The 72089-nt window shown below is 39.8% G+C and overlaps 2 protein-coding genes across 2 annotated transcripts; both read right to left on the reverse strand.

Moving 5' to 3' along the window:
• Positions 1 to 31895: 31895 nt before the first annotated feature.
• Positions 31896 to 32993, reverse strand: LOC120908245. Its single transcript, XM_040319172.1, has 2 exons — positions 32321 to 32993; positions 31896 to 32248 (listed from the first exon to the last, which is right to left on the reverse strand). Exons 1-2 carry the CDS (start codon positions 32367 to 32369, stop codon positions 31941 to 31943), a joined length of 357 nt encoding a protein of 118 aa, XP_040175106.1. The 5' UTR covers positions 32370 to 32993; the 3' UTR covers positions 31896 to 31940.
• A 4625-nt stretch (positions 32994 to 37618) lies between these two features.
• Positions 37619 to 38092, reverse strand: LOC120908249. Its single transcript, XM_040319173.1, has 2 exons — positions 38044 to 38092; positions 37619 to 37971 (listed from the first exon to the last, which is right to left on the reverse strand). The coding sequence occupies exons 1-2, from the start codon at positions 38090 to 38092 to the stop codon at positions 37664 to 37666; spliced, it is 357 nt and encodes a 118-aa protein (XP_040175107.1). The 3' UTR covers positions 37619 to 37663.
• Between the last annotated feature and the right edge of the window lie 33997 nt (positions 38093 to 72089).

The raw sequence follows: 72089 nt of genomic DNA on the forward strand, positions 1-72089 counted from the left end.
GCAAAATGGCTTCATTTGGATAAAACATGGCCGTAACAACGATAATAGATGGCAACAAAATTCAACATCAAATTTCAAGGCCATTCAAATAGTGCAAGATGGCTTCATTTGGATGAAACACGGCCGTAACAACGATAATAGATGGCAAAAAAACTCAACATCAAATTTCAAGGCCATTCAAATAGTGCAAGATGGCTTCATTTGGATGAAACATGGCCGTAACAACGATAATAGATGGCAAAAAAATTCAACATCAAATTTCAAAGCCATTCAAATAGTGCAAGATGGTTTCATTTGGATGAAACATGGCCGTAACAACGATAATAGATGGCAACAAAATTCAACATCAAATTTCAAGGCCATTCAAATAGTGCAAAATGGCTTCATTTGGATGAAACATGGCCGTAACAACGATAATAGATGGCAACAAAATTCAACATCAAATTTCAAGGCCATTGAATTAGTGCAAGATGCCTTTATTTGGATGTAACATGGCCGTAACAACGATAATTTTGTTTTCTTTGGCACAACAACCACTGTCGGTCAAGGGCCTGCCAAGTACCCACTAGTGAAGTGAGCTTGGCTTTCAGTGACTTATTGTTACCATAGCAGGATAGTTAGTCCTACGTATGGGAGCACGGTCTATTCGGGGCTTGAACCCATGATGGGCATGTTGTTAAGTACTTTAACAACGATAATAGATGGCAACAAAATTCAACATCAAATTTCAAGGCCATTGAATTAGTGCAAGTTGGCTTCATTTGGATGAAACATGGCCGTAACAACGATAATAGATGGCAACAAAATTCAACATCAAATTTCAAGGCCATTCAAATAGTGCAAGATGGCTTCATTTGGATGAAACATGGCCGTAACAACGATAATAGATGGCAACAAAATTCAACATCAAATTTCAAGGCCATTCTAATAGTGCAAAATGGCTTCATTTGGATAAAACATGGCCGTAACAACGATAATAGATGGCAACAAAATTCAACATTAAATTTCAAGGCCATTCAAATAGTGCAAGATGGCTTCATTTGGATGAATCATGGCCGTAACAACGATAATAGATGGCAAAAAACTCAACATCAAAATTCAAGGCCATTGAAATAGTGCAATATGGCTTCATTTGGATGAAACATGGCCGTAACAACGATAATAGATGGCAACAAAATTCAACATCAAATTTCAAGGCCATTCAAATAGTGCAAGATGGCTTCATTTGGATGAAACATGGCCGTAACAACGATAATAGATGGCAACAAAACTCAACATCAAATTTCAAGGCCATTCAAATAGTGCAAGATGGCTTCATTTGGATGAATCATGGCTGTAACAACGATAATAGATGGCAACAAACTCAACATCAAATTTCAAGGCCATTGAAATAGTGCAATATGGCTTCATTTGTATGAATCATGGCCGTAACAACGATAATAGATGGCAACAAAACTCAACATCAAATTTCAAGGCCATTCAAATAGTGCAAGATGGCTTCATTTGGATAAAACATGGCCTTAACAACGATAATAGATGGCAACAAAATTCAACATCAAATTTCAAGGCCATTCAAATAGTGCAAGATGGTTTCATTTGGATGAAACATGGCCGTAACAACGATAATAGATGGCAACAAAATCAACATCAAATTTCAAGGCCTTTGAATGAGTGCAAGATGCCTTTATTTGGATGTAACATGGCCGTAACAACGATAATTTTTTTCTTTGGCACAACAACCACTGTCGGTCAAGGGCCTGCCAAGTACCCACTAGTGAAGTGAGCTTGGCTTTCAGTGACTTATTGTTACCATAGCAGGATAGTCAGTCCTACGTATGGGAGCACGGTCTATTCGGGGCTTGAACCCATGACGGGCATGTTGTTAAGTACGTTAACAACGATAATAGATGGCAACAAAATTCAACATCAAATTTCAAGGCCATTCAAATAGTGCAAGATGGCTTCATTTGGATGAAACATGGCCGTAACAACGATAATAGATGGCAACAAAATTCAACATCAAATTTCAAGGCCATTCAAATAGTGCAATATGGCTTCATTTGGATGAATCATGGCCGTAACAATGATAATAGATGGCAAAAAACTCAACATCAAAATTCAAGGCCATTGAAATAGTGCAATATGGCTTCATTTGGATGAAACATGGCCGTAACAACGATAATAGATGGCAACAAACTCAACATCAAATTTCAAGGCCATTCAAATAGTGCAAGATGACTTCCTTTGGATAAAACATGGCCGTAACAACGATAATAGATGGCAACAAAACTCAACATCAAATTTCAAGGCCATTCAAATAGTGCAAGATGGCTTCATTTGGATGAATCATGGCCGTAACAACGATAATAGATGGCAAAAAAACTCAACATCAAAATTCAAGGCCATTGAAATAGTGCAATATGGCTTCATTTGGATGAATCATGGCCGTAACAACGATAATAGATGGCAACAAAACTCAACATCAAATTTCAAGGCCATTCAAATAGTGCAAGATGACTTCATTTGGATGAAACATGGCCGTAACAACGATAATAGATGGCAACAAAATTCAACATCAAATTTCAAGGCCATTGAATTAGTGCAAGATGCCTTTATTTGGATGTAACATGGCCGTAACAACGATAATAGATGGCAAAAAAACTCAACATCAAATTTCAAGGCCATTGAATTAATGCAAAATGGCTTCATTTGGATGTAACATGGCCATAACAACGATAATAGATGGCAACAAAATTCAACATCAAATTTCAAGGCCATTCAAATAGTTCAAGATGGTTTCATTTGGATGAAACATGGCCGTAACAACGATAATAGATGGCAACAAAATTCAACATCAAATTTCAAGGCCTTTGAATGAGTGCAAGATGCCTTTATTTGGATGTAACATGGCCGTAACAACGATAATTTTTTTCTTTGGCACAACAACCACTGTCGGTCAAGGGCCTGCCAAGTACCCACTAGTGAAGTGAGCTTGGCTTTCAGTGACTTATTGTTACCATAGCAGGATAGTCAGTCCTACGTATGGGAGCACGGTCTATTCGGGGCTTGAACCCATGACGGGCATGTTGTTAAGTACGTTAACAACGATAATAGATGGCAACAAAATTCAACATCAAATTTCAAGGCCATTGAATTAGTGCAAGATGGCTTCATTTGGATGAAACATGGCCGTAACAACGATAATAGATGGCAACAAAATTCAACATCAAATTTCAAGGCCATTCAAATAGTGCAAGATGGCTTCATTTGGATAAAACATGGCCTTAACAACGATAATAGATGGCAACAAACTCAACATCAAATTTCAAGGCCATTGAAATAGTGCAAGATGGCTTCATTTGGATAAAACATGGCCGTAACAACGATAATAGATGGCAACAAAATTCAACATCAAATTTCAAGGCCATTCAAATAGTGCAAGATGGCTTCATTTGGATGAAACATGGCCGTAACAACGATAATAGATGGCAACAAAACTCAACATCAAATTTCAAGGCCATTCAAATAGTGCAAGATGACTTCCTTTGGATAAAACATGGCCGTAACAACGATAATAGATGGCAACAAAACTCAACATCAAATTTCAAGGCCATTCAAATAGTGCAAGATGGCTTCATTTGGATGAAACATGGCCATAACAACGATAATAGATGGCAAAAAAACTCAACATCAAATTTCAAGGCCATTCAAATAGTGCAAGATGGCTTCATTTGGATGAAACATGGCCGTAACAACGATAATAGATGGCAACAAAATTCAACATCAAATTTCAAGGCCATTCAAACAGTTCAAGATGGTTTCATTGGGATGAAACATGGCCGTAACAACGATAATAGATGGCAACAAAATTCAACATCAAATTTCAAGGCCATTGAATTAGTGCAAGATGCCTTTATTTGGATGTAACATGGCCGTAACAACGATAATAGATGGCAAAAAAACTCAACATCAAATTTCAAGGCCATTGAATTAGTGCAAAATGGCTTCATTTGGATGTAACATGGCCGTAACAACGATAATAGATGGCAACAAAATTCAACATCAAATTTCAAGGCCATTCAAATAGTGCAAGATGGTTTCATTTGGATGAAACATGGCCGTAACAACGATAATAGATGGCAACAAAATTCAACATCAAATTTCAAGGCCTTTGAATGAGTGCAAGATGCCTTTATTTGGATGTAACATGGCCGTAACAACGATAATTTTTTTCTTTGGCACAACAACCACTGTCGGTCAAGGGCCTGCCAAGTACCCACTAGTGAAGTGAGCTTGGCTTTCAGTGACTTATTGTTACCATAGCAGGATAGTCAGTCCTACGTATGGGAGCACGGTCTATTCGGGGCTTGAACCCATGACAGGCATGTTGTTAAGTACGTTAACAACGATAATAGATGGCAACAAAATTCAACATCAAATTTCAAGGCCATTCAAATAGTGCAAGATGGCTTCATTTGGATGAAACATGGCCGTAACAACGATAATAGATGGCAAAAAAACTCAACATCAAATTTCAAGGCCATTCAAATAGTGCAAGATGGCTTCATTTGGATGAAACATGGCCGTAACAACGATAATAGATGGCAACAAAATTCAACATCAAATTTCAAAGCCATTCAAATAGTGCAAGATGGCTTCATTGGGATGAAACATTTGGATAAAACATGGCCGTAACAACGATAATAGATGGCAAAAAACTCAACATCAAATTTCAAGGCCATTGAAATAGTGCAAAATGGCTTCATTTGGATAAAACATGGCCGTAACAACGATAATAGATGGCAACAAAATTCAACATCAAATTTCAAGGCCATTCAAATAGTGCAAGATGGCTTCATTTGGATGAAACACGGCCGTAACAACGATAATAGATGGCAAAAAATTCAACATCAAATTTCAAGGCCATTCAAATAGTGCAAGATGGCTTCATTTGGATGAAACATGGCCGTAACAACGATAATAGATGGCAACAAAACTCAACATCAAATTTCAAAGCCATTCAAATAGTGCAAGATGGTTTCATTTGGATGAAACATGGCCGTAACAACGATAATAGATGGCAACAAAATTCAACATCAAATTTCAAGGCCATTCTAATAGTGCAAAATGGCTTCATTTGGATAAAACATGGCCGTAACAACGATAATAGATGGCAACAAAATTCAACATCAAATTTCAAGGCCATTGAATTAGTGCAAGACGCCTTTATTTGGATGTAACATGGCCGTAACAACGATAATTTTTGTTTTCTTTGGCACAACAACCACTGTCGGTCAAGGGCCTGCCAAGTACCCACTAGTGAAGTGAGCTTGGCTTTCAGTGACTTATTGTTACCATAGCAGGATAGTCAGTCCTACGTATGGGAGCACGGTCTATTCGGGGCTTGAACCCATGATGGGCATGTTGTTAAGTACGTTAACAACGATAATAGATGGCAACAAAATTCAACATCAAATTTCAAGGCCATTGAATTAGTGCAAGCTGGCTTCATTTGGATGAAACATGGCCGTAACAACGATAATAGATGGCAACAAAATTCAACATCAAATTTCAAGGCCATTCAAATAGTGCAAGATGGCTTCATTTAGATAAAACATGGCCTTAACAACGATAATAGATGGCAACAAAATTCAACATCAAATTTCAAGGCCATTCAAATAGTGCAAGATGGCTTCATTTGGATGAAACATGGCCGTAACAACGACAATAGATGGCAAAAAACTCAACATCAAAATTCAAGGCCATTGAAATAGTGCAATATGGCTTCATTTGGATAAAACATGGCCGTAACAACGATAATAGATGGCAACATACTCAACATCAAATTTCAAGGCCATTCAAATAGTAAAAGATGACTTCCTTTGGATAAAACATGGCCGTAACAACGATAATAGATGGCAAAAAAACTCAACATCAAATTTCAAGGCCATTCAAATAGTGCAAGATGGCTTCATTTGGATGAATCATGGCCGTAACAACGATAATAGATGGCAAAAAAACTCAACATCAAAATTCAAGGCCATTGAAATAGTGCAATCTGATGGCTTCATTTGGATGAATCATGGCCGTAACAACGATAATAGATGGCAACAAAACTCAACATCAAATTTCAAGGCCATTCAAATAGTGCAAGATGACTTCATTTGGATGAAACATGGCCGTAACAACGATAATAGATGGCAACAAAACTCAACATCAAATTTCAAGGCCATTCAAATAGTGCAAAATGGCTTCATTTGGATGAATCATGGCCGTAACAACGATAATAGATGGCAAAAAAACTCAATATCAAATTTTAAGGCCTTTGAATGAGTGCAAGATGCCTTTATTTGGATGAAACATGGCCGTAACAACGATAATTTTTGTTTTCTTTGGCACAACAACCACTGTCGGTCAAGGGCCTGCCAAGTACCCACTAGTGAAGTGAGCTTGGCTTTCAGTGACTTATTGTTACCATAGCAGGATAGTCAGTCCTACGTATGGGAGCACGGTCTATTCGGGGCTTGAACCCATGACGGGCATGTTGTTAAGTACGTTAACAACGATAATAGATGGCAACAAAATTCAACATCAAATTTCAAGGCCATTCAAATAGTGCAAGATGGCTTCATTTGGATAAAACATGGCCGTAACAACGATAATAGATGGCAACAAACTCAACATCAAATTTCAAGGCCATTGAAATAGTGCAAAATGGCTTCATTTGGATGAAACATGGCCGTAACAACGATAATAGATGGCAACAAAATTCAACATCAAATTTCAAGGCCATTGAATTAGTGCAAGATGCCTTTATTTGGATGAAACATGGCCGTAACAACGATAATTTTTTTTTTTCCTTTGGCACAACAACCACTGTCGGTCAAGGGCCTGCCAAGTACCCACTAGTGAACTGAGCTTGGCTTTCAGTGACTTATTGTTACCATAGCAGGATAGTCAGTCCTACGTATGGGAGCACGGTCTATTCGGGGCTTGAACCCATGACGGGCATGTTGTTAAGTACGTTAACAACGATAATAGATGGCAACAAAATTCAACATCAAATTTCAAGGCCATTCAAATAGTGCAAGATGGCTTCATTTGGATGAAACATGGCCGTAACAACGATAATAGATGGCAACAAACTCAACATCAAATTTCAAGGCCATTGAAATAGTGCAAAATGGCTTCATTTGGATAAAACAAGGCCGTAACAACGATAATAGATGGCAACAAAATTCAACATCAAATTTCAAGGCCATTCAAATAGTGCAAGATGGCTTTATTTGGATGAATCATGGCCGTAACAACGATAATAGATGGCAAAAAACTCAACATCAAAATTCAAGGCCATTGAAATAGTGCAATATGGCTTCATTTGGATGAAACATGGCCGTAACAACGATAATAGATGGCAACAAACTCAACATCAAATTTCAAGGCCATTCAAATAGTGCAAGATGACTTCCTTTGGATAAAACATGGCCGTAACAACGATAATAGATGGCAAAAAAACTCAACATCAAATTTCAAGGCCATTCAAATAGTGCAAGATGGCTTCATTTGGATGAATCATGGCCGTAACAACGATAATAGATGGCAAAAAAAACTCAACATCAAAATTCAAGGCCATTGAAATAGTGCAATATGGCTTCATTTGGATGAATCATGGCCGTAACAACGATAATAGATGGCAACAAAACTCAACATCAAATTTCAAGGCCATTCAAATAGTGCAAGATGACTTCATTTGGATGAAACATGGCCGTAACAACGATAATAGATGGCAACAAAATTCAACATCAAATTTCAAGGCCATTGAATTAGTGCAAGATGCCTTCATTTGGATGTAACATGGCCGTAACAACGATAATAGATGGCAACAAAATTCAACTTCAAATTTCAAGGCCATTGAATTAGTGCAATATGGCTTCATTTGGATGTAACATGGCCATAACAACGATAATAGATGGCAACAAAATTCAACATCAAATTTCAAGGCCATTCAAATAGTGCAAGATGGTTTCATTTGGATGAAACATGGCCGTAACAACGATAATAGATGGCAACAAAATTCAACATCAAATTTCAAGGCCTTTGAATGAGTGCAAGATGCCTTTATTTGGATGTAACATGGCCGTAACAACGATAATTTTTTTCTTTGGCACAACAACCACTGTCGGTCAAGGGCCTGCCAAGTACCCACTAGTGAAGTGAGCTTGGCTTTCAGTGACTTATTGTTACCATAGCAGGATAGTCAGTCCTACGTATGGGAGCACGGTCTATTCGGGGCTTGAACCCATGACGGGCATGTTGTTAAGTACGTTAACAACGATAATAGATGGCAACAAAATTCAACATCAAATTTCAAGGCCATTGAATTAGTGCAAAATGGCTTCATTTGGATGTAACATGGCCGTAACAACGATAATAGATGGCAACAAAATTCAACATCAAATTTCAAGGCCATTGAATTAGTGCAAGATGGCTTCATTTGGATAAAACATGGCCGTAACAACGATAATAGATGGCAACAAAATTCAACATCAAATTTCAAGGCCATTCAAATAGTGCAAGATGGCTTCATTTGGATGAAACATGGCCGTAACAACGATAATAGATGGCAACAAACTCAACATCAAATTTCAAGGCCATTGAATTAGTGCAAAATGGCTTCATTTGGATGTAACATGGCCGTAACAACGATAATAGATGGCAACAAAATTCAACATCAAATTTCAAGGCCATTGAATTAGTGCAAGATGGCTTCATTTGGATGAAACATGGCCGTAACAACGATAATAGATGGCAACAAAATTCAACATCAAATTTCAAGGCCATTCAAATAGTGCAAGATGGCTTCATTTGGATGAAACATGGCCATAACAACGATAATAGATGGCAACAAACTCAACATCAAATTTCAAGGCCATTGAAATAGTGCAAGATGGCTTCATTTGGATAAAACATGGCCGTAACAACGATAATAGATGGCAACAAAACTCAACATCAAATTTCAAGGCCATTCAAATAGTGCAAGATGGCTTCATTTGGATGAAACATGGCCGTAACAACGATAATAGATGGCAAAAAAACTCAACATCAAATTTCAAGGCCATTCAAATAGTGCAAAATGGCTTCATTTGGATAAAACATGGCCGTAACAACGATAATAGATGACAACAAAATTCAACATCAAATTTCAAGGCCATTCAAATAGTGCAAGATGGCTTCATTTGGATGAAACATGGCCGTAACAACGATAATAGATGGCAAAAAAACTCAACATCAAATTTCAAGGCCATTCAAATAGTGCAAGATGGCTTCATTTGGATGAAACATGGCCGTAACAACGATAATAGATGGCAACAAAATTCAACATCAAATTTCAAAGCCATTCAAATAGTGCAAGATGGCTTCATTTGGATGAAACATGGCCGTAACAACGATAATAGATGGCAACAAAATTCAACATCAAATTTCAAGGCCATTGAATTAGTGCAAGATGCCTTTAGTTGGATGGAACATGGCCGTAATAACGATAATTTTTTTTTCTTTGGCACAACAACCACTGTCGGTCAAGGGCCTGCCAAGTACCCACTAGTGAAGTGAGCTTGGCTTTCAGTGACTTATTGTTACCATAGCAGGATAGTCAGTCCTACGTATGGGAGCACGGTCTATTCGGGGCTTGAACCCATGACGGGCATGTTGTTAAGTACGTTAACAACGATAATAGATGGCAACAAAATTCAACATCAAATTTCAAGGCCATTCAAATAGTGCAAGATGGCTTCATTTGGATAAAACATGGCCGTAACAACGATAATAGATGGCAACAAACTCAACATCAAATTTCAAGGCCATTGAAATAGTGCAAAATGGCTTCATTTGGATAAAACATGGCCGTAACAACGATAATAGATGGCAACAAAATTCAACATCAAATTTCAAGGCCATTCAAATAGTGCAAGATGGCTTCATTTGGATGAATCATGGCCGTAACAACGATAATAGATGGCAAAAAACTCAAAATCAAAACTCAAGGCCATTGAATTAGTGCAAGATTGCTTCATTTGGATGAAACACGGCCGTAACAACGATAATAGATGGCAACAAAACTCAACATCAAATTTCAAGGCCATTCAAATAGTGCAAGATGGCTTCATTTGGATGTAACATGGCCGTAACAACGATAATAGATGGCAACAAAATTCAACATCAAATTTCAAGGCCTTTGAATGAGTGCAAGATGCCTTTATTTGGATGAAACATGGCCGTAACAACGATAATTTTTGTTTTCTTTGGCACAACAACCACTGTCGGTCAAGGGCCTGCCAAGTACCCACTAGTGAAGTGAGCTTGGCTTTCAGTGACTTATTGTTACCATAGCAGGATAGTCAGTCCTACGTATGGGAGCACGGTCTATTCGGGGCTTGAACCCATGACGGGCATGTTGTTAAGTACGTTAACAACGATAATAGATGGCAACAAAATTCAAATTTCAAGGCCATTCAAATAGTGCAAGATGGCTTCATTTGGATGAAACATGGCCGTAACAACGATAATAGATGGCAACAAAATTCAACATCAAATTTCAAGGCCATTTAATTAGTGCAAGATGCCTTTATTTGGATGAAACATGGCCGTAATAACGATGATTTTTTTTTTCTTTGGCACAACAACCATTGTCGGTCAAGGGCCTGCCAAGTACCCACTAGTGTAGTGAGCTTGGCTTTCACTGACTTATTGTTACCATAGCAGGATAGTTAGTCCTACGTATGGGAGCACGGTCTATTTGGGGCTTGTCCCATGACGGGCATGTTGTTAAGTACGTAAACAACGATAATAGATGGCAACAAAATTCAACATCAAATTTCAAGGCCATTCAAATAGTGCAAGATGGCTTCATTTGGATGAGACATGGCCGTAACAACGATAATAGATGGCAACAAACTCAACATCAAATTTCAAGGCCATTGAAATAGTGCAAGATGGCTTCATTTGGTAAAACATGGCCGTAACAACGATAATAGATGGCAACAAAATTCAACATCAAATTTCAAGGCCATTCAAATAGTGCAAGATGGCTTCATTTGGATGAATCATGGCCGTAACAACGATAATAGATGGCAAAAAAAACTCAACATCAAAATTTCAAGGCCATTGAAATAGTGCAATATGGCTTCATTTGGATGAAACATGGCCGTAACAACGATAATAGATGGCAAAAAAACTCAACATCAAATTTCAAGGCCATTCAAATAGTGCAAGATGACTTCCTTTGGATAAAACATGGCCGTAACAACGATAATAGATGGCAAAAAAACTCAACATCAAATTTCAAGGCCATTCAAATAGTGCAAGATGGCTTCATTTGGATGAATCATGGCCGTAACAACGATAATAGATGGCAAAAAACTCAACATCAAAATTCAAGGCCATTGAAATAGTGCAATATGGCTTCATTTGGATGAATCATGGCCGTAACAACGATAATAGATGGCAACAAAACTCAACATCAAATTTCAAGGCCATTCAAATAGTGCAAGATGACTTCATTTGGATGAAACATGGCCGTAACAACGATAATAGATGGCAAAAAAACTCAACATCAAATTTCAAGGCCATTCAAATAGTGCAAGATGGCTTCATTTGGATGAATCATGGCCGTAACAACGATAATAGATGGCAAAAAACTCAACATCAAATTTCAAGGCCATTGAATTAGTGCAAAATGGCTTCATTTGGATGTAACATGGCCGTAACAACGATAATAGATGGCAACAAAATTCAACATCAAATTTCAAGGCCATTCAAATAGTGCAAGATGGTTTCATTTGGATGAAACATGGCCGTAGCAACGATAATAGATGGCAACAAAATTCAACTTGTAATTTCAAGGCCTTTGAATGAGTGCAAGATGGCTTTATTTGGATGAAACATGGCCGTAACAACGATAATAGATGGCAACAAAATTCAACATCAAATTTCAAAGCCATTCAAATAGTGCAAGATGGCTTCATTTGGATGAAACATGGCCGTAACAACGATAATAGATGGCAACAAAATTCAACATCAAATTTCAAGGCCATTGAATTAGTGCAAGATGCCTTTAGTTGGATGGAACATGGCCGTAATAACGATAATTTTTTTTCTTTGGCACAACAACCACTGTCGGTCAAGGGCCTGCCAAGTACCCACTAGTGAAGTGAGCTTGGCTTTCAGTGACTTATTGTTACCATAGCAGGATAGTCAGTCCTACGTATGGGAGCACGGTCTATTCGGGGCTTGAACCCATGACGGGCATGTTGTTAAGTACGTTAACAACGATAATAGATGGCAACAAAATTCAACATCAAATTTCAAGGCCATTGAATTAGTGCAAGCTGGCTTCATTTGGATGAAACATGGCCGTAACAACGATAATAGATGGCAACAAAATTCAACATCAAATTTCAAGGCCATTCAAATAGTGCAAGATGGCTTCATTTGGTAAAACATGGCCGTAACAACGATAATAGATGGCAAAAAACTCAACATCAAATTTCAAGGCCATTCAAATAGTGCAAGATGGCTTCATTTGGATGAATCATGGACGTAACAACGATAATAGATGGCAAAAAAACTCAACATCAAAATTCAAGGCCATTGAAATAGTGCAATATGGCTTCATTTGGATGAATCATGGCCGTAACAACGATAATAGATGGCAAAAAAACTCAACATCAAATTTCAAGGCCATTCAAATAGTGCAAAATGGCTTCATTTGGATGAATCATGGCCGTAACAACGATAATAGATGGCAAAAAAACTCAATATCAAATTTAAAGGCCTTTGAATGAGTGCAAGATGCCTTTATTTGGATGAAACATGGCCGTAACAACGATAATTTTTTTCTTTGGCACAACAACCACTGTCGGTCAAGGGCCTGCCAAGTACCCACTAGTGAAGTGAGCTTGGCTTTCAGTGACTTATTGTTACCATAGCAGGATAGTCAGTCCTACGTATGGGAGCACGGTCTATTCGGGGCTTGAACCCATGACGGGCATGTTGTTAAGTACGTTAACAACGATAATAGATGGCAACAAAATTCAACATCAAATTTCAAGGCCATTGAATTAGTGCAAGCTGGCTTCATTTGGATGAAACATGGCCGTAACAACGATAATAGATGGCAACAAAATTCAACATCAAATTTCAAGGCCATTCAAATAGTGCAAGATGGCTTCATTTGGTAAAACATGGCCGTAACAACGATAATAGATGGCAAAAAAACTCAACATCAAATTTCAAGGCCATTCAAATAGTGCAAGATGGCTTCATTTGGATGAATCATGGCCGTAACAACGATAATAGATGGCAAAAAACTCAACATCAAAATTCAAGGCCATTGAAATAGTGCAATATGGCTTCATTTGGATGAATCATGGCCGTAACAACGATAATAGATGGCAACAAAACTCAACATCAAATTTCAAGGCCATTCAAATAGTGCAAGATGACTTCATTTGGATGAAACATGGCCGTAACAACGATAATAGATGGCAAAAAAACTCAACATCAAATTTCAAGGCCATTCAAATAGTGCAAGATGGCTTCATTTGGATGAATCATGGCCGTAACAACGATAATAGATGGCAAAAAAACTCAACATCAAAATTCAAGGCCATTGAAATAGTGCAATATGGCTTCATTTGGATGAATCATGGCCGTAACAACGATAATAGATGGCAACAAAACTCAACATCAAATTTCAAGGCCATTCAAATAGTGCAAGATGACTTCATTTGGATGAAACATGGCCGTAACAACGATAATAGATGGCAAAAAAACTCAACATCAAATTTCAAGGCCATTCAAATAGTGCAAGATGGCTTCATTTGGATGAATCATGGCCGTAACAACGATAATAGATGGCAAAAAACTCAATATCAAATTTTAAGGCCATTCAAATAGTGCAAGATGGCTTCATTTGGATGTAACATGGCCGTAACAACGATAATAGATGGCAACAAAATTCAACATCAAATTTCAAGGCCATTCAAATAGTGCAAGATGGTTTCATTTGGATGAAACATGGCCGTAACAACGATAATAGATGGCAACAAAATTCAACTTCTAATTTCAAGGCCTTTGAATGAGTGCAAGATGCCTTTATTTGGATGAAACATGGCCGTAACAACGATAATTTTTTTCTTTGGCACAACAACCACTGTCGGTCAAGGGCCTGCCAAGTACCCACTAGTGAAGTGAGCTTGGCTTTCAGTGACTTATTGTTACCATAGCAGGATAGTCACTCCTACGTATGGGAGCACGGTCTATTCGGGGCTTGAACCCATGACGGGCATGTTGTTAAGTACGTTAACAACGATAATAGATGGCAACAAAATTCAAATTTCAAGGCCATTCAAATAGTGCAAGATGGCTTCATTTGGATGAAACATGGCCGTAACAACGATAATATATGGCAACAAAATTCAACATCAAATTTCAAGGCCATTGAATCAGTGCAAGATGCCTTTATTTGGATGAAACATGGCCGTAACAACGATAATTTTTTTCTTTGGCACAACAACCACTGTCGGTCAAGGGCCTGCCAAGTACCCACTAGTGAAGTGAGCTTGGCTTTCAGTGACTTATTGTTACCATAGCAGGATAGTCAGTCCTACGTATGGGAGCACGGTCTATTCGGGGCTTGAACCCATGACGGGCATGTTGTTAAGTACGTTAACAACGATAATAGATGGCAACAAAATTCAAATTTCAAGGCCATTCAAATAGTGCAAGATGGCTTCATTTGGTAAAACATGGCCGTAACAACGATAATAGATGGCAAAAAACTGAACATAAAATTTCAAGGCCATTCAAATAGTGCAAGATGGCTTCATTTGGATGAATCATGGCCGTAACAACGATAATAGATGGCAAAAAACTCAACATCAAAATTCAAGGCCATTGAAATAGTGCAATATGGCTTCATTTGGATGAATCATGGCCGTAACAACGATAATAGATGGCAACAAAACTCAACATCAAATTTCAAGGCCATTCAAATAGTGCAAGATGACTTCATTTGGATGAAACATGGCCGTAACAACGATAATAGATGGCAAAAAAACTCAACATCAAATTTCAAGGCCATTCAAATAGTGCAAGATGGCTTCATTTGGATGAATCATGGCCGTAACAACGATAATAGATGGCAAAAAACTCAATATCAAATTTTAAGGCCATTGAATTAGTGCAAAATGGCTTCATTTGGATGTAACATGGCCGTAACAACGATAATAGATGGCAACAAAATTCAACATCAAATTTCAAGGCCATTCAAATAGTGCAAGATGGTTTCATTTGGATGAAACATGGCCGTAACAACGATAATAGATGGCAACAAAATTCAACTTTAATTTCAAGGCCTTTGAATGAGTGCAAGATGCCTTTATTTGGATGAAACATGGCCGTAACAACGATAATTTTTTTTTCCTTGGCACAACAACCACTGTCGGTCAAGGGCCTGCCAAGTACCCACTAGTGAAGTGAGCTTGGCTTTCAGTGACTTATTGTTACCATAGCAGGATAGTCAGTCCTACGTATGGGAGCACGGTCTATTCGGGGCTTGAACCCATGACGGGCATGTTGTTAAGTACGTTAACAACGATAATAGATGGCAACAAAATTCAAATTTCAAGGCCATTCAAATAGTGCAAGATGGCTTCATTTGGATGAAACATGGCCGTAACAACGATAATAGATGGCAAAAAAACTCAACATCAAATTTCAAGGCCATTGAAATAGTGCAAAATGGCTTCATTTGGTAAAACATGGCCGTAACAACGATAATAGATGGCAACAAAATTCAACATCAAATTTCAAGGCCATTCAAATAGTGCAAGATGGCTTCATTTGGATGAATCATGGCCGTAACAACGATAATAGATGGCAAAAAAACTCAACATCAAAATTCAAGGCCATTCAAATAGTGCAAGATGGCTTCATTTGGATGAAACATGGCCGTAACAACGATAATAGATGGCAACAAAACTCAACATCAAATTTCAAGGCCATTCAAATAGTGCAAGATGACTTCCTTTGGATAAAACATGGCCGTAACAACGATAATAGATGGCAAAAAACTGAACATAAAATTTCAAGGCCATTCAAATAGTGCAAGATGGCTTCATTTGGATGAATCATGGCCGTAACAACGATAATAGATGGCAAAAAACTCAACATCAAAATTCAAGGCCATTGAAATAGTGCAATATGGCTTCATTTGGATGAATCATGGCCGTAACAACGATAATAGATGGCAAAAAAACTCAATATCAAATTTTAAGGCCATTGAATTAGTGCAAAATGGCTTCATTTGGATGTAACATGGCCGTAACAACGATAATAGATGGCAACAAAAATCAACATCAAATTTCAAGGCCATTCAAATAGTGCAAGATGGTTTCATTTGGATGAAACATGGCCGTAACAACGATAATAGATGGCAACAAAATTCAACTTCTTTAATTTCAAGGCCTTTGAATGAGTGCAAGATGCCTTTATTTGGATGAAACATGGCCGTAACAACGATAATTTTTTTCTTTGGCACAACAACCACTGTCGGTCAAGGGCCTGCCAAGTACCCACTAGTGAAGTGAGCTTGGCTTTCAGTGACTTATTGTTACCATAGCAGGATAGTCAGTCCTACGTATGGGAGCACGGTCTATTCGGGGCTTGAACCCATGACGGGCATGTTGTTAAGTACGTTAACAACGATAATAGATGGCAACAAAATTCAAATTTCAAGGCCATTCAAATAGTGCAAGATGGCTTCATTTGGATGAAACATGGCCGTAACAACGATAATATATGGCAACAAAATTCAACATCAAATTTCAAGGCCATTGAATTAGTGCAAGATGCCTTTATTTGGATGAAACATGGCCGTAACAACGATATTTTTTTTCTTTGGCACAACAACCACTGTCGGTCAAGGGCCTGCCAAGTACCCACTAGTGAACTGAGCTTGGCTTTCAGTGACTTATTGTTACCATAGCAGGATAGTCAGTCCTACGTATGGGAGCACGGTCTATTCGGGGCTTGAACCCATGACGGGCATGTTGTTAAGTACGTTAACAACGATAATAGATGGCAACAAAATTCAACATCAAATTTCAAGGCCATTCAAATAGTGCAAGATGGCTTCATTTGGATGAAACATGGCCGTAACAACGATAATAGATGGCAACAAACTCAACATCAAATTTCAAGGCCATTCAAATAGTGCAAAATGGCTTCATTTGGTAAAACATGGCCGTAACAACGATAATAGATGGCAAAAAACTCAACATCAAATTTCAAGGCCATTGAAATAGTGCAATATGGCTTCATTTTGATGAATCATGGCCGTACCAACGATAATAGATGGCAACAAAACTCAACATCAAATTTCAAGGCCATTCAAATAGTGCAAGATGACTTCATTTGGATGAAACATGGCCGTAACAACGATAATAGATGGCAACAAAATTCAACATCAAATTTCAAGGCCATTGAATTAGAGCAAGATGCCTTTATTTGGATGAAACATGGCCGTAACAACGATAATTTTTTTCTTTGGCACAACAACCACTGTCGGTCAAGGGCCTGCGAAGTACCCACTAGTGAACTGAGCTTGGCTTTCAGTGACTTATTGTTACCATAGCAGGATAGTCAGTCCTACGTATGGGAGCACGGTCTATTCGGGGCTTGAACCCATGACGGGCATGTTGTTAAGTACGTTAACAACGATAATAGATGGCAACAAAATTCAACATCAAATTTCAAGGCCATTCAAATAGTGCAAGATGGCTTCATTTGGATAAAACATGGCCGTAACAACGATAATAGATGGCAACAAACTCAACATCAAATTTCAAGGCCATTGAAATAGTGCAAAATGGCTTCATTTGGATGAAACATGGCCGTAACAACGATAATAGATGGCAAAAAACTCAACATCAAATTTCAAGGCCATTGAAATAGTGCAATATGGCTTCATTTGGATGAATCATGGCCGTAACAACGATAATAGATGGCAACAAAATTCAACATCAAATTTCAAGGCCATTGAAATAGTGCAATATGGCTTCATTTTGATGAATCATGGCCGTAACAACGATAATAGATGGCAACAAAACTCAACATCAAATTTCAAGGCCATTCAAATAGTGCAAGATGACTTCATTTGGATGAAACATGGCCGTAACAACGATAATAGATGGCAACAAAATTCAACATCAAATTTCAAGGCCATTGAATTAGTGCAAGATGCCTTTATTTGGATGAAACATGGCCGTAACAACGATAATTTTTTTCTTTGGCACAACAACCACTGTCGGTCAAGGGCCTGCCAAGTACCCACTAGTGAAGTGAGCTTGGCTTTCAGTGACTTATTGTTACCATAGCAGGATAGTCAGTCCTACGTATGGGAGTACGGTCTATTCGGGGCTTGAACCCATGACGGGCATGTTGTTAAGTACGTTAACAACGATAATAGATGGCAACAAAATTCAAATTTCAAGGCCATTCAAATAGTGCAAGATGGCTTCATTTGGATGAAACATGGCCGTAACAACGATAATATATGGCAACAAAATTCAACATCAAATTTCAAGGCCATTGAATTAGTGCAAGATGCCTTTATTTGGATGAAACATGGCCGTAACAACGATATTTTTTTTCTTTGGCACAACAACCACTGTCGGTCAAGGGCCTGCCAAGTACCCACTAGTGAACTGAGCTTGGCTTTCAGTGACTTATTGTTACCATAGCAGGATAGTCAGTCCTACGTATGGGAGCACGGTCTATTCGGGGCTTGAACCCATGACGGGCATGTTGTTAAGTACGTTAACAACGATAATAGATGGCAACAAAATTCAACATCAAATTTCAAGGCCATTCAAATAGTGCAAGATGGCTTCATTTGGATGAATCATGGCCATAACAACGATAATAGATGGCAAAAAACTCAACATCAAAATTTCAAGGCCATTGAAATAGTGCAATATGGCTTCATTTGGATGAAACATGGCCGTAACAACGATAATAGATGGCAAAAAACTCAACATCAAATTTCAAGGCCATTGAAATAGTGCAATATGGCTTCATTTTGATGAATCATGGCCGTAACAACGATAATAGATGGCAACAAAACTCAACATCAAATTTCAAGGCCATTCAAATAGTGCAAGATGACTTCATTTGGATGAAACATGGCCGTAACAACGATAATAGATGGCAACAAAATTCAACATCAAATTTCAAGGCCATTGAATTAGTGCAAGATGCCTTTATTTGGATGAAACATGGCCGTAACAACGATAATTTTTTTCTTTGGCACAACAACCACTGTCGGTCAAGGGCCTGCGAAGTACCCACTAGTGAACTGAGCTTGGCTTTCAGTGACTTATTGTTACCATAGCAGGATAGTCAGTCCTACGTATGGGAGCACGGTCTATTCGGGGCTTGAACCCATGACGGGCATGTTGTTAAGTACGTTAACAACGATAATAGATGGCAACAAAATTCAACATCAAATTTCAAGGCCATTCAAATAGTGCAAGATGGCTTCATTTGGATAAAACATGGCCGTAACAACGATAATAGATGGCAACAAACTCAACATCAAATTTCAAGGCCATTGAAATAGTGCAAAATGGCTTCATTTGGATGAAACATGGCCGTAACAACGATAATAGATGGCAACAAAATTCAACATCAAATTTCAAGGCCATTGAATTAGTGCAAGATGCCTTTATTTGGATGAAACATGGCCGTAACAACGATAATTTTTTTTTCTTTGGCACAACAACCACTGTCGGTCAAGGGCCTGCCAAGTACCCACTAGTGAAGTGAGCTTGGCTTTCAGTGACTTATTGTTACCATAGCAGGATAGTCAGTCCTACGTATGGGAGCACGGTCTATTCGGGGCTTGAACCCATGACGGGCATGTTGTTAAGTACGTTAACAACGATAATAGATGGCAACAAAATTCAACATCAAATTTCAAGGCCATTCAAATAGTGCAAGATGGCTTCATTTGGATAAAACATGGCCGTAACAACGATAATAGATGGCAACAAACTCAACATCAAATTTCAAGGCCATTGAAATAGTGCAAAATGGCTTCATTTGGATGAAACATGGCCGTAACAACGATAATAGATGGCAACAAAATTCAACATCAAATTTCAAGGCCATTGAATTAGTGCAAGATGCCTTTATTTGGATGAAACATGGCCGTAACAACGATAATTTTTTTTTCTTTGGCACAACAACCACTGTCGGTCAAGGGCCTGCGAAGTACCCACTAGTGAACTGAGCTTGGCTTTCAGTGACTTATTGTTACCATAGCAGGATAGTCAGTCCTACGTATGGGAGCACGGTCTATTCGAGGCTTGAACCCATGACGGGCATGTTGTTAAGTACGTTAACAACGATAATAGATGGCAACAAAATTCAACATCAAATTTCAAGGCCATTCAAATAGTGCAAGATGACTTCATTTGGATGAAACATGGCCGTAACAACGATAATAGATGGCAACAAACTCAACATCAAATTTCAAGGCCATTGAAATAGTGCAAAATGGCTTCATCTGGTAAAACATGGCCGTAACAACGATAATAGATGGCAACAAAATTCAACATCAAATTTCAAGGCCATTCAAATAGTGCAATATGGCTTCATTTGGATGAATCATGGCCGTAACAATGATAATAGATGGCAAAAAACTCAACATCAAAATTCAAGGCCATTGAAATAGTGCAATATGGCTTCATTTGGATGAAACATGGCCGTAACAACGATAATAGATGGCAACAAACTCAACATCAAATTTCAAGGCCATTCAAATAGTGCAAGATGACTTCCTTTGGATAAAACATGGCCGTAACAACGATAATAGATGGCAACAAAACTCAACATCAAATTTCAAGGCCATTCAAATAGTGCAAGATGGCTTCATTTGGATGAATCATGGCCGTAACAACGATAATAGATGGCAAAAAACTCAACATCAAAATTCAAGGCCATTGAAATAGTGCAATATGGCTTCATTTTGATGAATCATGGCCGTAACAACGATAATAGATGGCAACAAAACTCAACATCAAATTTCAAGGCCATTCAAATAGTGCAAGATGGCTTCATTTGGATGAAACATGGCCGTAACAACGATAATAGATGGCAACAAAATTCAACATCAAATTTCAAGGCCATTGAATTAGTGCAAGATGCCTTTATTTGGATGTAACATGGCCGTAACAACGATAATAGATGGCAACAAAATTCAACATCAAATTTCAAGGCCATTGAATTAGTGCAAGATGGCTTCATTTGGATGTAACATGGCCGTAACAACGATAATAGATGGCAACAAAATTCAACATCAAATTTCAAGGCCATTCAAATAGTTCAAGATGGTTTCATTTGGATGAAACATGGCCGTAACAACGATAATAGATGGCAACAAAATTCAACTTTAATTTCAAGGCCTTTGAATGAGTGCAAGATGCCTTTATTTGGATGTAACATGGCCGTAACAACGATAATTTTTTTTCTTTGGCACAACAACCACTGTCGGTCAAGGGCCTGCCAAGTACCCACTAGTGAAGTGAGCTTGGCTTTCAGTGACTTATTGTTACCATAGCAGGATAGTCAGTCCTACGTATGGGAGCACGGTCTATTCGGGGCTTGAACCCATGACGGGCATGTTGTTAAGTACGTTAACAACGATAATAGATGGCAACAAAATTCAACATCAAATTTCAAGGCCATTGAATTAGTGCAAAATGGCTTCATTTGGATGTAACATGGCCGTAACAACGATAATAGATGGCAACAAAATTCAACATCAAATTTCAAGGCCATTGAATTAGTGCAAGATGGCTTCATTTGGATAAAACATGGCCGTAACAACGATAATAGATGGCAACAAAATTCAACATCAAATTTCAAGGCCATTGAATTAGTGCAAGATGGCTTCATTTGGATGAAACATGGCCGTAACAACGATAATAGATGGCAACAAACTCAACATCAAATTTCAAGGCCATTGAAATAGTGCAAAATGGCTTCATTTGGATGAAACATGGCCGTAACAACGATAATAGATGGCAACAAAATTAAACATCAAATTTCAAGGCCATTGAATTAGTGCAAGATGGCTTCATTTGGATGAAACATGGCCGTAACAACGATAATAGATGGCAACAAAATTCAACATCAAATTTCAAGGCCATTCAAATACTGCAAGATGGCTTCATTTGGATAAAAAATGGCCTTAACAACGATAATAGATGGCAACAAACTCAACATCAAATTTCAAGGCCATTGAAATAGTGCAAGATGGCTTCATTTGGATAAAACATGGCCGTAACAACGATAATAGATGGCAACAAAACTCAACATCATATTTCAAGGCCATTCAAATAGTGCAAGATGGCTTCATTGGGATGAAACATGGCCGTAACAACGATAATAGATGGCAAAAAACTCAACATCAAATTTCAAGGCCATTCAAATAGTGCAAAATGGCTTCATTTGGATAAAACATGGCCGTAACAACGATAATAGATGACAACAAAATTCAACATCAAATTTCAAGGCCATTCAAATAGTGCAAGATGGCTTCATTTGGATGAAACATGGCCGTAACAACGATAATAGATGGCAACAAACTCAACATCAAATTTCAAGGCCATTCAAATAGTGCAAGATGGCTTCATTTGGATGAAACATGGCCGTAACAACGATAATAGATGGCAACAAAATTCAACATCAAATTTCAAAGCCATTCAAATAGTGCAAGATGGCTTCATTGGGATGAAACATGGCCGTAACAACGATAATAGATGGCAACAAAATTCAACATCAAATTTCAAGGCCATTGAATTTGTGCAAGATGCCTTTAGTTGGATGGAACATGGCCGTAATAACGATAATTTTTTTTCTTTGGCACAACAACCACTGTCGGTCAAGGGCCTGCCAAGTACCCACTAGTGAAGTGAGCTTGGCTTTCAGTGACTTATTGTTACCATAGCAGGATAGTCAGTCCTACGTATGGGAGCACGGTCTATTCGGGGCTTGAACCCATGACGGGCATGTTGTTAAGTACGTTAACAACGATAATAGATGGCAACAAAATTCAACATCAAATTTCAAGGCCATTCAAATAGTGCAAGATGGCTTCATTTGGATAAAACATGGCCGTAACAACGATAATAGATGGCAACAAACTCAACATCAAATTTCAAGGCCATTGAAATAGTGCAAAATGGCTTCATTTGGATAAAACATGGCCGTAACAACGATAATAGATGGCAACAAAATTCAACATCAAATTTCAAGGCCATTCAAATAGTGCAAGATGGCTTCATTTGGATGAATCATGGCCGTAACAACGATAATAGATGGCAAAAAAACTCAACATCAAAATTCAAGGCCATTGAAATAGTGCAATATGGCTTCTTTTGGATGAAACATGGCCGTAACAACGATAATAGATGGCAAAAAAACTCAACATCAAATTTCAAGGCCATTCAAATAGTGCAAGATGACTTCCTTTGGATGTAACATGGCCGTAACAACGATAATAGATGGCAACAAAATTCAACTTTAATTTCAAGGCCTTTGAATGAGTGCAAGATGCCTTTATTTGGATGAAACATGGCCGTAACAACGATAATTTTTGTTTTCTTTGGCACAACAACCACTGTCGGTCAAGGGCCTGCCAAGTACCCACTAGTGAAGTGAGCTTGGCTTTCAATGACTTATTGTTACCATAGCAGGATAGTCAGTCCTACGTATGGGAGCACGGTCTATTCGGGGCTTGAACCCATGACGGGCATGTTGTTAAGTACGTTAACAACGATAATAGATGGCAACAAAATTCAAATTTCAAGGCCATTCAAATAGTGCAAGATGGCTTCATTTGGATGAAACATGGCCGTAACAACGATAATATATGGCAACAAAATTCAACATCAAATTTCAAGGCCATTGAATTAGTGCAAGATGCCTTTATTTGGATGAAACATGGCCGTAACAACGATATTTTTTTTTTCTTTGGCACAACAACCACTGTCGGTCAAGGGCCTGCCAAGTACCCACTAGTGAACTGAGCTTGGCTTTCAGTGACTTATTGTTACCATAGCAGGATAGTCAGTCCTACGTATGGGAGCACGGTCTATTCGGGGCTTGAACCCATGACGGGCATGTTGTTAAGTACGTTAACAACGATAATAGATGGCAACAAAATTCAACATCAAATTTCAAGGCCATTCAAATAGTGCAAGATGGCTTCATTTGGATGAGACATGGCCGTAACAACGATAATAGATGGCAACAAACTCAACATCAAATTTCAAGGCCATTGAAATAGTGCAAAATGGCTTCATTTGGTAAAACATGGCCGTAACAACGATAATAGATGGCAACAAAATTCAACATCAAATTTCAAGGCCATTCAAATAGTGCAAGATGGCTTCATTTGGATGAATCATGGCCATAACAACGATAATAGATGGCAAAAAACTCAACATCAAAATTTCAAGGCCATTGAAATAGTGCAATATGGCTTCATTTGGATGAAACATGGCCGTAACAACGATAATAGATGGCAAAAAACTCAACATCAAATTTCAAGGCCATTCAAATAGTGCAAGATGACTTCCTTTGGATAAAACATGGCCGTAACAACGATAATAGATGGCAACAAAACTCAACATCAAATTTCAAGGCCATTCAAATAGTGCAAGATGGCTTCATTTGGATGAATCATGGCCGTAACAACGATAATAGATGGCAAAAAAACTCAACATCAAAATTCAAGGCCATTGAAATAGTGCAATATGGCTTCATTTGGATGAATCATGGCCGTAACAACGATAATAGATGGCAACAAAACTCAACATCAAATTTCAAGGCCATTCAAATAGTGCAAGATGACTTCATTTGGATGAAACATGGCCGTAACAACGATAATAGATGGCAAAAAAACTCAACATCAAATTTCAAGGCCATTCAAATAGTGCAAGATGGCTTCATTTGGATGAATCATGGCCGTAACAACGATAATAGATGGCAAAAAAACTCAATATCAAATTTTAAGGCCATTGAATTAGTGCAAAATGGCTTCATTTGGATGTAACATGGCCGTAACAACGATAATAGATGGCAACAAAATTCAACATCAAATTTCAAGGCCATTCAAATAGTGCAAGATGGTTTCATTTGGATGAAACATGGCCGTAGCAACGATAATAGATGGCAACAAAATTCAACTTTAATTTCAAGGCCTTTGAATGAGTGCAAGATGCCTTTATTTGGATGAAACATGGCCGTAAAAACGATAATTTTTTTCTTTGGCACAACAACCACTGTCGGTCAAGGGCCTGCCAAGTACCCACTAGTGAAGTGAGCTTGGCTTTCAGTGACTTATTGTTACCATAGCAGGATAGTCAGTCCTACGTATGGGAGCACGGTCTATTCGGGGCTTGAACCCATGACGGGCATGTTGTTAAGTACGTTAACAACGATAATAGATGGCAACAAAATTCAACATCAAATTTCAAGGCCATTGAATTAGTGCAAGCTGGCTTCATTTGGATGAAACATGGCCGTAACAACGATAATAGATGGCAACAAAATTCAACATCAAATTTCAAGGCCATTCAAATAGTGCAAGATGGCTTCATTTGGTAAAACATGGCCGTAACAACGATAATAGATGGCAAAAAAACTCAACATCAAATTTCAAGGCCATTCAAATAGTGCAAGATGGCTTCATTTGGATGAATCATGGCCGTAACAACGATAATAGATGGCAAAAAAACTCAACATCAAAATTCAAGGCCATTGAAATAGTGCAATATGGCTTCATTTGGATGAATCATGGCCGTAACAACGATAATAGATGGCAACAAAATTCAACATCAAATTTCAAGGCCATTCAAATAGTGCAAGATGGCTTCATTTGGATGAATCATGGCCGTAACAACGATAATAGATGGCAAAAAAAACTAAACATCAAAATTTCAAGGCCATTGAAATAGTGCAATATGGCTTCATTTGGATGAAACATGGCCGTAACAACGATAATAGATGGCAAAAAACTCAACATCAAATTTCAAGGCCATTCAAATAGTGCAAGATGACTTCCTTTGGATAAAACATGGCCGTAACAACGATAATAGATGGCAAAAAACTCAACATCAAATTTCAAGGCCATTCAAATAGTGCAAGATGGCTTCATTTGGATGAATCATGGCCGTAACAACGATAATAGATGGCAAAAAACTCAACATCAAAATTCAAGGCCATTGAAATAGTGCAATATGGCTTCATTTGGATGAATCATGGCCGTAACAACGATAATAGATGGCAACAAAACTCAACATCAAATTTCAAGGCCATTCAAATAGTGCAAGATGACTTCATTTGGATGAAACATGGCCGTAACAACGATAATAGATGGCAAAAAAACTCAACATCAAATTTCAAGGCCATTCAAATAGTGCAAGATGGCTTCATTTGGATGAATCATGGCCGTAACAACGATAATAGATGGCAAAAAACTCAACATCAAATTTCAAGGCCATTGAATTAGTGCAAAATGGCTTCATTTGGATGTAACATGGCCGTAACAACGATAATAGATGGCAAAAAAACTCAACATCAAATTTCAAGGCCATTCAAATAGTGCAAGATGGTTTCATTTGGATGAAACATGGCCGTAGCAACGATAATAGATGGCAACAAAATTCAACTTTAATTTCAAGGCCTTTGAATGAGTGCAAGATGCCTTTATTTGGATGAAACATGGCCGTAACAACGATAATTTTTTTTTCTTTGGCACAACAACCACTGTCGGTCAAGGGCCTGCCAAGTACCCACTAGTGAAGTGAGCTTGGCTTTCAGTGACTTATTGTTACCATAGCAGGATAGTCAGTCCTACGTATGGGAGCACGGTCTATTCGGGGCTTGAACCCATGACGGGCATGTTGTTAAGTACGTTAACAACGATAATAGATGGCAACAAAATTCAACATCAAATTTCAAGGCCATTGAATTAGTGCAAGCTGGCTTCATTTGGATGAAACATGGCCGTAACAACGATAATAGATGGCAACAAAATTCAACATCAAATTTCAAGGCCATTCAAATAGTGCAAGATGGCTTCATTTGGTAAAACATGGCCGTAACAACGATAATAGATGGCAAAAAACTCAACATCAAATTTCAAGGCCATTCAAATAGTGCAAAATGGCTTCATTTGGATGAATCATGGCCGTAACAACGATAATAGATGGCAAAAAACTCAACATCAAAATTCAAGGCCATTGAAATAGTGCAAGATGGCTTCATTTGGATGAATCATGGCCGTAACAACGATAATAGATGGCAAAAAACTCAATATCAAATTTTAAGGCCATTGAATTAGTGCAAGATGGCTTCATTTGGATGTAACATGGCCGTAACAACGATAATAGATGGCAACAAAATTCAACATCAAATTTCAAGGCCATTCAAATAGTGCAAGATGGTTTCATTTGGATGAAACATGGCCGTAACAACGATAATAGATGGCAACAAAACTCAACTTTAATTTCAAGGCCTTTGAATGAGTGCAAGATGCCTTTATTTGGATGAAACATGGCCGTAGCAACGATAATTTTTTTTCTTTGGCACAACAACCACTGTCGGTCAAGGGCCTGCCAAGTACCCACTAGTGAAGTGAGCTTGGCTTTCAGTGACTTATTGTTACCATAACAGGATAGTCAGTCCTACGTATGGGAGCACGGTCTATTCGGGGCTTGAACCCATGACGGGCATGTTGTTAAGTACGTTAACAACGATAATAGATGGCAACAAAATTCAAATTTCAAGGCCATTCAAATAGTGCAAGATGGCTTCATTTGGATGAAACATGGCCGTAACAACGATAATAGATGGCAACAAAATTCAACATCAAATTTCAAGGCCATTGAATTAGTGCAAGATGCCTTTATTTGGATGAAACATGGCCGTAACAACGATTATTTTTTTTCTTTGGCACAACAACCACTGTCGGTCAAGGGCCTGCCAAGTACCCACTAGTGAAGTGAGCTTGGCTTTCAGTGACTTATTGTTACCATAGCAGGATAGTTAGTCCTACGTATGGGAGCACGGTCTATTTGGGGCTTGAACCCATGACGGGCATGTTGTTAAGTACGTTAACAACGATAATAGATGGCAACAAAATTCAAATTTCAAGGCCATTCAAATAGTGCAAGATGGCTTCATTTGGATGAAACATGGCCGTAACAACGATAATAGATGGCAAAAAAACTGAACATAAAATTTCAAGGCCATTCAAATAGTGCAAGATGGCTTCATTTGGATGAATCATGGCCGTAACAACGATAATAGATGGCAAAAAACTCAACATCAAAATTCAAGGCCATTGAAATAGTGCAATATGGCTTCATTTGGATGAATCATGGCCGTAACAACGATAATAGATGGCAACAAAACTCAACATCAAATTTCAAGGCCATTCAAATAGTGCAAGATGACTTCATTTGGATGAAACATGGCCGTAACAACGATAATAGATGGCAAAAAACTCAACATCAAAATTCAAGGCCATTGAAATAGTGCAATATGGCTTCATTTGGATGAATCATGGCCGTAACAACGATAATAGATGGCAACAAAACTCAACATCAAATTTCAAGGCCATTCAAATAGTGCAAGATGACTTCATTTGGATGAAACATGGCCGTAACAACGATAATAGATGGCAAAAAAACTCAACATCAAATTTCAAGGCCATTCAAATAGTGCAAGATGGCTTCATTTGGATGAATCATGGCCGTAACAACGATAATAGATGGCAAAAAAACTCAATATCAAATTTTAAGGCCATTGAATTAGTGCAAAATGGCTTCATTTGGATGTAACATGGCCGTAACAACGATAATAGATGGCAACAAAATTCAACATCAAATTTCAAGGCCATTCAAATAGTGCAATATGGTTTCATTTGGATGAAACATGGCCGTAACAACGATAATAGATGGCAAAAAATTCAACATCAAATTTCAAGGCCATTCAAATAGTGCAAGATGGCTTCATTTGGATGAATCATGGCCGTAACAACGATAATAGATGGCAAAAACTCAATATCAAATTTTAAGGCCATTGAATTAGTGCAAAATGGCTTCATTTGGATGTAACATGGCCGTAACAACGATAATAGATGGCAACAAAAATCATCATCAAATTTCAAGGCCATTCAAATAGTGCAAGATGGTTTCATTTGGATGAAACATGGCCGTAACAACGATAATAGATGGCAACAAAATTCAACTTTAATTTCAAGGCCTTTGGAGGTGCAAGATGGCTTTATTTGGATGTAACATGGCCGTAACAACGATAATTTTTTTTCTTTGGCACAACAACCACTGTCGGTCAAGGGCCTGCCAAGTACCCACTAGTGAGGTGAGCTTGGCTTTCAGTGACTTATTGTTACCATAGCAGGATAGTCAGTCCTACGTATGGGAGCACGGTCTATTCGGGGCTTGAACCCATGACGGGCATGTTGTTAAGTACGTTAACAACGATAATAGATGGCCACAAAATTCAAATTTCAAGGCCATTCAAATAGTGCAAGATGGCTTCATTTGGATGAAACATGGCCGTAACAACGATAATAGATGGCAACAAAATTTAACATCAAATTTCAAGGCCATTGAATAAGTGCAAGATGCCTTTATTTGGATGAAACATGGCCGTAATAACGATAATTTCTTTTTTTCTTTGGCACAACAACCACTGTCGGTCAAGGGCCTGCCAAGTACCCACTAGTGAAGTGAGCTTGGCTTTCAGTGACTTATTGTTACTGTTGGAAACATTTGTAAGGTTCCAATATCTGTCAGACCAGGCGATGTTTTGATCCGGTTTCAAAACATATAAAAAGGGAGAAAAACCGCGAAATCGAACCTTAACGACAAAAGCGAGCAAGTGTACAAACGATTATAAGAGAGAGAATAAAAAAACACTAATTTTTTGGCACTGCGTTGAAGTAGCCTAAAGAATTTAATTCTCTCACTTTTTTACACGGGAAACTAACGTTTTCCAACATTCCAAAAAATTACTTGTTTAACAGTTTACAAGCTAATTCGTCGCGAGTCGTATAACCGAATCGATAAAGTACCGCGTAAGTGAGTTACACCCGCGTCCGCGTAGTGAAAACAATAAAACTTAATGGGAAGTTTACGAAGGTTGAGAACCGAACAATGGATCAAGCACGGAATTTGCATTACGATGTACAGGAGGCTTATTCCACTCCTGTGACGAGTCATGCGACAGGGCACAACGGCGTTCAAACTCCAAGAGCGTCGTCAAGCTCGGTTCCGGAACGCGATGCTGTGAAAAATATTCCGCTGGAAGCAGGCACAAGCCGGTACGCTACGGGCGGTAACGCAATACCGCAAAGGCAGGAGCGGGACGAGACAGCGTTGGATGCAAGATCCAGGACATCGACCGTCAGTATCGGTGAGTCAGTGAAGGGCAACGGCATTTCGAGCCAAAGTGTGGTCAAGGAGGTGCGTGAAAAGCCGCGAATGTCGTTCGAAGAACGACGGCAACGAGCTGCCGACATTAGGCACGAGCTTCAAGAGCTGCTAGAAATGCATGAGCTCGAAAAGGCGGAAGAATGGTGCCGGGAAACTGACCGTTTGGGGGCACCAAGATCAGCACCGCTAGTACACGAGTATGGTAGGGTACGCGAACCTGATTTCGACGAATGGGTTCGCGGAATGGAAAATTCGTTGCAAATCAGTGATAGGAGAGAAATCGGACCGGCTCGGGTTCAAAACCCTCCGATACAGGTTCACGACCCAAACAATAATGGCGTGCGGATGACGTACGGCAATGGCGACTACGCTGCACAGACGGCGTCATATGGCAGGCGTGGCGAACACGCAATGTACAGAGAACCAGCAATGTACGAAGAATCCGGTGCTTACAACGAAGGCGAGTTATTGACCGAACGTTCGATGCTAGGAAAACGCACATTGCACGATGAACGCGTAATGTATAATGAACGCACAGGGTTTGATGAGCTGGGAATGTACGACCGAAGGGGAAGCGCACACTATGCCACAGGACGCTCTTCGTATGCGCCACACACCACTGCACACACAACGAACACCAGCGAACACATTTCTTAACCAAAGCCAAGTAACAGCTCGAAACGGTTTCCCACGGGATCTGCCGAGTTTCTACGGATCCGTAGATGAGTGGCCACGATTCATATCGACATATAATCGAACCACTATTTCCTGCAACTACACTGATGGCGAAAACCTTGAGAGGCTGCAGCACTGCCTCAAAGGTACTGCGTTGGATATAGTCGGTCACTTGTTACTGTTTCCGGAAGGTGTGAAAGCGGCTATTAACACTTTGAAAGCTCGTTTCGGAAGGCCGGATTTGATTGTGGATCGGACGGTGGAGAAAATAAAAATGATGGCAGCACCCAAAATGGAACGACTAGATACCGTTGTTGAGTTCGGTTTTGCGGTGAAAAGGTTGATAGCGACGGTGCAGGCTTCTGGATTGGTGGATTACATCCACGACGTTATGCTGCTGAAGGAGCTGGTAAAAAAGTTACCACCTGTACTGTGTATGGAATGGGCACGACTCCGAAAGCGATTGCGATCAGTGAACTTGTACCAGTTCGGAATGTGGATCGGCGAGCTTGCGGATGATCTGTGCGCGGTTATCGACATGCCCGAAGCCAGCACGGAGCAAGCTGAGAGAAGCGCACCACCCGTGCGTCATAATGTGCAACGGCACGCGCCACATCGACCCACGGCAATGCAGCCTCACCGTACCGTTCCATATGTACGTACTACTCCTGCTTACTGTAACGCCGTGGTACTCCAGGATGAGTCCAGCAGCGGTGTACCTTCATCGAGCAGCCACCCGGAGTCATCGTCGTGTATCCTCTGTGGGGGGACGTGCGTGTCGTTGAGCGCCTGTGAGAAGTTTCTCAGGACTACGGTAGCTGCAAGGAGGGCGTTCATCAACGAACGCAAACTGTGTCGCAGATGTCTCGAATACCACAACGGAAGATGCAACATCACAACTCCTTGTGGCGTAGATGGGTGCAGTATCTTGCATAATTCACTGCTGCACCAGGAAGGCACCCATGGTAACTCCGGTATGTCTAATGAAACAAATAATAATTATTTTAATACACATTCAGGAGTGAACGAGAGCGTGCTGTTGAAGTACGTACCAGTGACGCTGTACGGGCCACGAGGAAAGGTGGAAACATTCGCCTTCATCGACGATGGCTCGACGTCAACGTTTATGGACCATGGGTTGATGGACGAACTTGGTCTTGAAGGCACGCCCCACCCTGTCCAGCTTCATTGGACCGGTGACGTTACGAGAGAGGAAAGGGACTCGGTACAACTCTCGGTTAAAATATCGGGTAGACAGGGTTCGGCCACGCCGTATCTGCTAACCGACGTTCATACCGTTAAGGAATTGGCTCTCCCGAGACAATCGGTCAACACTTCCCAGCTTGCGGCAAAATATCAGCACCTACGGGGACTTCAGCTGCCGTCGTATGCGGATGCAGCACCACGCATCCTCATAGGGATAGACAATTGCATCCTTGGGCGTTCGTTGAAATGCGTTGAAGGGAAATGGGGGCAGCCGATCGTCTCAAAAACTCGCCTAGGATGGGTAGCGTATGGGCCCTGTCCGATAGCGACCAATACACCAGGAGTTTCTTTGCAAGCTTTCCACACACGGGTACGCGAGAGTTCCGTCGATCTCGTGGCTGTTGAGTTGAATGCACGATCTTCGCCGCGAATCATTGACGTCAAAGGTGCAGAGCGTAGAAAGGTCGAAATTAGGGAACCAATTCGAGTGACAGCGGTACCGTGTATAGAAATGCGTTTCATAGAAAACACGGTATTTGGTACATCGCCGCGTTGTACACATCTAAGGAAAGACAGGATTGTTGTCTTAGACGGTTCACCAGGATGTAGAAGAAAACACTATACTCACTTGCCAATAGAAACGGCCAAAGAAGACGGTAAACAGGATAAACACCGGAGCGCCGATAACAATGCGGATTCGATGAATGTGGTGCGGTTGATTGAAGATAGTTACACGCATCGAAATCTTACTCGAATAGGCAGAATAGATTCGGAAAGGTCGAAGCGAATTACGAAAACACCAGCTGAAAAGAATTAGCGAGATAATTAACTGAACCGCGTATGAACTTACCTTTAGAAGCGTCGGCCGGGTAGAACCGCGTGTATGCACATTTCATTGTAGCGCGGAAGTAAACAAAGCAACGGAACAAGAGTCTGACAGATATGCGAGAGTGCGACAGCGAAAGCTTCACACTCGGGGGACAATGTTGGAAACATTTGTAAGGTTCCAACATCTGTCAGACCAGGCGATGTTTTGATCCGGTTTCAAAACATATAAAAAGGGAGAAAAACCGCGAAATCGAACCTTAACGACAAAAGCGAGCAAGTGTACAAACGATTATAAGAGAGAATAAAGAACACTAATTTTTTGGCACTGCGTTGAAGTAGCCTAAAGAATTTATTTCTCTCACTTTTTTACACGGGAAACTAACGTTTTCCAACAGTTACCATAGCAGGATAGTCAGTCCTACGTATGGGAGCACGGTCTATTCGGGGCTTGAACCCATGACGGGCATGTTGTTAAGTACGTTAACAACGATAATAGATGGCAACAAAATTCAAATTTCAAGGACATTCAAATAGTGCAAGATGGCTTCATTTGGATGAAACATGGCCGTAACAACGATAATAGATGGCAACAAAATTCAACATCAAATTTCAAGGCCAATGAATTAGTGCAAGATGCCTTTATTTGGATGAAACATGGCCGTAACAACGATATTTTTTTTTTCTTTGGCACAACAACCACTGTCGGTCAAGGGCCTGCCAAGTACCCACTTGTGAAGTGAGCTTGGCTTTCAGTGACTTATTGTTACCATAGCAGGATAGTCAGTCCTACGTATGGGAGCACGGTCTATTTGGGGCTTGAACCCATGACGGGCATGTTGTTAAGTACGTTAACAACGATAATAGATGGCAACAAAATTCAAATTTCAAGGCCATTCAAATAGTGCAAGATGGCTTCATTTGGATGAAACATGGCCGTAACAACGATAATAGATGGCAAAAAAACTGAACATAAAATTTCAAGGCCATTCAAATAGTGCAAGATGGCTTCATTTGGATGAATCATGGCCGTAACAACGATAATAGATGGCAAAAAAACTCAACATCAAAATTCAAGGCCATTGAAATAGTGCAATATGGCTTCATTTGGATGAATCATGGCCGTAACAACGATAATAGATGGCAACAAAACTCAACATCAAATTTCAAGGCCATTCAAATAGTGCAAGATGACTTCATTTGGATGAAACATGGCCGTAACAACGATAATAGATGGCAAAAAAACTCAACATCAAATTTCAAGGCCATTCAAATAGTGCAAGATGGCTTCATTTGGATGAATCATGGCCGTAACAACGATAATAGATGGCAAAAAACTCAATATCAAATTTTAAGGCCATTGAATTAGTGCAAAATGGCTTCATTTGGATGTAACATGGCCGTAAGAACGATAATAGATGGCAACAAAAATCAACATCAAATTTCAAGGCCATTCAAATAGTGCAAGATGGTTTCATTTGGATGAAACATGGCCGTAACAACGATAATAGATGGCAAAAAAACTCAACATCAAATTTCAAGGCCATTCAAATAGTGCAAGATGGCTTCATTTGGATGAATCATGGCCGTAACAACGATAATAGATGGCAAAAAAACTCAATATCAAATTTTAAGGCCATTGAATTAGTGCAAAATGGCTTCATTTGGATGTAACATGGCCGTAACAACGATAATAGATGGCAACAAAAATCAACATCAAATTTCAAGGCCATTCAAATAGTGCAAGATGGTTTCATTTGGATGAAACATGGCCGTAACAACGATAATAGATGGCAACAAAATTCAACTTTAATTTCAAGGCCTTTGAATGAGTGCAAGATGCCTTTATTTGGATGTAACATGGCCGTAACAACGATATTTTTTTTTCTTTGGCACAACAACCACTGTCGGTCAAGGGCCTGCCAAGTACCCACTAGTGAAGTGAGCTTGGCTTTCAGTGACTTATTGTTACCATAGCAGGATAGTCAGTCCTACGTATGGGAGCACGGTCTATTCGGGGCTTGAACCCATGACGGGCATGTTGTTAAGTACGTTAACAACGATAATAGATGGCCACAAAATTCAAATTTCAAGGGCATTCAAATAGTGCAAGATGGCTTCATTTGGATGAAACATGGCCGTAACAACGATAATAGATGGCAACAAAATTTAACATCAAATTTCAAGGCCATTGAATAAGTGCAAGATGCCTTTATTTGGATGAAACATGGCCGTAATAACGATAATTTCTTTTTTCTTTGGCACAACAACCACTGTCGGTCAAGGGCCTGCCAAGTACCCACTAGTGAAGTGAGCTTGGCTTTCAGTGACTTATTGTTACTGTTGGAAACATTTGTAAGGTTCCAATATCTGTCAGACCAGGCGATGTTTTGATCCGGTTTCAAAACATATAAAAAGGGAGAAAAAACCGCGAAATCGAACCTTAACGACAAAAGCGAGCAAGTGTACAAACGATTATAAGAGAGAGAATAAAAAAACACTAATTTTTTGGCACTGCGTTGAAGTAGCCTAAAGAATTTAATTCTCTCACTTTTTTACACGGGAAACTAACGTTTTCCAACATTCCAAAAAATTACTTGTTTAACAGTTTACAAGCTAATTCGTCGCGAGTCGTATAACCGAATCGATAAAGTACCGCGTAAGTGAGTTACACCCCGCGTCCGCGTAGTGAAAACAATAAAACTTAGTGGGAAGTTTACGAAGGTTGAGAACCGAACAATGGATCAAGCACGGAATTTGCATTACGATGTACAGGAGGCTTATTCCACTCCTGTGACGAGTCATGCGACAGGGCACAACGGCGTTCAAACTCCAAGAGCGTCGTCAAGCTCGGTTCCGGAACGCGATGCTGTGAAAAATATTCCGCTGGAAGCAGGCACAAGCCGGTACGCTACGGGCGGTAACGCAATACCGCAAAGGCAGGAGCGGGACGAGACAGCGTTGGATGCAAGATCCAGGACATCGACCGTCAGTATCGGTGAGTCAGTGAAGGGCAACGGCATTTCGAGCCAAAGTGTGGTCAAGGAGGTGCGTGAAAAGCCGCGAATGTCGTTCGAAGAACGACGGCAACAACTGCCGACATTAGGCACGAGCTTCAAGAGCTGCTAGAAATGCATGAGCTCGAAAAGGCGGAAGAATGGTGCCGGGAAACTGACCGTTTGGGGGCACCAAGATCAGCACCGCTAGTACACGAGTATGGTAGGGTACGCGAACCTGATTTCGACGAATGGGTTCGCGGAATGGAAAATTCGTTGCAAATCAGTGATAGGAGAGAAATCGGACCGGCTCGGGTTCAAAACCCTCCGATACAGGTTCACGACCCAAACAATAATGGCGTGCGGATGACGTACGGCAATGGCGACTACGCTGCACAGACGGCGTCATATGGCAGGCGTGGCGAACACGCAATGTACAGAGAACCAGCAATGTACGAAGAATCCGGTGCTTACAACGAAGGCGAGTTATTGACCGAACGTTCGATGCTAGGAAAACGCACATTGCACGATGAACGCGTAATGTATAATGAACGCACAGGGTTTGATGAGCTGGGAATGTACGACCGAAGGGGAAGCGCACACTATGCCACAGGACGCTCTTCGTATGCGCCACACACCACTGCACACACAACGAACACCAGCGAACACATTTCTTAACCAAAGCCAAGTAACAGCTCGAAACGGTTTCCCACGGGATCTGCCGAGTTTCTACGGATCCGTAGATGAGTGGCCACGATTCATATCGACATATAATCGAACCACTATTTCCTGCAACTACACTGATGGCGAAAACCTTGAGAGGCTGCAGCACTGCCTCAAAGGTACTGCGTTGGATATAGTCGGTCACTTGTTACTGTTTCCGGAAGGTGTGAAAGCGGCTATTAACACTTTGAAAGCTCGTTTCGGAAGGCCGGATTTGATTGTGGATCGGACGGTGGAGAAAATAAAAATGATGGCAGCACCCAAAATGGAACGACTAGATACCGTTGTTGAGTTCGGTTTTGCGGTGAAAAGGTTGATAGCGACGGTGCAGGCTTCTGGATTGGTGGATTACATCCACGACGTTATGCTGCTGAAGGAGCTGGTAAAAAAGTTACCACCTGTACTGTGTATGGAATGGGCACGACTCCGAAAGCGATTGCGATCAGTGAACTTGTACCAGTTCGGAATGTGGATCGGCGAGCTTGCGGATGATCTGTGCGCGGTTATCGACATGCCCGAAGCCAGCACGGAGCAAGCTGAGAGAAGCGCACCACCCGTGCGTCATAATGTGCAACGGCACGCGCCACATCGACCCACGGCAATGCAGCCTCACCGTACCGTTCCATATGTACGTACTACTCCTGCTTACTGTAACGCCGTGGTACTCCAGGATGAGTCCAGCAGCGGTGTACCTTCATCGAGCAGCCACCCGGAGTCATCGTCGTGTATCCTCTGTGGGGGGACGTGCGTGTCGTTGAGCGCCTGTGAGAAGTTTCTCAGGACTACGGTAGCTGCAAGGAGGGCGTTCATCAACGAACGCAAACTGTGTCGCAGATGTCTCGAATACCACAACGGAAGATGCAACATCACAACTCCTTGTGGCGTAGATGGGTGCAGTATCTTGCATAATTCACTGCTGCACCAGGAAGGCACCCATGGTAACTCCGGTATGTCTAATGAAACAAATAATAATTATTTTAATACACATTCAGGAGTGAACGAGAGCGTGCTGTTGAAGTACGTACCAGTGACGCTGTACGGGCCACGAGGAAAGGTGGAAACATTCGCCTTCATCGACGATGGCTCGACGTCAATGTTTATGGACCATGGGTTGATGGACGAACTTGGTCTTGAAGGCACGCCCCACCCTGTCCAGCTTCATTGGACCGGTGACGTTACGAGAGAGGAAAGGGACTCGGTACAACTCTCGGTTAAAATATCGGGTAGACAGGGTTCGGCCACGCCGTATCTGCTAACCGACGTTCATACCGTTAAGGAATTGGCTCTCCCGAGACAATCGGTCAACACTTCCCAGCTTGCGGCAAAATATCAGCACCTACGGGGACTTCAGCTGCCGTCGTATGCGGATGCAGCACCACGCATCCTCATAGGGATAGACAATTGCATCCTTGGGCGTTCGTTGAAATGCGTTGAAGGGAAATGGGGGCAGCCGATCGTCTCAAAAACTCGCCTAGGATGGGTAGCGTATGGGCCCTGTCCGATAGCGACCAATACACCAGGAGTTTCTTTGCAAGCTTTCCACACACGGGTACGCGAGAGTTCCGTCGATCTCGTGGCTGTTGAGTTGAATGCACGATCTTCGCCGCGAATCATTGACGTCAAAGGTGCAGAGCGTAGAAAGGTCGAAATTAGGGAACCAATTCGAGTGACAGCGGTACCGTGTATAGAAATGCGTTTCATAGAAAACACGGTATTTGGTACATCGCCGCGTTGTACACATCTAAGGAAAGACAGGATTGTTGTCTTAGACGGTTCACCAGGATGTAGAAGAAAACACTATACTCACTTGCCAATAGAAACGGCCAAAGAAGACGGTAAACAGGATAAACACCGGAGCGCCGATAACAATGCGGATTCGATGAATGTGGTGCGGTTGATTGAAGATAGTTACACGCATCGAAATCTTACTCGAATAGGCAGAATAGATTCGGAAAGGTCGAAGCGAATTACGAAAACACCAGCTGAAAAGAATTAGCGAGATAATTAACTGAACCGCGTATGAACTTACCTTTAGAAGCGTCGGCCGGGTAGAACCGCGTGTATGCACATTTCATTGTAGCGCGGAAGTAAACAAAGCAACGGAACAAGAGTCTGACAGATATGCGAGAGTGCGACAGCGAAAGCTTCACACTCGGGGGGACAATGTTGGAAACATTTGTAAGGTTCCAACATCTGTCAGACCAGGCGATGTTTTGATCCGGTTTCAAAACATATAAAAAGGGAGAAAAACCGCGAAATCGAACCTTAACGACAAAAGCGAGCAAGTGTACAACCGATTATAAGAGAGAGAATAAAGAACACTAATTTTTTGGCACTGCGTTGAAGTAGCCTAAAGAATTTAATTCTCTCACTTTTTTACACGGGAAACTAACGTTTTCCAACAGTTACCATAGCAGGATAGTCAGTCCTACGTATGGGAGCACGGTCTATTCGGGGCTTGAACCCAAGACGGGCATGTTGTTAAGTACGTTAACAACGATAATAGATGGCAACAAAATTCAACATCAAATTTCAAGGCCATTGAATTAGTGCAAGATGGCTTCATTTGGATGAAACATGGCCGTAACAACGATAATAGATGGCAACAAAATTCAACATCAAATTTCAAGGCCATTGAATTAGTGCAAGATGGCTTCATTTGGATGAAACATGGCCGTAACAACGATAATAGATGGCAACAAAATTCAACATCAAATTTCAAGGCCATTCAAATAGTGCAAAATGGCTTCATTTGGTAAAACATGGCCGTAACAACGATAATAGACCCAAGCGACAAAATCGACATGCTTTCTCGCTCTCTCAGGTTTAGTGATCTATTGGGTAGAATGAGAAAGCATGTCGATTTTGTTACTTGGGAGATGGCAACAAAATTCAACATCAAATTTCAAGGCCATTCAAATAGTGCAAGATGGCTTCATTTGGATGAATCATGGCCGTAACAACGATAATAGATGGCAAAAAACTCAACATCAAAATTTAAGGCCATTGAAATAGTGCAATATGGCTTCATTTGGATGAATCATGGCCGTAACAACGATAATAGATGGCAACAAACTCAACATCAAATTTCAAGGCCATTCAAATAGTGCAAGATGACTTCCTTTGGATAAAACATGGCCGTAACAACGATAATAGATGGCAAAAAAAACTCAACATCAAATTTCAAGGCCATTCAAATAGTGCAAGATGGCTTCATTTGGATGAAACATGGCCGTAACAACGATAATAGATGGCAAAAAACTCAACATCAAATTTCAAGGCCATTCAAATAGTGCAATATGGCTTCATTTGGATGAATCATGGCCGTAACAACGATAATAGATGGCAACAAAATTCAACATCAAATTTCAAGGCCATTGAATTAGTGCAAGATGGCTTTATTTGGATGAAACATGGCCGTAACAACGATAATAGATGGGAAAAAACTCAACATCAAATTTCAAGGCCATTGAATTAATGCAAGATGGCTTCATATGGATGAAACATGGCCGTAACAACGATAATAGATGGCAACAAAATTTAACATCAAATTTCAAGGCCATTGAATAAGTGCAAGATGCCTTTATTTGGATGAAACATGGCCGTAATAACGATAATTTCTTTTTTCTTTGGCACAACAACCACTGTCGGTCAAGGGCCTGCCAAGTACCCACTAGTGAAGTGAGCTTGGCTTTCAGTGACTTATTGTTACTGTTGGAAACATTTGTAAGGTTCCAATATCTGTCAGACCAGGCGATGTTTTGATCCGGTTTCAAAACATATAAAAAGGGAGAAAAAACCGCGAAATCGAACCTTAACGACAAAAGCGAGCAAGTGTACAAACGATTATAAGAGAGAGAATAAAAAACACTAATTTTTTGGCACTGCGTTGAAGTAGCCTAAAGAATTTAATTCTCTCACTTTTTTACACGGGAAACTAACGTTTTCCAACATTCCAAAAAATTACTTGTTTAACAGTTTACAAGCTAATTCGTCGCGAGTCGTATAACCGAATCGATAAAGTACCGCGTAAGTGAGTTACACCCCGCGTCCGCGTAGTGAAAACAATAAAACTTAATGGGAAGTTTACGAAGGTTGAGAACCGAACAATGGATCAAGCACGGAATTTGCATTACGATGTACAGGAGGCTTATTCCACTCCTGTGACGAGTCATGCGACAGGGCACAACGGCGTTCAAACTCCAAGAGCGTCGTCAAGCTCGGTTCCGGAACGCGATGCTGTGAAAAATATTCCGCTGGAAGCAGGCACAAGCCGGTGCGCTACGGGCGGTAACGCAATACCGCAAAGGCAGGAGCGGGACGAGACAGCGTTGGATGCAAGATCCAGGACATCGACCGTCAGTATCGGTGAGTCAGTGAAGGGCAACGGCATTTCGAGCCAAAGTGTGGTCAAGGAGGTGCGTGAAAAGCCGCGAATGTCGTTCGAAGAACGACGGCAACGAGCTGCCGACATTAGGCACGAGCTTCAAGAGCTGCTAGAAATGCATGAGCTCGAAAAGGCGGAAGAATGGTGCCGGGAAACTGACCGTTTGGGGGCACCAAGATCAGCACCGCTAGTACACGAGTATGGTAGGGTACGCGAACCTGATTTCGACGAATGGGTTCGCGGAATGGAAAATTCGTTGCAAATCAGTGATAGGAGAGAAATCGGACCGGCTCGGGTTCAAAACCCTCCGATACAGGTTCACGACCCAAACAATAATGGCGTGCGGATGACGTACGGCAATGGCGACTACGCTGCACAGACGGCGTCATATGGCAGGCGTGGCGAACACGCAATGTACAGAGAACCAGCAATGTACGAAGAATCCGGTGCTTACAACGAAGGCGCGGTATTGACCGAACGTTCGATGCTAGGAAAACGCACATTGCACGATGAACGCGTAATGTATAATGAACGCACAGGGTTTGATGAGCTGGGAATGTACGACCGAAGGGGAAGCGCACACTATGCCACAGGACGCTCTTCGTATGCGCCACACACCACTGCACACACAACGAACACCAGCGAACACATTTCTTAACCAAAGCCAAGTAACAGCTCGAAACGGTTTCCCACGGGATCTGCCGAGTTTCTACGGATCCGTAGATGAGTGGCCACGATTCATATCGACATATAATCGAACCACTATTTCCTGCAACTACACTGATGGCGAAAACCTTGAGAGGCTGCAGCACTGCCTCAAAGGTACTGCGTTGGATATAGTCGGTCACTTGTTACTGTTTCCGGAAGGTGTGAAAGCGGCTATTAACACTTTGAAAGCTCGTTTCGGAAGGCCGGATTTGATTGTGGATCGGACGGTGGAGAAAATAAAAATGATGGCAGCACCCAAAATGGAACGACTAGATACCGTTGTTGAGTTCGGTTTTGCGGTGAAAAGGTTGATAGCGACGGTGCAGGCTTCTGGATTGGTGGATTACATCCACGACGTTATGCTGCTGAAGGAGCTGGTAAAAAAGTTACCACCTGTACTGTGTATGGAATGGGCACGACTCCGAAAGCGATTGCGATCAGTGAACTTGTACCAGTTCGGAATGTGGATCGGCGAGCTTGCGGATGATCTGTGCGCGGTTATCGACATGCCCGAAGCCAGCACGGAGCAAGCTGAGAGAAGCGCACCACCCGTGCGTCATAATGTGCAACGGCACGCGCCACATCGACCCACGGCAATGCAGCCTCACCGTACCGTTCCATATGTACGTACTACTCCTGCTTACTGTAACGCCGTGGTACTCCAGGATGAGTCCAGCAGCGGTGTACCTTCATCGAGCAGCCACCCGGAGTCATCGTCGTGTATCCTCTGTGGGGGGACGTGCGTGTCGTTGAGCGCCTGTGAGAAGTTTCTCAGGACTACGGTAGCTGCAAGGAGGGTGTTCATCAACGAACGCAAACTGTGTCGCAGATGTCTCGAATACCACAACGGAAGATGCAACATCACAACTCCTTGTGGCGTAGATGGGTGCAGTATCTTGCATAATTCACTGCTGCACCAGGAAGGCACCCATGGTAACTCCGGTATGTCTAATGAAACAAATAATAATTATTTTAATACACATTCAGGAGTGAACGAGAGCGTGCTGTTGAAGTACGTACCAGTGACGCTGTACGGGCCACGAGGAAAGGTGGAAACATTCGCCTTCATCGACGATGGCTCGACGTCAACGTTTATGGACCATGGGTTGATGGACGAACTTGGTCTTGAAGGCACGCCCCACCCTGTCCAGCTTCATTGGACCGGTGACGTTACGAGAGAGGAAAGGGACTCGGTACAACTCTCGGTTAAAATATCGGGTAGACAGGGTTCGGCCACGCCGTATCTGCTAACCGACGTTCATACCGTTAAGGAATTGGCTCTCCCGAGACAATCGGTCAACACTTCCCAGCTTGCGGCAAAATATCAGCACCTACGGGGACTTCAGCTGCCGTCGTATGCGGATGCAGCACCACGCATCCTCATAGGGATAGACAATTGCATCCTTGGGCGTTCGTTGAAATGCGTTGAAGGGAAATGGGGGCAGCCGATCGTCTCAAAAACTCGCCTAGGATGGGTAGCGTATGGGCCCTGTCCGATAGCGACCAATACACCAGGAGTTTCTTTGCAAGCTTTCCACACACGGGTACGCGAGAGTTCCGTCGATCTCGTGGCTGTTGAGTTGAATGCACGATCTTCGCCGCGAATCATTGACGTCAAAGGTGCAGAGCGTAGAAAGGTCGAAATTAGGGAACCAATTCGAGTGACAGCGGTACCGTGTATAGAAATGCGTTTCATAGAAAACACGGTATTTGGTACATCGCCGCGTTGTACACATCTAAGGAAAGACAGGATTGTTGTCTTAGACGGTTCACCAGGATGTAGAAGAAAACACTATACTCACTTGCCAATAGAAACGGCCAAAGAAGACGGTAAACAGGATAAACACCGGAGCGCCGATAACAATGCGGATTCGATGAATGTGGTGCGGTTGATTGAAGATAGTTACACGCATCGAAATCTTACTCGAATAGGCAGAATAGATTCGGAAAGGTCGAAGCGAATTACGAAAACACCAGCTGAAAAGAATTAGCGAGATAATTAACTGAACCGCGTATGAACTTACCTTTAGAAGCGTCGGCCGGGTAGAACCGCGTGTATGCACATTTCATTGTAGCGCGGAAGTAAACAAAGCAACGGAACAAGAGTCTGACAGATATGCGAGAGTGCGACAGCGAAAGCTTCACACTCGGGGGACAATGTTGGAAACATTTGTAAGGTTCCAACATCTGTCAGACCAGGCGATGTTTTGATCCGGTTTCAAAACATATAAAAAGGGAGAAAAACCGCGAAATCGAACCTTAACGACAAAAGCGAGCAAGTGTACAAACGATTATAAGAGAATAAAGAACACTAATTTTTGGCACTGCGTTGAAGTAGCCTAAAGAATTTAATTCTCTCACTTTTTACACGGAAAACTATCGTTTTCCAACAGTTACCATAGCAGGATAGTCAGTCCTACGTATGGGAGCACGGTCTATTCGGGGCTTGAACCCATGACGGGCATGTTGTTAAGTACGTTAACAACGATAATAGATGGCAACAAAATTCAACATCAAATTTCAAGGCCATTGAATTAGTGCAAGATGGCTTCATTTGGATGAAACATGGCCGTAACAACGATAATAGATGGCAACAAAATTCAACATCAAATTTCAAGGCCATTGAATTAGTGCAAGATGGCTTCATTTGGATGAAACATGGCCGTAACAACGATAATAGATGGCAACAAAATTCAACATCAAATTTCAAGGCCATTCAAATAGTGCAAGATGGCTTCATTTGGATGAATCATGGCTGTAACAACGATAATAGATGGCAACAAAACTCAACATCAAAATTTAAGGCCATTGAAATAGTGCAATATGGCTTCATTTGGATGAAACATGGCCGTAACAACGATAATAGATGGCAACAAACTCAACATCAAATTTCAAGGCCATTCAAATAGTGCAAGATGACTTCCTTTGGATAAAACATGGCCGTAACAACGATAATAGATGGCAAAAAAAACTCAACATCAAATTTCAAGGACATTCAAATAGTGCAAGATGGCTTCATTTGGATGAAACATGGCCGTAACAACGATAATAGATGGCAAAAAACTCAACATCAAATTTCAAGGCCATTCAAATAGTGCAATATGGCTTCATTTGGATGAAACATGGCCGTAACAACGATAATAGATGGCAACAAAACTCAACATCAAATTTCAAGGCAATTCAAATAGTGCAAGTTGACTCCATATGGATGAAACATGGCCGTAACAACGATAATAGATGGCAAAAAACTCAACATCAAATTTCAAGGCCATTCAAATAGTGCAAGATGCCTTCATTTGGATGAATCATGGCCGTAACAACGATAATAGATGGCAAAAAACTCAATATCAAATTTTAAGGCCATTGAATTAGTGCAAAATGGCTTCATTTGGATGTAACATGGCCGTAACAACGATAATAGATGGCAACAAAATTCAACATCAAATTTCAAGGCCATTCAAATAGTGCAAGATGGTTTCATTTGGATGAAACATGGCCGTAACAACGATAATAGATGGCAACAAAATTCAACTTTAATTTCAAGGCCTTTAAATGAGTGCAAGATGCCTTTATTTGGATGTAACATGGCCGTAACAACGATAATTTCTTTTTTCTTTGGCACAACAACCACTGTCGGTCAAGGGCCTGCCAAGTACCCACTAGTGAACTGAGCTTGGCTTTCAGTGACTTATTGTTACCATAGCAGGATAGTCAGTCCTACGTATGGGAGCACGGTCTATTCGGGGCTTGAACCCATGACGGGCATGTTGTTAAGTACGTTAACAACGATAATAGATGGCAACAAAATTCAACATCAAATTTCAAGGCCATTCAAATAGTGCAAGATGGCTTCATTTGGATGAAACATGGCCGTAACAACGATAATAGATGGCAACAAACTCAACATCAAATTTCAAGGCCATTGAAATAGTGCAAAATGGCTTCATTTGGATGAAACATGGCCGTAACAACGATAATAGATGGCAACAAAATTCAACATCAAATTTCAAGGCCATTGAATTAGTGCAAGATGCCTTTATTTGGATGAAACATGGCCGTAACAACGATAATAGATGGCAACAAAATTCAACATCAAATTTCAAGGCCATTCAAATAGTGCAAGATGGCTTCATTTGGATGAAACATGGCCGTAACAACGATAATAGATGGCAACAAAATTCAACATCAAATTTCAAAGCCATTCAAATAGTGCAAGATGGCTTCATTGGGATGAAACATGGCCGTAACAACGATAATAGATGGCAACAAAATTCAACATCAAATTTCAAGGCCATTGAATTAGTGCAAGATGCCTTTATTTGGATGTAACATGGCCGTAACAACGAAATTTTTTTTTCTTTGGCACAACAACCACTGTCGGTCAAGGGCCTGCCAAGTACCCACTAGTGAAGTGAGCTTGGCTTTCAGTGACTTATTGTTACCATAGCAGGATAGTCAGTCCTACGTATGGGAGCACGGTCTATACGGGGCTTGAACCCATGACGGGCATGTTGTTAAGTACGTTAACAACGATAATAGATGGCAACAAAATTCAACATCAAATTTCAAGGCCATTGAATTAGTGCAAGATGGCTTCATTTGGATGAAACATGGCCGTAACAACGATAATAGATGGCAACAAAATTCAACATCAAATTTCAAGGCCATTCAAATAGTGCAAGATGGCTTCATTTGGATAAAACATGGCCTTAACAACGATAATAGATGGCAACAAACTCAACATCAAATTTCAAGGCCATTGAAATAGTGCAAACTGGCTTCATTTGGATAAAACATGGCCGTAACAACGATAATAGATGGCAACAAAATTCAACATCAAATTTCAAGGCCATTGAATTAGTGCAAGACGCCTTTATTTGGATGAGACATGGCCGTAACAACGATAATTTTTGTTTTCTTTGGCACAACAACCACTGTCGGTCAAGGGCCTGCCAAGTACCCACTAGTGAAGTGAGCTTGGCTTTCAGTGACTTATTGTTACCATAGCAGGATAGTCAGTCCTACGTATGGGAGCACGGTCTATTCGGGGCTTGAACCCATGACGGGCATGTTGTTAAGTACGTTAACAACGATAATAGATGGCAACAAAATTCAACATCAAATTTCAAGGCCATTCAAATAGTGCAAGATGGCTTCATTTGGATGGAACATGGCCGTAACAACGATAATAGATGGCAACAAACTCAACATCAAATTTCAAGGCCATTGAAATAGTGCAAACTGGCTTCATTTGGATAAAACATGGCCGAAACAACGATAATAGATGGCAACAAAATTCAACATCAAATTTCAAGGCCATTCAAATAGTGCAAGATGCCTTTATTTGGATGAAACATAGCCGTAACAACGATAATAGATGGCAACAAAATTCAACATCAAATTTCAAGGCCATTCAAATAGTGCAAGATGGCTTCATTTGGATGAAACATGGCCGTAACAACGATAATAGATGGCAAAAAACTCAACATCAAATTTCAAGGCCATTCAAATAGTGCAAGATGGCTTCATTTGGATGAAACATGGCCGTAACAACGATAATAGATGGCAACAAAATTCAACATCAAATTTCAAAGCCATTCAAATAGTGCAAGATGGCTTCATTGGGATGAAACATGGCCGTAACAACGATAATAGATGGCAACAAAATTCAACATCAAATTTCAAGGCCATTGAATTAGTGCAAGATGCCTTTATTTGGATGTAACATGGCCGTAACAACGATAATTTTTTTCTTTGGCACAACAACCACTGTCGGTCAAGGGCCTGCCAAGTACCCACTAGTGAAGTGAGCTTGGCTTTCAGTGACTTATTGTTACCATAGCAGGATAGTCAGTCCTACGTATGGGAGCACGGTCTATTCGGGGCTTGAACCCATGACGGGCATGTTGTTAAGTACGTTAACAACGATAATAGATGGCAACAAAATTCAACATCAAATTTCAAGGCCATTGAATTAGTGCAAGATGGCTTCATTTGGATGAAACATGGCCGTAACAACGATAATAGATGGCAACAAAATTCAACATCAAATTTCAAGGCCATTCAAATAGTGCAAGATGGCTTCATTTGGATAAAACATGGCCGTAACAACGATAATAGATGGCAACAAACTCAACATCAAATTTCAAGGCCATTGAAATAGTGCAAAATGGCTTCATTTGGATAAAACATGGCCGTAACAACGATAATAGATGGCAACAAACTCAACATCAAATTTCAAGGCCATTGAATTAGTGCAAGATGGCTTCATTTGGATGAAACATGGCCGTAACAACGATAATAGATGGCAACAAAATTCAACATCAAATTTCAAGGCCATTGAAATAATGCAAGATGGCTTCATTTGGATGAAACATGGCCGTCACAACGATAATAGGGCAAAAAACTCAACATCAAATTTCAAGGCCATTGAATTAGTGCAATATGGCTTCATTTGAATAAAACATGGCCGTAACAACGATAATAGATGGCAACAAAATTCAACATTAAATTTTAAAGCCATTCAAATAGTGCAAGATGGCTTCATTGGGATGTAACATAGCCGTAACAACGATAATAGATGGCAAAAAAACTCAACATCAAATTTCAAGGCCATTGAATTAGTGCAAAATGGCTTCATTTGGATGTAACATGGCCATAACAACGATAATAGATGGCAACAAAATTCAACATCAAATTTCAAGGCCATTCAAATAGTGCAAGATGGTTTCATTTGGATGAAACATGGCCGTAACAACGATAATAGATGGCAACAAAATTCAACTTTAATTTCAAGGCCTTTGAATGAGTGCAAGATGCCTTTATTTGGATGTAACATGGCCGTAACAACGATAATTTTTTTTTCTTTGGCACAACAACCACTGTCGGTCAAGGGCCTGCCAAGTACCCACTAGTGAACTGAGCTTGGCTTTCAGTGACTTATTGTTACCATAGCAGGATAGTCAGTCCTACGTATGGGAGCACGGTCTATTCGGGGCTTGAACCCATGACGGGCATGTTGTTAAGTACGTTAACAACGATAATAGATGGCAACAAAATTCAACATCAAATTTCAAGGCCATTGAATTAGTGCAAGCTGGCTTCATTTGGATGAAACATGGCCGTTACAACGATAATAGATGGCAACAAAATTCAACATCAAATTTCAAGGCCATTCAAATAGTGCAAGATGGCTTCATTTGGATGAAACATGGCCATAACAACGATAATAGATGGCAAAAAAACTCAACATCAAATTTCAAGGCCATTGAATTAGTGCAAGATGGCTTCATTTGGATGAAACATGGCCGTAAAAACGATAATAGATGGCAACAAACTCAATTTCAATTTTCAAGGCCATTGAAATAGTACAAGATGCCTTTATTTGGATGAAACATGGCCGTAACAACGATAATAGATGGCAACAAAACTCAACATCAAATTTCAAGGACATTCAAATAGTGCAATATGACTTCATTTGGATGAAACATGGCCGTAACAACGATAATAGATGGCAACAAACTCAATTTCAAATTTCAAGGCCATTGAAATAGTGCAAGATGGCTTCATTTGGATGAAACATGGCCGTAACAACGATAATAGATGGCAAAAAACTCAACATCAAATTTCAAGGCCATTCAAATAGTGCAAGATGGCTTCATTTGGATGAAACATGGCCGTAACAACGATAATAGATGGCAACAAAATTCAACATCAAATTTCAAGGCCATTCAAATAGTGCAAGATGGCTTCATTGGGATGAAACATGGCCGTAACAACGATAATAGATGGCAACAAAAATCAACATCAAATTTCAAGGACATTGAATTAGTGCAAGATGCCTGTCCTTTAGTGTACCGAAATGTACTAGCGTCATTCGAGATTGCATTACGTCTAATTTTAGGAACACATAGTTAATAAGACATTAGTTTTAATTGTGTATGTAGGCCATGGAGGCTCGATACTCTATAATAAATAAATAAATAAATAAATGCCTTTATTTGGATGTAACATGGCCGTAACAACGATAATAGGTGGCAAAAAAACTCAACATCAAATTTCAAGGCCATTGAATTAGTGCAAAATGGCTTCATTTGGATGTAACATGGCCATAACAACGATAATAGATGGCAACAAAATTCAACATCAAATTTCAAGGCCATTCAAATAGTGCAAGATGGTTTCATTTGGATGAAACATGGCCGTAACAACGATAATAGATGGCAACAAAATTCAACATCAAATTTCAAAGCCATTCAAATAGTGCAAGATGGCTTCATTGGGATGAAACATGGCCGTAACAACGATAATAGATGGCAACAAAATTCAACATCAAATTTCAAGGCCATTGAATTAGTGCAAGATGCCTTTATTTGGATGTAACATGGCCGTAACAACGATAATTTTTTTTCTTTGGCACAACAACCACTGTCGGTCAAGGGCCTGCCAAGTACCCACTAGTGAACTGAGCTTGGCTTTCAGTGACTTATTGTTACCATAGCAGGATAGTCAGTCCTACGTATGGGAGCACGGTCTATTCGGGGATTGAACCCATGACGGGCATGTTGTTAAGTACGTTAACAACGATAATAGATGGCAACAAAATTCAACATCAAATTTCAAGGCCATGGAATTAGTGCAAGATGGCTTCATTTGGATGAAACATGGCTGTAACAACGACAATAGATGGGAACAAAATTCAACATCAAATTTCAAGGCCGTTCTAATAGTGCAAGATGGCTTCATTTGGATAAAACATGGCCGTAACAACGATAATAGATGGCAACAAACTCAACATCAAATTTCAAGGCCATTGAAATAGTGCAAACTGGCTTCATTTGGATAAAACATGGCCGTAACAACGATAATAGATGGCAACAAAATTCAACATCAAATTTCAAGGCCATTGAATTAGTGCAAGACGCCTTTATTTGGATGAGACATGGCCGTAACAACGATAATTTTTGTTTTCTTTGGCACAACAACCACTGTCGGTCAAGGGCCTGCCAAGTACCCACTAGTGAAGTGAGCTTGGCTTTCAGTGACTTATTGTTACCATAGCAGGATAGTCAGTCCTACGTATGGGAGCACGGTCTATTCGGGGCTTGAACCCATGACGGGCATGTTGTTAAGTACGTTAACAACGATAATAGATGGCAACAAAATTCAACATCAAATTTCAAGGCCATTCAAATAGTGCAAGATGGCTTCATTTGGATGGAACATGGCTGTAACAACGATAATAGATGGCAACAAACTCAACATCAAATTTCAAGGCCATTGAAATAGTGCAAAATGGCTTCATTTGGATGAAACATGGCCGAAACAACGATAATAGATGGCAACAAAATTCAACATCAAATTTCAAGGCCATTCAAATAGTGCAAGATGCCTTTATTTGGATGAAACATAGCCGTAACAACGATAATAGATGGCAACAAAATTCAACATCAAATTTCAAGGCCATTCAAATAGTGCAAGATGGCTTCATTTGGATGAAACATGGCCGTAACAACGATAATAGATGGCAAAAAACTCAACATCAAATTTCAAGGCCATTCAAATAGTGCAAGATGGCTTCATTTGGATGAAACATGGCCGTAACAACGATAATAGATGGCAACAAAATTCAACATCAAATTTCAAAGCCATTCAAATAGTGCAAGATGGCTTCATTGGGATGAAACATGGCCGTAACAACGATAATAGATGGCAACAAAATTCAACATCAAATTTCAAGGCCATTGAAATAGTGCAAGATGGCTTCATTTGGATAAAACATGGCCGTAACAACGATAATAGATGGCAACAAACTCAACATCAAATTTCAAGGCCATTGAAATAGTGCAAACTGGCTTCATTTGGATAAAACATGGCCGAAACAACGATAATAGATGGCAACAAAATTCAACATCAAATTTCAAGGCCATTCAAATAGTGCAAGATGCCTTTATTTGGATGAAACATAGCCGTAACAACGATAATAGATGGCAACAAAATTCAACATCAAATTTCAAAGCCATTCAAATAGTGCAAGATGGCTTCATTGGGATGAAACATGGCCGTAACAACGATAATAGATGGCAACAAACTCAACATCAAATTTCAAGGCCATTGAAATAGTGCAAACTGGCTTCATTTGGATAAAACATGGCCGAAACAACGATAATAGATGGCAACAAAATTCAACATCAAATTTCAAGGCCATTCAAATAGTGCAAGATGCCTTTATTTGGATGAAACATAGCCGTAACAACGATAATAGATGGCAACAAAATTTAACATCAAATTTCAAGGCCATTCAAATAGTGCAAGATGGCTTCATTTGGATGAAACATGGCCGTAACAACGATAATAGATGGCAAAAAACTCAACATCAAATTTCAAGGCCATTCAAATAGTGCAAGATGGCTTCATTTGGATGAAACATGGCCGTAACAACGATAATAGATGGCAACAAAATTCAACATCAAATTTCAAAGCCATTCAAATAGTGCAAGATGGCTTCATTGGGATGAAACATGGCCGTAACAACGATAATAGATGGCAACAAAATTCAACATCAAATTTCAAGGCCATTGAATTAGTGCAAAATGCCTTTATTTGGATGTAACATGGCCGTAACAACGATAATTTTCTTTGGCACAACAACCATTGTCGGTCAAGGGCCTGCCAAGTACCCACTAGTGAAGTGAGCTTGGCTTTCAGTGACTTATTGTTACCATAGCAGGATAGTCAGTCCTACGTATGGGAGCACGGTCTATTCGGGGCTTGAACCCATGACGGGCATGTTGTTAAGTACGTTAACAACGATAATAGATGGCAACAAAATTCAACATCAAATTTCAAGGCCATTCAAATAGTGCAAGATGGCTTCATTTGGATGAAACATGGCCGTAACAACGATAATAGATGGCAACAAAATTCAACATCAAATTTCAAGGCCATTCAAATAGTGCAAGATGGCTTCATTTGGATAAAACATGGCCGTAACAACGATAATAGATGGCAACAAACTCAACATCAAATTTCAAGGCCATTGAAATAGTGCAAAATGGCTTCATTTGGATGAAACATGGCCGTAACAACGATAATAGATGGCAACAAACTCAACATCAAATTTCAAGGCCATTGAATTAGTGCAAGATGGCTTCATTTGGATGAAACATGGCCGTAACAACGATAATAGATGGCAACAAAATTCAACATCAAATTTCAAGGCCATTGAAATAATGCAAAATGGCTTCATTTGGATGAAACATGGCCGTAACAACGATAATTTTTTTCTTTGGCACAACAACCACTGTCGGTCAAGGGCCTGCCAAGTACCCACTAGTGAAGTGAGCTTGGCTTTCAGTGACTTATTGTTACCATAGCAGGATAGTCAGTCCTACGTATGGGAGCACGGTCTATTCGGGGCTTGAACCCATGACGGGCATGTTGTTAAGTACGTTAACAACGATAATAGATGGCAACAAAATTCAACATCAAATTTCAAGGCCATTCAAATAGTGCAAGATGGCTTCATTTGGATGGAACATGGCTGTAACAACGATAATAGATGGCAACAAACTCAACATCAAATTTCAAGGCCATTGAAATAGTGCAAAATGGCTTCATTTGGATGAAACATGGCCGAAACAACGATAATAGATGGCAACAAAATTCAACATCAAATTTCAAGGCCATTCAAATAGTGCAAGATGCCTTTATTTGGATGAAACATAGCCGTAACAACGATAATAGATGGCAACAAAATTCAACATCAAATTTCAAGGCCATTCAAATAGTGCAAGATGGCTTCATTTGGATGAAACATGGCCGTAACAACGATAATAGATGGCAAAAAACTCAACATCAAATTTCAAGGCCATTCAAATAGTGCAAGATGGCTTCATTTGGATGAAACATGGCCGTAACAACGATAATAGATGGCAACAAAATTCAACATCAAATTTCAAAGCCATTCAAATAGTGCAAGATGGCTTCATTGGGATGAAACATGGCCGTAACAACGATAATAGATGGCAACAAAATTCAACATCAAATTTCAAGGCCATTGAAATAGTGCAAGATGGCTTCATTTGGATAAAACATGGCCGTAACAACGATAATAGATGGCAACAAACTCAACATCAAATTTCAAGGCCATTGAAATAGTGCAAACTGGCTTCATTTGGATAAAACATGGCCGAAACAACGATAATAGATGGCAACAAAATTCAACATCAAATTTCAAGGCCATTCAAATAGTGCAAGATGCCTTTATTTGGATGAAACATGGCCGTAACAACGATAATAGATGGCAACAAAATTCAACATCAAATTTCAAGGCCATTGAAATAATGCAAAATGGCTTCATTTGGATGGAACATGGCCGTAACAACGATAATAGATGGCAACAAACTCAACATCAAATTTCAAGGCCATTGAAATAGTGCAAACTGGCTTCATTTGGATAAAACATGGCCGAAACAACGATAATAGATGGCAACAAAATTCAACATCAAATTTCAAGGCCATTCAAATAGTGCAAGATGCCTTTATTTGGATGAAACATAGCCGTAACAACGATAATAGATGGCAACAAAATTTAACATCAAATTTCAAGGCCATTCAAATAGTGCAAGATGGCTTCATTTGGATGAAACATGGCCGTAACAACGATAATAGATGGCAAAAAACTCAACATCAAATTTCAAGGCCATTCAAATAGTGCAAGATGGCTTCATTTGGATGAAACATGGCCGTAACAACGATAATAGATGGCAACAAAATTCAACATCAAATTTCAAAGCCATTCAAATAGTGCAAGATGGCTTCATTGGGATGAAACATGGCCGTAACAACGATAATAGATGGCAACAAAATTCAACATCAAATTTCAAGGCCATTGAATTAGTGCAAGATGCCTTTATTTGGATGTAACATGGCCGTAACAACGATAATTTTTTTCTTTGGCACAACAACCATTGTCGGTCAAGGGCCTGCCAAGTACCCACTAGTGAAGTGAGCTTGGCTTTCAGTGACTTATTGTTACCATAGCAGGATAGTCAGTCCTACGTATGGGAGCACGGTCTATTCGGGGCTTGAACCCATGACGGGCATGTTGTTAAGTACGTTAACAACGATAATAGATGGCAACAAAATTCAACATCAAATTTCAAGGCCATTCAAATAGTGCAAGATGGCTTCATTTGGATGAAACATGGCCGTAACAACGATAATAGATGGCAACAAAATTCAACATCAAATTTCAAGGCCATTCAAATAGTGCAAGATGGCTTCATTTGGATAAAACATGGCCGTAACAACGATAATAGATGGCAACAAACTCAACATCAAATTTCAAGGCCATTGAAATAGTGCAAAATGGCTTCATTTGGATGAAACATGGCCGTAACAACGATAATAGATGGCAACAAACTCAACATCAAATTTCAAGGCCATTGAATTAGTGCAAGATGGCTTCATTTGGATGAAACATGGCCGTAACAACGATAATAGATGGCAACAAAATTCAACATCAAATTTCAAGGCCATTGAAATAATGCAAAATGGCTTCATTTGGATGAAACATGGCCGTAACAACGATAATAGATGGCAAAAACACTCAACATCAAATTTCAAGGCCATTCAAATAGTGCAAAATGGCTTCATTTGGATAGAACATGGCCGTAACAACGATAATAGATGGCAACAAAATTCAACATCAAATTTCAAAGCCATTCAAATAGTGCAAAATGGCTTCATTGGGATGAAACATGGCCGTAACAACGATAATAGATGGCAACAAAATTCAACATCAAATTTCAAGGCCATAGAATTAGTGCAAAATGGCTTCATTTGGATGTAACATGGCCATAACAACGATAATAGATGGCAACAAAATTCAACATCAAATTTCAAGGCCTTTCAAATAGTGCAAGATGGTTTCATTTGGATGAAACATGGCCGTAACAACGATAATAGATGGCAACAAAATTCAACTTCTAATTTCAAGGCCTTTGAATGAGTGCAAGATGCCTTTATTTGGATGTAACATGGCCGTAACAACGATAATTTTTTTCTTTGGCACAACAACCACTGTCGGTCAAGGGCCTGCCAAGTACCCACTAGTGAACTGAGCTTGGCTTTCAGTGACTTATTGTTACCATAGCAGGATAGTCAGTCCTACGTATGGGAGCACGGTCTATTCGGGGCTTGAACCCATGACGGGCATGTTGTTAAGTACGTTAACAACGATAATAGATGGCAACAAAATTCAACATCAAATTTCAAGGCCATTGAATTAGTGCAAGATGGCTTCATTTGGATGAAACATGGCCGTAACAACGATAATAGATGGCAACAAAACTCAACATCAAATTTCAAGGCCATTCAAATAGTGCAAGAAGGCTTCATTTGGATGAAACATGGCCTTAACAACGATAATAGATGGCAAAAAAACTCAACATCAAATTTCAAGGCCATTGAATCAGTGCAAGATGGCTTCATTTGGATGAAACATGGCCGTAACAACGATAATAGATGGCAACAAACTCAACATCAAATTTCAAGGCCATTCAAATAGTGCAAGATGCCTTTATTTGGATGAAACATGGCCGTAACAACGATAATAGATGGCAAAAAAACTCAACATCAAATTTCAAGGCCATTCAAATAGTGCAATATGACTTCATTTGGATGAAACATGGCCGTAACAACGATAATAGATGGCAACAAAACTCAACATCAAATTTCAAGGCCATTCAAATAGTGCAAGATGGCTTCATTTGGATGAAACATGGCCGTAACAACGATAATAGATGGCAAAAAACTCAACATCAAATTTCAAGGCCATTCAAATAGTGCAAGATGGCTTCATTTGGATGAAACATGGCCGTAACAACGATAATAGATGGCAACAAAATTCAACATCAAATTTCAAGGCCATTCAAATAGTGCAAGATGGCTTCATTGGGATGAAACATGGCCGTAACAACGATAATAGATGGCAACAAAATTCAACATCAAATTTCAAGGCCATTGAATTAGTGCAAGATGCCTTTATTTGGATGTAACATGGCCGTAACAACGATAATAGGTGGCAAAAAACTCAACATCAAATTTCAAGGCCATTGAATTAGTGCAAAATGGCTTCATTTGGATGTAACATGGCCATAACAACGATAATAGATGGCAACAAAATTCAACATCAAATTTCAAGGCCATTCAAATAGTACAAGATGGTTTCATTTGGATGAAACATGGCCGTAACAACGATAATAGATGGCAACAAAATTCAACATCAAATTTCAAAGCCATTCAACTAGTGCAAGATGGCTTCATTGGGATTAAACATGGCCGTAACAACGATAATAGATGGCAACAAAATTCAACATCAAATTTCAAGGCCATTGAATTAGTGCAAGATGCCTTTATTTGGATGTAACATGGCCGTAACAACGATAATTTTTTTTTTTGGCACAACAACCACTGTCGGTCAAGGGCCTGCCAAGTACCCACTAGTGAACTGAGCTTGGCTTTCAGTGACTTATTGTTACCATAGCAGGATAGTCAGTCCTACGTATGGGAGCACGGTCTATTCGGGGCTTGAACCCATGACGGGCATGTTGTTAAGTACGTTAACAACGATAATAGATGGCAACAAAATTCAACATCAAATTTCAAGGCCATTGAATTAGTGCAAGATGGCTTCATTTGGATGAAACATGGCCGTAACAACGATAATAGATGGCAACAAAATTCAACATCAAATTTCAAGGCCATTCAAATAGTGCAAGATGGCTTCATTTGGATAAAACATGGCCTTAACAACGATAATAGATGGCAACAAACTCAACATCAAATTTCAAGGCCATTGAAATAGTGCAAACTGGCTTCATTTGGATAAAACATGGCCGTAACAACGATAATAGATGGCAACAAAATTCAACATCAAATTTCAAGGCCATTGAATTAGTGCAAGACGCCTTTATTTGGATGAGACATGGCCGTAACAACGATAATTTTTGTTTTCTTTGGCACAACCACTGTCGGTCAAGGGCCTGCCAAGTACCCACTAGTGAAGTGAGCTTGGCTTTCAGTGACTTATTGTTACCATAGCAGGATAGTCAGTCCTACGTATGGGAGCACGGTCTATTCGGGGCTTGAACCCATGACGGGCATGTTGTTAAGTACGTTAACAACGATAATAGATGGCAACAAAATTCAACATCAAATTTCAAGGCCATTCAAATAGTGCAAGATGGCTTCATTTGGATGAAACATGGCCGTAACAACGATAATAGATGGCAACAAACTCAACATCAAATTTCAAGGCCATTGAAATAGTGCAAAATGGCTTCATTTGGATGAAACATGGCCGAAACAACGATAATAGATGGCAACAAAATTCAACATCAAATTTCAAGGCCATTCAAATAGTGCAAGATGCCTTTATTTGGATGAAACATGGCCGTAACAACGATAATAGATGGCAACAAAATTCAACATCAAATTTCAAGGCCATTGAAATATAGCAAGATGGCTTCATTTGGATGAAACATGGCCGTAACAACGATAATAGATGGCAAAAAAAGCTCAACATCAAATTTCAAAGACATTCAAATAGTGCAAGATGGCTTCATTACTATGAAACATGGCCGTAACAACGATAATAGATGGCAACAAAATTCAACATCAAATTTCAAGACCATTCAAATAGTGCAAGATGGCTTCATTTGGATGAAACATGGCCGTAACAACGATAATAGATGGCAACAAAATTCAACATCAAATTTCAAGGCCATTGAATTAGTGCAAGATGCCTTTATTTGGATGTAACATGGCCGTAACAACGATAATTTTTTTTCTTTGGCACAACAACCACTGTCGGTCAAGGGCCTGCCAAGTACCCACTAGTGAAGTGAGCTTGGCTTTCAGTGACTTATTGTTACCATAGCAGGATAGTCAGTCCTACGTATGGGAGCACGGTCTCTTCGGGGCTTGAACCCATGACGGGCATGTTGTTAAGTACGTTAACAACGATAATAGATGGCAACAAAATTCAACATCAAATTTCAAGGCCATTCAAATAGTGCAAGATGGCTTCATTGGGATGAAACATGGCCGTAACAACGATAATAGATGGCAACAAAATTCAACTTCAAATTTCAAGGCCATTGAATTAGTGCAAGACGCCTTTATTTGGATGTAACATGGCCGTAACAACGATAATTTTTTTCTTTGGCACAACAACCACTGTCGGTCAAGGGCCTGCCAAGTACCCACTAGTGAAGTGAGCTTGGCTTTCAGTGACTTATTGTTACCATAGCAGGATAGTCAGTCCTACGTATGGGAGCACGGTCTATTCGGGGCTTGAACCCATGACGGGCATGTTGTTAAGTACGTTAACAACGATAATAGATGGCAACAAAATTCAACATCAAATTTCAAGGCCATTGAAATAGTGCAAGATGGCTTCATTTGGATGAAACATGGCCGTAACAACGATAATAGATGGCAACAAAATTCAACATCAAATTTCAAGGCCATTCAAATAGTGCAAGATGGCTTCATTTGGATAAAACATGGCCGTAACAACGATAATAGATGGCAACCAACTCAACATCAAATTTCAAGGCCATTGAAATAGTGCAAAATGGCTTCATTTGGATAAAACATGGCCGTAACAACGATAATAGATGGCAACAAACTCAACATCAAATTTCAAGGCCATTGAATTAGTGCAATATGGCTTCATTTGGATGAATCATGGCCGTAACAACGATAATAGATGGCAACAAAATTCAACATCAAATTTCAAGGCCATTGAAATAATGCAAAATGGCTTCATTTGGATGAAACATGGCCGTAACAACGATAATAGATGGCAAAAAAACTCAACATCAAATTTCAAGGCCATTCAAATAGTGCAAAATGGCTTCATTTGGATAAAACATGGCCGTAACAACGATAATAGATGGCAACAAAATTCAACATCAAATTTCAAAGCCATTCAAATAGTGCAAAATGGCTTCATTGGGATGAAACATGGCCGTAACAACGATAATAGATGGCAACAAAATTCAACATCAAATTTCAAGGCCATTGAATTAGTGCAAGATGCCTTTATTTGGATGTAACATGGGCGTAACAACGATAGTAGATGGCAAAAAAACTCAACATCAAATTTCAAGGTCAATGAATTAGTGCAAAATGGCTTCATTTGGATGTAACATGGCCATAACAACGATAATAGATGGCAACAAAATTCAACATCAAATTTCAAGGCCATTCAAATAGTGCAAGATGGTTTCATTTGGATGAAACATGGCCGTAACAACGATAATAGATGGCAACAAAATTCAACTTTAATTTCAAGGCCTTTGAATGAGTGCAAGATGCCTTTATTTGGATGTAACATGGCCGTAACAACGATAATTTTTCTTTCTTTGGCACAACAACCACTGTCGGTCAAGGGCCTGCTAAGTACCCACTAGTGAACTGAGCTTGGCTTTCAGTGACTTATTGTTACCATAGCAGGATAGTCAGTCCTACGTATGGGAGCACGGTCTATTCGGGGCTTGAACCCATGACGGGCATGTTGTTAAGTACGTTAACAACGATAATAGATGGCAACAAACTCAACATCAAATTTCAAGGCCATTGAATTAGTGCAAGCTGGCTTCATTTGGATGAAACATGGCCGTAACAACGATAATAGATGGCAACAAAATTCAACATCAAATTTCAAGGCCATTCAAATAGTGCAAGATGGCTTCATTTGGATAAAACATGGCCTTAACAACGATAATAGATGGCAAAAAAACTCAACATCAAAATTCAAGGCCATTCAAATAGTGCAAGATGGCTTCATTTGGATGAAACATGGCCGTAACAACGATAATAGATGGCAACAAACTCAACATCAAATTTCAAGGGCATTCAAATAGTGCAAGATGCCTTTATTTGGATGAAACATGGCCGTAACAACGATAATAGATGGCAACAAACTCAACATCAAATTTCAAGGCCATTCAAATAGTGCAAGATGACTTCCTTTGGATGAAACATGGCCGTAACAACGATAATAGATGGCAACAAAACTCAACATCAAATTTCAAGGCCATTCAAATAGTGCAAGATGGCTTCATTTGGATGAAACATGGCCGTAACAACGATAATAGATGGCAAAAACCCAACATAAAATTTCAAGGCCATTCAAATAGTGCAAGATGGCTTCATTTGGATGAAACATGGCCGTAACAACGATAATAGATGGCAACAAAATTCAACATCAAATTTCAAGGCCATTCAAATAGTGCAAGATGGCTTCATTGGGATGAAACATGGCCGTAACAACGATAATAGATGGCAACAAAATTCAACATCAAATTTCAAGGCCATTGAATTAGTGCAAGATGCCTTTATTTGGATGTAACATGGCCGTAACAACGATAATAGATGGCAAAAAAACTCAACATCAAATTTCAAGGCCATTGAATTAGTGCAAAATGGCTTCATTTGGATGTAACATGGCCATAACAACGATAATAGATGGCAACAAAATTCAACATCAAATTTCAAGGCCATTCAAATAGTGCAAGATGGTTTCATTTGGATGAAACATGGCCGTAACAACGATAATAGATGGCAACAAAATTCAACATCAAATTTCAAGGCCTTTGAATGAGTGCAAGATGCCTTTATTTGGATGTAACATGGCCGTAACAACGATAATTTTTATTTCTTTGGCACAACAATCACTGTCGGTCAAGGGCCTGCCAAGTACCCACTAGTGAAGTGAGCTTGGCTTTCAGTGACTTATTGTTACCATAGCAGGATAGTCAGTCCTACGTATGGGAGCACGGTCTATTCGGGGCTTGAACCCATGACGGGCATGTTGTTAAGTACGTTAACAACGATAATAGATGGCAACAAAATTCAATATCAAATTTCAAGGCCATTCAAATAGTGCAAGATGGCTTCATTTGGATGAAACATGGCCGTAACAACGATAATAGATGGCAACAAACTCAACATCAAATTTCAAGGCCATTGAAATAGTGCAAAATGGCTTCATTTGGATAAAACATGGCCGTAACAACGAAAATAGATGGCAACAAAATTCAACATCAAATTTCAAGGCCATTGAATTAGTGCAAGATGCCTTTATTTGGATGAAACATGGCCGTAACAACGAAAACAGATGGCAAAAAAATTCAACATCAAATTTCAAGGCCATTGAATTAGTGCAAGATGCCTTTATTTGGATGAAACATGGCCGTAACAACGATAATTTTTTTTCTTTGGCACAACAACCACTGTCTGTCAAGGGCCTGCCAAGTACCCACTAGTGAACTGAGCTTGGCTTTCAGTGACTTATTGTTACCATAGCAGGATAGTCAGTCCTACGTATGGGAGCACGGTCTATTTGGGGCTTGAACACATGACGGGCATGTTGTTAAGTACGTTAACAACTATAGTAGATGGCAACAAAATTCAATATCAAATTTCAAGGCCATTCAAATAGTGCAAGATGGCTTCATTTGGATGAAACATGGCCGTAACAACGATAATAGATGGCAACAAAACTCAACATCAAATTTCAAGGCCATTGAATTAGTGCAAGATGGCTTCATTTGGATGAAACATGGCCGTAACAACGATAATAGATGGCAAAAAAATTCAACATCAAATTTCAAGGCCATTGAATTAGTGCAAGATGCCTTTATTTGGATGAAACATGGCCGTAACAACGAAAACAGATGGCAAAAAAATTCAACATCAAATTTCAAGGCCATTGAATTAGTGCAAGATGCCTTTATTTGGATGAAACATGGCCGTAACAACGATAATTTTTTTTTCTTTGGCACAACAACCACTGTCGGTCAAGGGCCTGCCAAGTACCCACTAGTGAAGTGAGCTTGGCTTTCAGTGACTTATTGTTACCATAGCAGGATAGTCAGTCCTACGTATGGGAGCACGGTCTATTTGGGGCTTGAACACATGACGGGCATGTTGTTAAGTACGTTAACAACTATAGTAGATGGCAACAAAATTCAATATCAAATTTCAAGGCCATTCAAATAGTGCAAGATGGCTTCATTTGGATGAAACATGGCCGTAACAACGATAATAGATGGCAACAAAACTCAACATCAAATTTCAAGGCCATTGAATTAGTGCAAGATGGCTTCATTTGGATGAAACATGGCCGTAACAACGATAATAGATGGCAAAAAATTCAACATCAAATTTCAAGGCCATTGAATTAGTGCAAGATGCCTTTATTTGGATGAAACATGGCCGTAACAACGAAAATAGATGGCAAAAAATTCAACATCAAATTTCAAGGCCATTGAATTAGTGCAAGATGCCTTTATTTGGATGAAACATGGCCGTAACAACGATAATTTTTTTTCTTTGGCACAACAACCACTGTCTGTCAAGGGCCTGCCAAGTACCCACTAGTGAAGTGAGCTTGGCTTTCAGTGACTTATTGTTACCATAGCAGGATAGTCAGTCCTACGTATGGGAGCACGGTCTATTCGGGGCTTGAACCCATGACGGGCATGTTGTTAAGTACGTTAACAACGATAATAGATGGCAACAAAATTCAACATCAAATTTCAAGGCCATTCAAATAGTGCAAGATGGCTTCATTTGGATGAAACATGGCCGTAACAACGATAATAGATGGCATCAAAATTCAACATCAAATTTCAAGGCCATTCAAATAGTGCAAGATGGCTTCATTTGGCTAAAACATGGCCGTAACAACGATAATAGATGGCAACAAAATTCAACATCAAATTTCAAGGCCATTCAAATAGTGCAAGATGGCTTCATTTGGAGGAATTATGGCTGTAACAACGATAATAGATGGCAACGAAACTCAACATCAAATTTCAAGGCCATTCAAATAGTGCAAGATGGCTTCATTTGGATGAATCATGGCCGTAACAACGATAATAGATGGCAAATAAACTCAACATCTAATTTCAAGGCCATTCAAATAGTGCAATATGGCTTCATTTGGATGAAACATGGCCGTAACAACGATAATAGATGGCAAAAAAATTCAACATCAAATTTCAAGGCCATTCAAATAGTGCAAGATGGCTTCATTTGGATGAAACATGGCCGTAACAACGATAATAGATGGCAACAAAACTCAACATCAAATTTCAAGGCCATTCAAATAGTGCAAGATGGCTTCATTTGGATGAAACATGGCCGTAACAACGATAATAGATGGCAACAAAATTCAACATAAAATTTCCAGGCCATTGAATTAGTGCAAGATGCCTTTATTTGGATTTAACATGGCCGTAACAAAGATAATTTTTTTTTCTTTGGCACAACAACCACTGTCGGTCAAGGGCCTGCCAAGTACCCACTAGTGAAGTGAGCTTGGCTTTCAGTGACTTATTGTTACCATAGCAGAATAGTCAGTCCTACGTATGGGAGCACGGTCTATTCGGGGCTTGAACCCATGACGGGCATGTTGTTAAGTACGTTAACAACGATAATAGATGGCAACAAAATTCAACAACAAATTTCAAGGCCATTCAAATAGTGCAAGATGGCTTCATTTGGATGAAACATGGCCGTAACAACGATAATAGATGGCAACAAACTCAACATCGAATTTCAAGGCCATTCAAATAGTGCAAAATGGCTTCATTTGGATAAAACATGGCCGTAACAACGATAATAGATGGCAACAAAATTCAACATCAAATTTCAAGGCCATTCAAATAGTGCAAGATGCCTTCATTTGGATAAAACATGGCCGTAACAACGATAATAGATGGCAACAAAATTCAACATCAAATTTCAAGGCCATTCAAATAGTGCAATATGGCTTCATTTGGATAAATCATGGCCGTAACAACGATAATAGATGGCAAATAAACTCAACATCAAATTTCAAGGCCATTCAAATAGTGCAAGATGGCTTTATTTGGATGAATCATGGCCGTAACAACGATAATAGATGGCAACAAAACTCAACATCAAATTTCAAGGCCATTGAAATAGTGCAAAATGGCTTCATTTGGATGAATCATGGCCGTAACAACGATAATAGATGGCAACAAAACTCAACATCAAATTTCAAGGCCTTTGAATAGTGCAAAATGGCTTCATTTGGATGTGACATGGCCATAACAACGATAATAGATGGCAACAAAATTCAACATCAAATTTCAAAGCCATTCAAATAGTGCAAGATGGCTTCATTTGGATGAAACATGGCCGTAACAACGATAATAGATGGCAACAAAATTCAACATCAAATTTCAAGGCCATTGAATTAGTGCAAGATGCCTTTATTTGGATGTAACATGGCCGTAACAACGATAATTTTTTCTTTGGCACAACAACCACTGTCGGTCAAGGGCCTGCCAAGTACCCACTAGTGAAGTGAGCTTGGCTTTCAGTGACTTATTGTTACCATAGCAGGATAGTCAGTCCTACGTATGGGAGCACGGTCTATTCGGGGCTTGAACCCATGACGGGCATGTTGTTAAGTACGTTAACAACGATAATAGATGGCAACAAAATTCAACATCAAATTTCAAGGCCATTGAATTAGTGCAAGATGGCTTCATTTGGATGAAACATGGCCGTAACAACGATAATAGATGGCAACAAAATTCAACATCAAATTTCAAAGCCATTCAAATAGTGCAAGATGGCTTCATTGGGATGTAACATGGCCGTAACAACGATAATAGATGGCAACAAAATTCAACATCAAATTTCAAAGCCATTCAAATAGTGCAAGATGGCTTCATTGGGATGTAACATGGCCGTAACAACGATAATAGATGGCAAAAAAACTCAACATCAAATTTCAAGGCCATTCAAATAGTGCAAAATGGCTTCATTTGGATGAAACATGGCCGTAACAACGATAATAGATGGCAACAAAATTCAACTTTAATTTCAAGGCCTTTAAATGAGTGCAAGATGCCTTTATTTGGATGTAACATGGCCGTAACAACGATAATTTCTTTTTTCTTTGGCACAACAACCACTGTCGGTCAAGGGCCTGCCAAGTACCCACTAGTGAAGTGAGCTTGGCTTTCAGTGACTTATTGTTACCATAGCAGGATAGTCAGTCCTACGTATGGGAGCACGGTCTATTCGGGGCTTGAACCCATGACGGGCATGTTGTTAAGTACGTTAACAACGATAATAGATGGCAACAAAATTCAACATCAAATTTCAAGGGTTTTGAATTAGTGCAAGATGGCTTCATTTGGATGCAACATGGCCGTAACAACGATAATAGATGGCAACAAAATTCAACATCAAATTTCAAGGCCATTGAAATAGTGCAAGATGGCTTCATTTGGATGAAACATGGCCGTAACAACGATAATAGATGGCAACAAAATTCAACATCAAATTTCAAGGCCATTCAAATAGTGCAAGATGGCTTCATTTGGATGTAACATGGCCGTAACAACGATAATAGATGGCAACAAACTCAACATCAAATTTCAAGGCCATTCAAATAGTGCAAGATGGCTTCATTTGGATAAAACATGGCCGTAACAACGATAATAGATGGCAAAAAAACTCAACATCAAATTTCAAGGCCATTCAAATAGTGCAAGATGGCTTCATTGGGATGAAACATGGCCGTAACAACGATAATAGATGGCAACAAAATTCAACATCAAATTTCAAGGCCATTCAAATAGTGCAAGATGCCTTTATTTGGATGAAACATGGCCGTAACAACGAAAACAGATGGCAAAAAAATTCAACATCAAATTTCAAGGCCATTGAATTAGTGCAAGATGCCTTTATTTGGATGAAACATGGCCGTAACAACGATAATTTTTTTTTCTTTGGCACAACAACCACTGTCTGTCAAGGGCCTGCCAAGTACCCACTAGTGAAGTGAGCTTGGCTTTCAGTGACTTATTGTTACCATAGCAGGATAGTCAGTCCTACGTATGGGAGCACGGTCTATTCGGGGCTTGAACCCATGACGGGCATGTTGTTAAGTAAGTTAACAACGATAATAGATGGCAACAAAATTCAACATCAAATTTCAAGGCCATTCAAATAGTGCAATATGGCTTCATTTGGATGAAACATGGCCGTAACAACGATAATAGATGGCAACAAAATTCAACATCAAATTTCAAGGCCATTCAAATAGTGCAAGATGGCTTCATTTGGATAAAACATGGCCTTAACAACGATAATAGATGGCAACAAACTCAACATCAAATTTCAAGGCCATTGAAATAGTGCAAAATGGCATCATTTGGATAAAACATGGCCGTAACAACGATAATAGATGGCAACAAAATTCAACATCAAATTTCAAGGCCATTGAATTAGTGCAAGACGCCTTTATTTGGATGAGACATGGCCGTAACAACGATAATTTTGTTTTCTTTGGCACAACAACCACTGTCGGTCAAGGGCCTGCCAAGTACCCACTAGTGAAGTGAGCTTGGCTTTCAGTGACTTATTGTTACCATAGCAGGATAGTCAGTCCTACGTATGGGAGCACGGTCTATTCGGGGCTTGAACCCATGACGGGCATGTTGTTAAGTACGTTAACAACGATAATAGATGGCAACAAAATTCAACATCAAATTTCAAGGCCATTCAAATAGTGCAAGATGGCTTCATTTGGATGGAACATGGCCGTAACAACGATAATAGATGGCAACAAACTCAACATCAAATTTCAAGGCCATTGAAATAGTGCAAAATGGCTTCATTTGGATGAAACATGGCCGTAACAACGATAATAGATGGCAACAAAATTCAACATCAAATTTCAAGGCCATTCAAATAGTGCAAGATGCCTTTATTTGGATGAAACATAGCCGTAACAACGATAATAGATGGCAACAAAATTCAACATCAAATTTCAAGGCCATTCAAATAGTGCAAGATGGCTTCATTTGGATGAAACATGGCCGTAACAACGATAATAGATGGCAACAAAACTCAACATCAAATTTCAAGGCCATTCAAATAGTGCAAGATGGCTTCATTTGGATGAAACATGGCCGTAACAACGATAATAGATGGCAACAAAATTCAACATCAAATTTCAAAGCCATTCAAATAGTGCAAGATGGCTTCATTGGGATGAAACATGGCCGTAACAACGATAATAGATGGCAACAAAATTCAACATCAAATTTCAAGGCCATTGAAATAGTGCAAGATGGCTTCATTTGGATAAAACATGGCCGTAACAACGATAATAGATGGCAACAAACTCAACATCAAATTTCAAGGCCATTGAAATAGTGCAAACTGGCTTCATTTGGATAAAACATGGCCGAAACAACGATAATAGATGGCAACAAAATTCAACATCAAATTTCAAGGCCATTCAAATAGTGCAAGATGCCTTTATTTGGATGAAACATAGCCGTAACAACGATAATAAATGGCAACAAAATTCAACATCAAATTTCAAGGCCATTCAAATAGTGCAAGATGGCTTCATTTGGATGGAACATGGCCGTAACAACGATAATAGATGGCAACAAACTCAACATCAAATTTCAAGGCCATTGAAATAGTGCAAACTGGCTTCATTTGGATAAAACATGGCCGAAACAACGATAATAGATGGCAACAAAATTCAACATCAAATTTCAAGGCCATTCAAATAGTGCAAGATGCCTTTATTTGGATGAAACATAGCCGTAACAACGATAATAGATGGCAACAAAATTTAACATCAAATTTCAAGGCCATTCAAATAGTGCAAGATGGCTTCATTTGGATGAAACATGGCCGTAACAACGATAATAGATGGCAAAAACTCAACATCAAATTTCAAGGCCATTCAAATAGTGCAAGATGGCTTCATTTGGATGAAACATGGCCGTAACAACGATAATAGATGGCAACAAAATTCAACATCAAATTTCAAGGCCATTCAAATAGTGCAATATGGCTTCATTTGGATGAATCATGGCCGTAACAACGATAATAGATGGCATCAAAATTCAACATCAAATTTCAAGGCCATTCAAATAGTGCAAGATGGCTTCATTTGGCTAAAACATGGCCGTAACAACGATAATAGATGGCAACAAAATTCAACATCAAATTTCAAGGCCATTCAAATAGTGCAAGATGGCTTCATTTGGATGAAACATGGCCGTAACAACGATAATAGATGGCAACAAAATTCAACATCAAATTTCAAGGCCATTCAAATAGTGCAATATGGCTTCATTTGGATGAATCATGGCCGTAACAACGATAATAGATGGCAAATAAACTCAACATCTAATTTCAAGGCCATTCAAATAGTGCAATATGGCTTCATTTGGATGAAACATGGCCGTAACAACGATAATAGATGGCAAAAAATTCAACATCAAATTTCAAGGCCATTCAAATAGTGCAAGATGGCTTCATTTGGATGAAACATGGCCGTAACAACGATAATAGATGGCAACAAAATTCAACATCAAATTTCAAGGCCATTCAAATAGTGCAAGATGGCTTCATTTGGATGAAACATGGCCGTAACAACGATAATAGATGGCAACAAAATTCAACATTAAATTTCAAGGCCATTGAATTAGTGCAAGATGCCTTTCTTTGGATTTAACATGGCCGTAACAAAGATAATTTTTTTTTCTTTGGCACAACAACCACTGTCGGTCAAGGGCCTGCCAAGTACCCACTAGTGAAGTGAGCTTGGCTTTCAGTGGCTTATTGTTACCATAGCAGAATAGTCAGTCCTACGTATGGGAGCACGGTCTATTCGGGGCTTGAACCCATGACGGGCATGTTGTTAAGTACGTTAACAACGATAATAGATGGCAACAAAATTCAACAACAAATTTCAAGGCCATTCAAATAGTGCAAGATGGCTTCATTTGGATGAAACATGGCCGTAACAACGATAATAGATGGCAACAAACTCAACATCGAATTTCAAGGCCATTCAAATAGTGCAAAATGGCTTCATTTGGATAAAACATGGCCGTAACAACGATAATAGATGGCAACAAAATTCAACATCAAATTTCAAGGCCATTCAAATAGTGCAAGATGCCTTCATTTGGATAAAACATGGCCGTAACAACGATAATAGATGGCAACAAAATTCAACATCAAATTTCAAGGCCATTCAAATAGTGCAATATGGCTTCATTTGGATGAATCATGGCCGTAACAACGATAATAGATGGCAAATAAACTCAACATCAAATTTCAAGGCCATTCAAATAGTGCAAGATGGCTTTATTTGGATGAATCATGGCCGTAACAACGATAATAGATGGCAACAAAACTCAACATCAAAATTCAAGGCCATTGAAATAGTGCAATATGGCTTCATTTGGATGAATCATGGCCGTAACAACGATAATAGATGGCAACAAAACTCAACATCAAATTTCAAGGCCTTTGAATGAGTGCAAGATGCCTTTATTTGGATGTAACATGGCCATAACAACGATAATAGATGGCAACAAAATTCAACATCAAATTTCAAAGCCATTCAAATAGTGCAAGATGGCTTCATTGGGATGAAACATGGCCGTAACAACGATAATAGATGGCAACAAAATTCAACATCAAATTTCAAGGCCATTGAAATAGTGCAAGATGCCTTTATTTGGATGTAACATGGCCGTAACAACGATAATTTTTTTCTTTGGCACAACAACCACTGTCGGTCAAGGGCCTGCCAAGTACCCACTAGTGAAGTGAGCTTGGCTTTCAGTGACTTATTGTTACCATAGCAGGATAGTCAGTCCTACGTATGGGAGCACGGTCTATTCGGGGCTTGAACCCATGACGGGCATGTTGTTAAGTACGTTAACAACGATAATAGATGGCAACAAAATTCAACATCAAATTTCAAGGCCATTGAATCAGTGCAAGATGGCTTCATTTGGATGAAACATGGCCGTAACATCGATAATAGATGGCAACAAAATTCAACATCAAATTTCAAGGCCATTCAAATAGTGCAAGATGGCTTCATTTGGATGTAACATGGCCGTAACAACGATATTAGATGGCAACAAAATTCAACATCAAATTTCAAGACCATTCAAATAGTGCAAGATGGCTTCATTGGGATGTAACATGGCCGTAACAACGATAATAGATGGCAAAAAACTCAACATCAAATTTCAAGGCCATTCAAATAGTGCAAGATGGTTTCATTTGGATGAAACATGGCCGTAACAACGATAATAGATGGCAACAAAATTCAACATCAAATTTCAAGGCCTTTAAATAGTGCAAGATGCCTTTTTGGATGTAACATGGCCGTAACAACGATAATTTCTTTTTCTTTGGCACAACAACCACTGTCGGTCAAGGGCCTGCCAAGTACCCACTAGTGAAGTGAGCTTGGCTTTCAGTGACTTATTGTTACCATAGCAGGATAGTCAGTCCTACGTATGGGAGCACGGTCTATTCGGGGCTTGAACCCATGACGGGCATGTTGTTAAGTACGTTAACAACGATAATAGATGGCAACAAAATTCAACATCAAATTTCAAGGCCATTGAATTAGTGCAAGCTGGCTTCATTTGGATGCAACATGGCCGTAACAACGATAATAGATGGCAACAAAATTCAACATCAAATTTCAAGGCCATTCAAATAGTGCAAGATGGCTTCATTTGGATGAAACATGGCCGTAACAACGATAATAGATGGCAACAAAATTCAACATCAAATTTCAAGGCCATTCAAATAGTGCAAGATGGCTTCATTTGGATGTAACATGGCCGTAACAACGATAATAGATGGCAACAAACTCAACATCAAATTTCAAGGCCATTGAAATAGTGCAAAATGGCTTCATTTGGATGAAACATGGCCGTAACAACGATAATAGATGGCAACAAACTCAACATCAAATTTCAAGGCCATTGAAATAGTGCAAGATGGCATCATTTGGATGAAACATGGCCGTAACAACGATAATAGATGGCAACAAAATTCAACATC

Source organism: Anopheles arabiensis, unplaced genomic scaffold (genome assembly GCF_016920715.1).
Source record: "Anopheles arabiensis isolate DONGOLA unplaced genomic scaffold, AaraD3 Autosomal_pericentromeric_contig0001, whole genome shotgun sequence".
In the NCBI taxonomy this organism is placed as follows: Eukaryota; Metazoa; Arthropoda; class Insecta; order Diptera; family Culicidae; genus Anopheles; species Anopheles arabiensis.

Excerpts from the sequence above, each read along its gene's own strand:
- LOC120908245 (XM_040319172.1), bottom strand. The coding sequence starts at position 32,369 with ATGAAGGCGAATGTTTCCACCTTTCCTCGTGGCCCGTACAGCGTCACT. Across the intron at positions 32,249-32,320 it reads TGGCCCGTACAGCGTCACTG|ACATACCGGAGTTACCATGG; the intron begins GTACGTACTTCA and ends TTGTTTCATTAG.
- LOC120908249 (XM_040319173.1), bottom strand. The coding sequence starts at position 38,092 with ATGAAGGCGAATGTTTCCACCTTTCCTCGTGGCCCGTACAGCGTCACT. Across the intron at positions 37,972-38,043 it reads TGGCCCGTACAGCGTCACTG|ACATACCGGAGTTACCATGG; the intron begins GTACGTACTTCA and ends TTGTTTCATTAG.